Here is a 72,089-nt window from a genome sequence, read left to right on the forward strand (position 1 = left end):
CTTATTACAGTTTGGGTAACTGAGTCTCGGAGACGGGAGACGATCACATTCCACAGCGAAGTGTCAGAACCAGAGCACAAATGAAGATTTTTCTAACCCCACGTTGCCCTCTCGGAGAGTACTTGACCCTTCCACGGCTATCTGTGGCACCACAGGGGCAAAGGGGGGTGGGGGAGCAGGCTCTGCCCGTAGGATGGTTCTTGTGTGCCCCCTGGTGGGCTAAAATGGTACAGACTTCATGGGTAAAAGGGGAAGGAGCTCTCCAGGCCTCTGTATTGCTAATCCAAGCACTGCAGGTTGATTTATACAAGGCGGCCGCTTGGTTGGCGACACTTTAGAGCACCCCTGCACTTAGAAAGAAGAAAACAACACCAAAACAAAAACACAACCACTCTGGATTGGGACAGTGCCTTGCCTCCAAAGACTTGTATACAACGCCAACTTGAAATCATATGAGACACTTCCTCATCTAAGAACTCAGGAAGAAATTTTTACCATCTTGTAGTCCCTGTTCTTAAGGCAGAAGGCTTATGGTTCATCGCACAGACTTTGGAGTCAAACGTACCTGAGGATGAATTCTAGCTCTACAATTTATTGATCTTATGAACTTTGGTGAGCCCCATGGCATCTTTAGTCCTCAGTTGTCTCACCTGTAAAATGGTCATTCTAGTGCCTGATGGATACAATTGCTGTGGAGAGTAAAGGTCTATGTAAAGTGCTCGGCTCTGCGCTCACACTGTCCTAACCTCCACCCTCAAGCCCCACAAACAGTATTACCACTATTACTGAAACTGACCCACGGTGGGCACCTTTTGACCAGGCCTGGGAAAAACTCCCGAAGAGGAAACAGTGTTCTCAGGGCCAGCTATGGGATCTCACAAGTCAGAGAGAACCTGCGGCCCTCCGCACGCCCCTGCATGTGGCCTTGCACGTGATCCTTCCCCTTAAGAGTGTTCCAAGTACACAGTCCTGTTCTCATTCCTGGGGCATTCTCACATGAAAAGGATGAGAAGATGAGAAGCCAGCGAAGGAGAAGGAGGGAGAATGAAGGACTGACACAGTAGAAGAGAAACCAGGAGAGTGTGTCATCCTAGAGGCCACTCGGGTGCCGGGGACGGAGGAAATGACCTCCAGGGTCAAATGCTGGGATCTCTTAGGACGGTTAGGCCCCAGAAAGGACAATCCGGTTTAGCAAAGCGGAGGTCATGGGTGACCTTGACAAAAGCCATGTTGCTGTAGTGGCTGTGGTGAATTCTCACTGGAGTAAGGAATTGATAGATCAGGCATCAACTCCTCTTCTGAGAAGTTTTCTATAAAGAGGAGCAAAGAAATGGGGTGGTCACTGGAGGAGGAAGTAGTCTCGTCTTTAAGGAGGAGTAACAGCATATGGCTAAGGATGCCGGAATGACCCAGGGTGAGGGAAGCAGGGCTGCCGCAGGAGGGAGAGGGAGGAACTCCCAGAGCAGCTCCCTTCCCAGCTCAGCGGGAGAGGGACTTGGTATCCACAGGAGCAGAGACATGGTTCATTTACAATGACAGGGGCAGGGCTGGGGCTCCGCGCACAGCTGACCTGCGGAGGGGGGAGGGGACGGGGGCCTGGGCCAGCTCTCTTCTTGTGGAATCCGTTTTCTCAGTGCCACGGGAAGCAAGATCATCAATGAGAGCACCTGCTTTTAAGAGAAATCAAGTACCTTCAAGAGAGCAAGTGGTATGTCCCGATTTAGAAACGTCACTCAGAGTGGTGGTGGTGGGGTTAGCAGGTAAGTCTGTGCTGAAAACCAATCATGAGGTTTGCATGTAGCTTCGACTGAAATCCAAACAACAGTAAATACACACAGGATGCTCTGAATTTTCTTTATTTTCCAATAACTATTGGAACCACTCTACAAAATGTTCTACAATATTATTTAACAAAACGTCAACAAAATTTAGGGTGGGAATTAGACCCCATTTCCCTAGCATCAGAAACATCTTGCAAACACTTATTTTCTTAGAGGATATTCAGCTCTGTGGAATTACTTACAGATGATGGTACATTTTAATTCCATTTACCAGCACGAGAATTTACCGCGAGCATAAAACTCTTTGAAATGAAACACTGTACATTTCTTTTGAACCATTTCAGATTAAGCTGTGCTGGGTGTTTTTCCAGAAGCTAAAACTAAGCTCCATCTCTTTTCCCCAGTCACGGCCTCGCACTTGAGGCAGGTTTGTACAAAATCCAGCTACTCCTCGGACTGCTCATGCAGGGACGCCCGGGGTTCCCATCGTCACAGGTAGAAGAGGGAGTTGGCTAATTCCAGACTGGGCTCTTTGTGAATGCTCTGCGCCACCAGAAAGGTCAGCTTGTGCGCGTACTGACAGGGGGCTGGGATACTGATTAAGCCCTGAGGAGAAAACATATTGCCAGCCATTAAGAGGTTAACTTGTTGTCAAAATAATTCATGTTCCTGAGTTTTCTCCTCTGCTAATTCCATCACAGTGGAATGTGTTTGTGAGTAAACAACAACTAAAGTCAACCAACAAAGGGCAACCAGTCGCAGGGAGCACAGACTCACTGGGCAAGCTGGTGTGGAAGGCCAGTCTGGCTCCACAGAGCTGGGAGCCAGGAGCCCGTCCCACTTAGCGCTAATCTAAGTTTCCTGTGGCTTGAGGCTCCAAGGGGCTCAGACCAAACCTTGGACTTGGACTTTGAGAGCAGCCCTTGGCTTAATGCTCAGAAACACAGAACAGACGTGTCCTTACTTTCCCATCAGACACAGTGTCTGAGTTGGCTTCAACTTCCTCAACTGCAACTTGGAAATAACAAGACCCCAATTTCCTCCCAGGCTTGCATAAGATAATGCATAGAATAAAGTCTGCTGGAAAGGATCAATACTAATGTTTTAAGGAATAATAATAATGTTTACAGTTGTTGCTGCTTCGTTTCTATGACAGGCTGGGTTTCTCCCACTGTGGAATCGGAACTCATTCATTCCCACATGCATGCATTCATTCACTCCTCCTTCGTGAAGTCAGGCACCGTGCTGGGTGTAGGGATACAAAGGTGAGTTGGGTGACGACCCTGGGCGGGAACAGTGAGTGTCAGTGTCCCACAGTGTCACTCACCGGCCAGTTGTAGTACACGTGGCACAGTTTGAAGGTAAGTCTCTGCATGTGGTCGGGCTTCAAGCCGTTGTCGTCATAGATGACATTATAGTGGGTGGGAGTCACCGTTCCCCGGCTGGCCGTCTGACTGATCAAGTAGAAGTCGTACCTGAGCGGAAAACCGGCAGGAAGGTGAGAAGGAAGGCCAACAGAAGGAGGCCTCACGTGAGGAACGCACAGCGAACGTTTCATTGAAAACCGGCTTTCGAGGGGCACTTGCCATTCAGGACGCGTGGCTTCGGAGTCCACCACGGTGCCCAGAGGTGGGTTCTGCACCGACCGGTTCAGCTCCATGAAGAATCGCAGCAAGCATTTCTTCCTGACCACAATCACGGACAGTTTGGTGCTTGGAACCAGAAAGGCAAAAAGTAAGATGCAGAGAACCAGAACCAAACTTGCAGCTTTCTAGTCTTTTTTTTTTTTTTTTTTTTGGTAATTTCTAGATAAATTCATTCATTAGAAAAACACTGCAAAAATGAAGAAAGTCGAAATTACCCCCAACCTCAACTCCCCGAGATACACAGTTTTCACAATTAGAGATTGTTCTTATTTGTGGTAAAAGTGTGGCATGTCCACTCACCTGGCTGGTTTATACCACTTGATGAGGACAGGGGGAAATGGTTAGTAAGGTAGTGAGCTTCAACTAGCACTTCTAAAGGAAGATTTTCCAGAATTTTCCATGGAGACAAGAGTTCCTTTTTCCATTAGCAATAGTCCCCCTATTTCACCTTCACCCTTCCTCTCACTTTTGAATAGCAAAGAAACCCACAAGTTCCTCTTACTCCTCAAATCATCGCTTCTGAATCCTGCAAGACACACACACCTGGGGAGGATAGATGGATGAACCAAATGTTGAATGACCAAGGATTACAGTCAGGATTTGGTAATGCCAGGGCCAAATCCAAATACTGGCCATCATTCCCAAAGAAACCCCTGAGATGCAGAGATTATGGGGAAATCTCACTTTCACCATTTTATTTAAAAAATATATTACTGTTTTAATACTGAAACTTTTAAAAGTTGATGTCATATTGCAAGAAAACTCCTTAGCACTGTCAGCTGCTAAATGTTCTCCTGCTAGCCCTAAATTGCACGCTTGTGACTCTGAATGATGCAGTCACCGGAGCTCAGTGGGAGGGAGAGATCTGGGCTGTGAGGACTGGATGCAGCTGCAAGCGATACTGCCCCCCAGCCACGATGCTCTCCCTCCTCGCTGACAGGCCGTGACGGGGTCCAGGCTCAGCTCCTCTGGGGCTCAAGGCGGCAACTTCGGTTGCCAGTGGTGCTGATGGTGTCCCCCGCCAGACAAATGCAGTGCTCTGCTCGGAGTAAGATGCTCTCCGAAAATTTTAAGAAGCCAACTTAAGATTGTCATCCTCCCCCATTTGTCAGTTCTAGTATTTTCCTTGCACCTGCCACTTGACATTCTCACTGAGGAAAACGTACCGCGCCCCTGAATCTAGAAGGGTAGCAATGGAGCAAGCTATTTAGGGTGGTCTTATCTCAGTCTGCAGCCCAGCTGGCCCCGCCCCCCACCGCCTTCTGCACCTCCCACTGACCTTAGCCGCACCCCGGGGCCTGCACTGGAGGGGCCCTAGCCCTGGCTGTTGTTTTGGGCCTTGAATTTCAAACCACAGCTTGTTTAGTCTCTAGGCATATCAATATGCATGAAGCGTCTCCTCCCACAGGCAGCCCCGCAGGCTTCCTGCGGAATCTCCATGTGGGCTGCTCTGGAGAACACCTGCCTTCCTCCAGGTGCCCCCCCACCCCCAGGGTGCACCCCACCCTATTCACGGAAGACCATCCCAACTACGCTCCAAGCCGGGGGAAATCTAACCATCCAGGCTGTATTCACACGATGCAGACACCCAGCCTTATTAACGTTAATAGTTATAATCAATGTGCTATCGCGAGTGTGGGGAAAGAACAGCAACAGAATACCTGGTATTTGAACTTGCTTCGGTCACACTGCTCAGCAGCTGTGGAACTTCGTATTCGATCAGTGTTTTCAGCTGGCCATCCCCTACGCCGTCCCGGTAGACGATGATCCGCGCGGGCAGAGCATGGTTCTGCTTGTACCATCTGTTGAGCGCTCCTGCAGAACGTGTGGTTGGTGAGAAGAGAATGGCTTGTCCAATGCCAACACAGAGTAACATCCCCATAGAGATCAATGCGTTAGAGAAGTCTGTTAGGACAGACCACTCACTGTCAAAGAGGATTAATTCCCAACTTGAGTTGTAACTGCAATAATATAAAAGTGGATAACTTTAGGGAACGTTCGGCATCTCTGCTCTTTGAGGAGTCATAACGGTTTCTGTGGCCTAACATATTCTTCACTTAGCATGCCTCTTTAGTAACATGTTAATATTTAAACAATAAATGAAGTCATGCAACAGACATACAAGTTCCCAAAACCAAATTAATACTAATCTAGTTTCTTCAAGCCTTTCAACGCTATCAACAGAGATAGACGGGATCATTTCATGTCATTTTCTTCTTCAACGAGCATCAATATGAAGACATAAGGAAAGGAGGTGGCTGCCCCTCTGAAGGCTCTCTTACCGTGGGCTCACCCAATCAGATTGTAAGTTGCACTGACAGTACGAATTCTGAAAACATTTCCAACTACTCCACCTAGAAACTGCCCCAAGAGCAGAGCCAGACAGTAACTCCTACTCAACAGAAACTTTTCATTACGACTTCAAAAAAGGACCAAGTTTTGAAGTGAGGGCAAAGTAATATAATACTTATTTTCATGTATATATTGGGCAATCGTTTTAGAAGAGTTTGTTGTCCAGGAAATTCAGTTTAGTTCAATAGAAGATGATCATATAGGTAAGGCCATAACCAACACATACCACCAAATTCACTTTTTTAGGAAACAATATTTACAACCTCCCCTGCCCCCAAAGTTTATAGATGGGAAGATGCGCGTCAGGAGAGGAAGTGAATCGTACAAACCACACTGCGAGGGAGTGCCAAAGCCAGATCCCAACCAGGGCTGGGGAGGAGACGGGAGCCCCAGATACTGTTCCCATCACATCCCGTATGAAGAAGGCACCCTTCCTCGCCTGCCTTTTTCCCCATCTTCTCCTGCTAAGTCACACTTCATCTGCCAGCCTTCCTATCACCGCCCCAAAGGCTTCCTTCCTATTTCTAGACCTCACACCACTCCATCACAATCCTTGTATCTCTGGAATAGATGCCTTTGGTCTCTGCACTGCCTGCCAGAGCCACCGGTAGCTACAAACTCCCCTTCCCCTTGGCTGTTTATCACACACAGATGACACATGTAAATTCTACAGCATCTGTTAGCATGGGTCAGGACACAGCGCTGGGAATCTCCAACCGGGTGACAGTTGACTCGGGCAGGCTTAGGGCGTCTGCTTCCACCATCTGCTCTGCTACAGGCACACGGACTCTGGGTCAGAAAGAATGGTGCTCGGAGCCCACCACCCACTGCTATACTTTGAGTACCAGTCATGAAAACTTTTAAGCAATCAGCAACGTCAGTCGTTGTTCTCTGAAGGATACAGCGAGAAAACCACCTAAAGTGAGAAAAACACAAAAGTAAAGTTCAAATTCAAAATGTCTACTATAAACATGCATTAGAATTAAGTGAAGAAACAGAAAACAACCGAACTGTCCATCGATGGGAGAATGGATAAAGACGATGTGACACGTGCCTGCGTGAGTGAGTGCACATGTGCGTGGGCACGCACACAGAGAACACTATTTAGCCATACAAAAGAATAAAATCTGGGTATTTGTGATGACATGGATGGACCCTGAGGATATTATGTTAACTGGAGTAAGTCAATGTGATCTCACTTATAAGTGAAATTAAGAAAAAAAAAAAAAGCTCCTAAATACAGAGAGCAGACTGGTGTGGTTGCCAGAGGCAGGGGGTGGGGGCGGGGGCACTGCGTGAAGGAGAGCAAAGGATACAAACTGCCTGATACAAAATAAGTAAGTCCTGGGGATGTAATGAGCAGCATGGTGAGTATAGTTAATAATACTGTATTGCATATTTGAAGTTGCTAAAAGATTACATCTTGAAAGTCCTCATCACAAGAAAAATGAATTTCATAACTATGTGATGATGTTAACTACTGTGGGGATCATTCTGCAATATGTACAAATATTGAATCATTACATTGAACACTGAAACGGATATAATGTTGTGTATCATTATACTGCCATCAAAAAAAAAAAAACAGACACTATGAGTGAAACTTAATGCTCATGATTTTGTATATGCTGTATGAGCACAATTATATTTTTTTAAGATTTATTTATTTATTTATTTGACAGAGAGAGACAGCCAGCGAGAGAGGGAACACAAGCAGGGGAGTGGGAGAGGAAGAAGCAGGCTCCCAGCGGAGCAGGGAGCCCGATGCGGGACTCGATCCCAGGACCCTGGGATCATGGCCCAAGCTAAAGGCAGATGCTTAACGACTGAACCACCCAGGTGCCCCATAGCACAATTATATTAAAAACCTCCCCTCCCCAAAAGAAATTTATTGGTAAGAGAAACTAAAACATAGTGTTGGCATCAGACTAGCTGGGTTCAAATCCTGGCTGGCATAATGACCAGCCATGTGACTGTGGTATGTGAACCTAAGCCTCGGTTTCCTCGTCTGTACCAAGGAAATGTACAAGGTGGTGAGGTAGTTACTACCTCATAAGGTTGTAAAAACTAAGTTAGATAATATATATAAAGTACTTAGCACAGTACTTGGCACAAAATAAGCAATAACAAATAGAAGCTACTGCATTATTATTACAAAGGAATTCATTAGTTTAGCAGATCTATTTTCAAAATATTCAAACATTTCTCAAGCATAAACTTCAAGTTCTATCAATGAGCCTTTTGCACTTGAAATCTGAACATGATGAACTTATCTCAATTTCAGAAGTCCTCTTGCTAAAGCCATTATTTAAATAAAAGTACTTGGAAAATGAAAGTCATGGCTTAGTGGTAAGTATGCCTCAACATGATTTATAACCAATAATGACACAATGAGGACTGTGGCACAAACTGGAAGTCCTTTATCTGCTTGATGAACGAAGTGACACATGGCATCTCATACAACCTGGAAGGAATTTGGAGTCACACCACTACTCTTCCTGTTTCTCACCATCCCAAATATATCCCTGACCACAAATTTAACGGGCTAAATCAAATAGCTTACATCTAGGAATACACGTCACAAACTGTTCCTACAACCTCAAAACACATCGCTTCGTTGCAAATAGTGAAACAATTCTAGGAACAACAATTTATTAAATACTATGAGTCAATATTTCATGCGTTGCCCTGAACCTGCTTATACTTTCAGCAGCTGCATGAACTCCATCAACTGTCCCCAAGTGTTCCTAATGACGAGCATGTCCTGAGCGTGCTGAGGCTGTGTGTGAAGCACTTTATCGTACGTAATTCCCATACGTGTCCTGTGAAACATGCATCACTGTCATCCCCATTTTACAGGTGACTACAAATGAGGCATGGCAAGCTTAAATCGCCAGATGTCAGAACATGGCAGATACAAAGCCAAGCAATCTGAATCCGAAGTCAGCTGCTTGACGAAATGTATGTACGGTTCCGAGTACAGCACCCAAAACAGTGCAGACGAATAGAAAACAAATACGTAAGAATTCCTGTCATCCCTCATTTTGGGAATATGATAGGTATATGAGGGACAGCTTGTCCTGATGTATGTATAAATATAGTTTCTTCATAAGGCTACATATTATCATAATATTATCAATCACATTTTTATCTATAAGTATAATTTATGACTAAAGTGTTTATATTTTTAAAATGAGTGAAGAATACAAACTGTTTCCTCCTGTATGATTTTTAGTTAAGCCACAAACAATAATTAGAGAATATGTTGGGGTAACTGTAAAATTACCTGGTGATTCCGGGGTTAATACTGGCCACAAATCCAACCACCACCATTCCCTTGCTGAATTCATCTTTACAGACATCAATACCGACCACCATCAGGGACTTTAACTGTAAAAGTAAATTTTTCGTGATTTATTGGAATGGGGCATCATTTCCCCAAACGATGATTTAATATGAAGTTGTAAAAAAAACTCTCCCTAGTTATTAAATTATTTAAGTGAAGCTACATGCCAGCGAGACCAAGGGCCAGACGAAGCAGGCTATTACAACAGAAACCAAAGAGACTTAAAGATGGAGGAATGGCCTGGGACACACTTTGCTTCAGAGCCTCACTCTAAGGGCTACCATCCTTTGTGGAGATGGACAAGTGCCATCGGTGGCTTGAGAGGTTGTGGGCAAGTGGTCAGTCATTTATCCGGGCCTCGGCTGCAGGGATCTGAAGAGGAAGTCCATTCCCCATTCTTCAGATGCCTAGGGGACCCTCATTGCTCACTGGCTTTGCATCCCCTGGAGGCGTCTGGGGCTCCCCACATACATCCTGCTTATGGAAATGTAAAGGAATGGACAAGATTCCCTCACTTCCCATCCCCTCCCCTCCTTCCACAGTGGCCAATAGTTCAGGAAAGAGAAGAGGACTTTCTCAGTTCCCACCACAGCTCAAGATCAGAGCTCCGCCAGCTGCCCGAGCCCTGCGGAGGCCCCTCCAGGGTGCAGAGCTCCTCTGAGGGCCAGCAGCTGCTGAAAGCTGATGAAAGAGAGCGCGGAGCACAGATTTCCTATAGCAGCCAGAAGGCTTCAGATCGAGTCCCTCCAAGTCTCTGCCAACCCAGAGCCTCAGTCATGCAGGATTCTAACAGCTCACCCGAAGCTCCCAGATGACAGGAGCCACCCCTCACCTCCTGGATGGTGTCCTGAGTCATGCTGGAACCCAGAGCCAACAGACAGACAACAGACCCAACAAACAAAACACTTCTGGGATCACGTGAAAATATCTACCACTTTGATTTCATTTTTAAATTAATAAAAGGAGTGACTGATTGCTAAAAGGGAAGGATCCCTGCTCACAGGGATCTCGACGGCCCACAGTTCGCCTCCGAGTTTACAGGCCATCTGCATGGCGATCTTGGTGGCAGTGCTCATCATTATTCCCTGCCTGGTCAAGGTCCGGGCGAGCACGCACTGGCTCGGCACCGGCCAGACGGAGCTCAGGTATTTTTTAATGCAATCGTAGTAGCTCTTCTGATTGGAAGGCAGGATACACATTACCTAAGAGACAAAATAAGAAAAGGAAGAAAAAAGTCAATTTATTTATGCTTAGAAGCAGCTTTACAGAAACCGAGCAGCTTTACGCCTGGGTGGCTCGTCGGTGAAGCGTCCGACTCTTGATTTCGGCTCGGGTAGTGATCTCAGGGTTGTGGGATGGAGCCCGGAGTCAGGCTCCGTGCTGGGTGTGGAGCCTGCTTAAGATTCTCTCTCTCCCTCTTCCTCTGCCCTTCCCATCAACCTTTTCACATGGGCAAGCTCTCTTTCTCTCTCAAAAAAAAAAAAAAATTGAACACATGGATTCTCCAAATAATCTCTTGCCACTGAGTTCTGAAGAAGCAAATATTAACATGCCTGAAGTTGTCTTAAATGGCCCTTAACTGCTGACAATCAGTCAATGTCATTTGAGACGCCCTTTTATCAGCCTCCCGCTCTGCAGTCCCATCCCAAAGCTACCCATCCCTCTCGGCTTTCCCTGCCTTGCATCTCTTCTGATTTGCTTCTGTTAGGCTCCCCAGATTCCCTCCTAACATAGCCCCTCTCCAGCCCCCTCCCTGCCCCTTGTTGGCCATTTGCTGTGGCTCTCCAGCTCTTGTCCCCACTGTCTCCTCCCCCAGCCTCACCCACACGGCCAGGTGGAGGACTAGCTTACACGGTGGCCTTTTCCCCACTAGGTACTAGACAACCAAAATAAAAGAAACAAACAACAATTTTTTGTTTGTTTACTGTGACTTGAGAGTAGGGATATGGGGGGGGCATAAGGAGATAGAAGTTTCAGGTGGGTATTTTTAAATTCTGCCATCTCTGTCACTGCCCCTGTCTCTTATCTGGTGTTTCTCTCTAAAGGGCCTCTCCTGGCCTACCTGGATCTCCTTTCCATCTTGTACACCTTATCTTCAAAACCGCCACATTATAGAAAAGATAGGCATTGTCATGATTCGCAGAGGACAAAGTGATTTTTCACCTATAGATCTGTTCAAAATATCATATCAAGGGCTAAAATTATGTACACTTAATTATATAAAATAGGGAAATATATTTGTCAGCAAAATCCTCTTAGGAGTCTTCCTTCCTTCCATCCTATGAATTTGGGGCCAAGAAAGGTAGGTGACAGAACAAGGCAGTGGTCCAATGGGACCGGGGCCAAAAGAAGACAAGTGAGATTGGCTGTGTATGAGGGGATGGAAGTGTAGGCGATATGTGAATACCAGGAGCCGTGTTTCCCCATCAGAGAAGGGAGGCACAGATATGGATGTGGGGACCACTTCCCTGTGCTGCAGGACTCGAACTGGAGGTGTGACCACATGTTGAACATACACATAGACACAAATGGTAATAACATAGATGTAAGTGTGTATGTATAGACAGTTGACCCTTGAACAACACAGGTTTAAACTGTGCAAGTCCATTTGTATGCAGATTTTTTATATAGTCCAGTACTGTAAGCGTACCTTCTCTTCCTTATGATTTTAATAGCATTTTCTTTTCTCTAGCTTACTTTATTATAAGAATACAGTATATGTTATATATACAAAACAAAATATGTATTAATTGTGTTACAAGGCTTCCAATCAACAGTAGGCTATAGGAATTAAATTTGGTGGGAGTTAAAAGTCATGCAGAGATTTTTGGCTGTGCAGGGGACTGTACCCCTAACCCCCACATTGTTCAAGGGTCAACTGTGTATGAGTACATATATGTAGACACATGCTACACATATTCCTAGCTTTGCCCATTGAGAAAGCTGGGGAGAAGTGACACCCCAGTAACAAATGAGCACACCCAGTTGCCCAGATTTTGATTTCTAAATACTGGTCTCTATCCAAAGGCATTACAGCTCGTTGGAGAAATATCTAATTCCAGAACTGGGCAGGAAAACTTCAAGATTAACTTGGAATACCTTACTGTGCCAGACAGTAAGGAAGTGTCCCAAAAAAGATGGGGACATGTCAAAGAGACACAGAAGCCCACCTGAATGGGTCTCCCACTAACAAAATCAGGAACAAGTGGGGCATCAAAATAAATAACAGTAGTAATAGACTATAATCTGGTAAATAAAATAGGAAACCATGAATCCATAGTGTATAAATAAATGAACAAAGAAATGGGGAGAAGAGGAAGCTTTCCCTTATAATATAACGCTACCTACTAAATGTAGAAGGAAATACAATGTTACATACTAAATGTACGAAATTAGAAGGCCACCACTTGGCAATCGCCATAGTAATAATGGGTTCAGATAAGAATTATCAATGGATTCTAAAACTAGCAGGTAAAAGTTTGATGAGAAACAGGATATTTACATAGTCTCAAAGTATCTCTCTGCAAAAAAACAAAAACGTGATTAATTACAAAGAGAAGAGTAAACTCTTCTGTGCAACACAGAAACTTGACAGATACCACCTTAATTAATGGGGTACCTCCTGGTAGGACATATTAAGAAAACAGAATCATTGCTGTGATACTCCTACCAAAAGTGCATAACCTGAATTGAATTATAAGGAAACATCAGACAAACCCAAGCAGAGGGACATTCCATAAAATAACCGATCTATATTCTTCAAAATTGGAAGGTCATCAAATACCATGGAACTGTTCCAGATTGAAGGAGGATCTAAAGAGACAGGATAACTGAGTGCAATGCATTGGATCCTTTTACTAGAGAGGACATTTTTGAGGACAAATGGAGAAATATGAATGGAGTCTGCGGATTAGCTGGTCTTACTGTTTCCTGATTTTGATGGTTGTCCTATGGTTCTGCCGAAGAGTGACTCTGTTTGTAGAGAATATGCACTAAAGTATTAAAGGGCAATGGGGTGTCATATCTGTAACCTACTCTCAAATGGTTCAGGAAAAAAGATGATGATGGATAGATAGATAGATAGATAGATAGATAGATAGATAGATAGATAGATGAAAAAAGGAAACGATAAAGCAAATATGATAAAATGTCAACAATTGGAGAATCTGGGTGATAGGTATATGGGAGTTCTTTGCACTATTCTTGCGATCTTTCTGCTAAGTTTCATTTTATTTTCAAGGAAAAAAAAAGGTGCTCTTAGGGTTAGAATTCCCTTTGTTCAATGTATCATCCTTAAGGGCCTTTTTTTGTGTCTGACTAAAAGAGAGACACGGCTAAGCTGCTTTGCAGGAGATGCAGAGAGGCATGCTGGGAGTCCGGACACATGCGCTAGGGAGGTAAGACACTGCGGCCCAGTGAGGGGCTGGGCCTGGGAGAAGAGGAAGCATTTCCAAGAAATAGGAATGGCTGAGAGATTTTTAAGAACAAGGATGTCAGTTTTAACTTGCCTACAATGTTGGGGTGTGCTGTAATCACGCCTTGACCCCAAACCCTCCTCAGAGTCAGCTACACCTGTGCACATGCACGATGCTTTGGGAAATGAGGCAGCTGTGGGGGCGGATGCGGTGCAGGGGGAACGGCACTCATGAAAGAGGGCGAGAATCCAGGGGAAGCAGCCACAGGTGACATGGAAAAACCCAAACCCTCCAAGAACCCACTGAAACACTGGGAGCCCCAGCATTTATGGGATACAATGGGAGTCACTTTATCTTAAATTTTAAATAAAAGGTGACCCCCTCCCAGCAAGTTAAAAATATGTAGACATCCAAGAGGTTGAGATGGGAGTAAAAACAAGAATTTAAAAATTTATATAAGAAATATGAAAAGGAAATAAAATGTTGATTAAAATACCAGGATTAATACTTTTCTGGGTTCTTGGGGAAATGCTCAGCCATTTGCAAACATATCATGGAAGAATATGCTCACATTCCTTCTTCCAAGGAAAGAAGATTGTTAGATAGAAAGAAAAAACAAAAATTATACATCAAAACGAAAATTATCCTATACTCACCAACTGAACGTGAGGATCCACATGTTTCTGCAGAACGCTGAGGAACGCAGCTGGATTTTCTTGTACTTTAATGCTACATAAAAAGATTAATTTTGAGGCTATATAATTCCCTTTTTAGTAACACATAATCCTATAGAGTTAAAAATAATACAGATTTTTATAACCCCACTACAAGATACACCAAAACACTTAATAATCATTTTTATTAGCTTAAAAACAGTTTGGTGGTAAATGCAATTTTCTCTACTGTATATAATCCCTACAATTAATAATTCTGTTGTTCAAAATGAGGTTGAAAGTGAGATTTTGAAATCACAAGTCTCAATAACCAAGCATCTGAAACTGGCTTGAGTTAAACTGGGATTCAGATTTCTCTACTACTGAATCTCCATAAGAAATTTAAAAGTCTCAGAAATCATCAGATGAATGAGACCAGGCTATTCAGCTAATCTGAACGGTTCAGACTAAAAGTTTTTTTTCCCTATGACGGCTTGTTTGGAGCCTGGAATATTTAGTCTGTATCAGTTTGCAAGTACTTATCTGATCTGTGCTTCCATTATGTTAGGGGCCAGACGCTATAGAAATAATTCCCACACTTCATAGATATGGTTTCTTTATGTAGAATCAGCTTCTGAGAGGCGTATAGGATGGGACTGTCCTAATGCCCAGTGGCCTTTTAAAACTTGCCCAGCAGGTGGCAGGACCACTGTTCCCTGCTCACTGATTCTGAGCTCCAGGAATGTCCTGCAGCTCTGGTAAAACAGCTGAATGGTTCTGACTTTTCCAAATCAATGTCTTGCATACAGACTCAGCAGCCATCTTGCTGTCCATTCTTTCCAAACTCATCAGGCAAATGTTTCAGATATAAATCCAACAGGTAAGGGGCACCTGCGTGGCTCAGTCAAACACCGGCTCTTGATTTCAGCTCAGGTCATGATCTCAGGGTCATGAGATCGAGCCCCTCACTGGGCTCTGCGCTGAGCAAAGACCCTGCTTAAGAGTCTCCCTCTCCCTCTCTCCACCTCTCTCTCCCCACTCTCTCACCCCCCCTTAAATAAATAAATAAATAAATGTAGGTAAATGGATACTTCATGGGAAAGATAAAGGATGGAATGAAATATGGGCTTTCAAATAAAACAAGCTAAGAACAGAACGCAGCACCGGCTTGTGCGTGGAATTCACGAAAGAAGGAGCCTGTGCTGTCATCCCAGGGTCTGTGACTGGGCTTCTTTCATTCATCTTTCCCTGCTTTTTTAGCTCCTGGGTTAAGAGAAATGAGAGCAGTATGGTGACTAACATAATATAATAAAAAATCATTATAAAAAAAAAAAGAGAGAGAAATGAGAGCAGGTGAAACTGAAACCAGGCGATTTGTTAACAGATGTGATAAGAGGAGCATTCTAAACTGCGGTGTCAAATGAGACTTTGGGGACATCTCTGGTTTTCAACAATGTACTGCTGATGTAATTAATTAGTAACCACGTGTTTAAAGAATAACTTCCCACCTTGCCAATTAGGACATTTGCCCCTCCACTATAACAGCAACAAAAAGAAGTATGCATCCCTCCGTATTAAATCTATCAAGCTCAATAAAATAAGGCATGACCAATTTTACTGCTTTTCTAAAGCAAACGATACCCAATTTTGAGTGACTATGTAGGGACCCCTTACTAAACTGAAAGCAATTTACTTGTCTTTCTCATCCCCAGCAAATGGCAGAGTGTCTAGTATATAGTAGACACTCAATAAATGTTCAAAGACTAAGTGTCCTTGGTTTCATCAGAAAACTAAATATAATCTTATACTACAGTAACAGAATCAGAAAAGTTTATTTAAGATCTATTTTTACATTAAATTTTTTTAAAAGCTTCTTTATTTAAAAGAGAGAGTTAGTGGGGTGGAGGGGCAGAGGGAGAGGGAGAGGGAGAGACAAACTCAAGCAGGCTCCATGCCCAGTGCAGAGCCCAATGCGGGGCTTGATCTCACGACCCTGAGATCACGACCTGAACTGAAACCAAGAGTCCGACACTTAACCAACTGTACCACCCAGGCACCAGGCACCCCTCTTTTTTATATTAAATTTTAAAGCATAAAATCTATCAAATAAGTCAGGAAATGCAATGTCTATATTTTTCAATATCCCTGTTTCCTGTTAAGTTTTATAAAGAGCTGCTATGAAAGAATTAAGGAAAAAAAGTTAATTGATTTATTAAGGATTTATGGCCCAAATAGTACTGAAAAGATCTTGAGGGTAATGACAGTATTGCCTAAAGAACTGTGAAAACAGTTTTACAAAGACCAGTATAAAACTTCAGTCACTGCAAAAATCTATCTACTTATAACTGTTTTCTTGGTGCTTTATATTAGGAAACTTTACTGAGACAAAGCTTTTGCAGCTACATCCACCATCGTTTCCAATCTTCTAACCAAACCAAATTAATAGATGAAAACAGCTGGGATGATTTTCTGTGTATTCTCACATTTTGGGGTAGTCCACATTAAATCCCATGGCACTTCCAACTCTTCTCAAGCAGTGCAGAAAGTCCTCGGTCACGTTTTCATCTCTGTGGCTACATACAATCAACCATTTAGTCAAAGACCGTGCACTTAAAATCTTGCAATTCCGCATGTCCTTGGACCACTCGGCAGCAGACGCAGGCTGACACTGGGAAAAAGAATGGTCATGGAGGGGTTGAACACATGTATTCAGAGAGCAGTTAAACAAAGATTGTGCCAAGATGGTCCACATTTATCATAAGAGAACTACTTAGTACAGTTCGCTATTCACAGACTTAAAACACTGATCCAGAACCGCACATCGGGACAGAATACATGGGCTTCCTGGAAGGGGAGGCATCCGAGCCTCACCGCGGGTCAGCCACTCCCTGGCTGTAGATAGTTGGGCGTTCCCTTTACCTCGTGGGCCACTGCTGTGTGCAAAGATCTCTAGGTTCCCTTCCAGCTCTAAAGTCGATGACCTTTAATACGAAAGCCTCAGGCAAGTGGGCTGTCTGACTCGGTCTCTGTAGGCATAAGCTATCGGAAAGAGAAAAGGCTGACTCCTGATACTCCAGGACATCCAACGACAACTCACACATGCTGCAGGGCAGTGAAGAGCATACATTTTGCCAGGATTGCTCTGTGTGGGGGCAAAGATGAGGCCAGGGCACGAGCTTCTTTCTCCCTCTTGGACGGTCCTTCCCCCAAGTGACCAGGAAAACTAAGCTCCCTGCACTGAAGGGGGGAGACTTTAGATTGGTTACTTGCCTTCTGCTTATATCCACGGACCAGAATTGAATGGAAATGTCTTGGGAATAGTGAGCCGGGAAGAGCCACTGTTAGCATTGAAAATTCTAACTAATCCCCTGCTACTCAGCATGGCCTTCTACTGAGAGCTTGTTAGGAACGCAGAGCCCTGGGTTCCATCCCAGACCCACTGAATCGGAATCTACATGTTACCACGTTCCCAGTCACTGATCAGGACATGAATGTTTAAGAAGTATTATAATCCCCTTGTTTTACAGACTCCAAAGCTGAGGCTGAGAGACGTTATGGAATCAGTTGGTGCCAGGGACAGATTGAGATTGGTCTTCCTGTACTTTCCACCAAACTCTGAAATCCAACCACAGGCACCCTCATTATGCCCTGCCATTAGGTGGCCTGGCAGGGACTCGGCTCCAGGAGGCAACCTTAACGAAAGAAGGCGAAAGTTTAGCCCTCCATCAGTGGAGTCACGGCTCATTCTTTCCATTACCACCAGAATGAGGAGAGCCAAGGCCCTCTCACCTACACTCCTACCTGTTATGGGCTGGCGGAAGACCCAGGACAACTGCCCAACACACTCTGAGGCCTGTGAACCGTTAGTCTACTCAGTTCCTAGAACCCAATTCAGAAAAGCAAGCATTGGTCCAGAAGCCCATGACACTGTCAACTCTCGGGGGCCATCACCACCGCTAGGGGGTAGGTTGTCCCATTTTAGTGCCCCTTCTCCTAAGGAAGCCTGTTTCCATGCTAAAGAAATGCCACAAAAAAGCTCTGAGAAATATGACTTTGCTTACAGAGATGATGAGACAGATCATATTAAGTACTTAAATCCTGCTTCATACGTGGAACCGAAACAGAGCTTCTCTTTCCTGACTCCTGACCAAAATCTTAATGGGGGCCTACTTTTTGGTACTTTACAAACTTTGGTTCTGTCTTGTTTTTAAAAGTCGTTTTTCCTCAGCTTCTCCAGTGAAGGTTTTGGTAACTTGCAGCGATTATAGAAAGGAAATGATGAAAAATTCCCATGCGACCAACACGAAACTTCTGTTTCTCAGTTACATTCGTTTAGACATCTCGGCTTATTTTAACAGAGAAAGATAAGAAGAGGGAGTTTAAAAATGAAGTATGTAATTGGCTTTAAAAATGGCATAAACAGACGGGAAAGCAGAAAGAAAATGCACCATTTTTGCATAAAATAGGTTAATTTCTTCAAGTGAAGCCTTAAAGAAAGGTGTCTCTTCAGGTTTCAGAATGCCTCTCCTCCTAACTGCTGGGGCTGGGCATGGGCTCTGGGCACTTTCCTTCATGTTCATGCCAACTGAGCATTTTACTTTGGGGGAAAAGAAAGAACCCCGGTATCAGGAAACGTAGTCTACTGGAATTAACTCTCACCAGTTAAAACACTTTCTCAAGTACTATGGATTTGGGCGGGGGGGAGGACACAGAGTACTACAACACCTAATAATAGGTGGGCATGTTTTAATTGTCATAGCTTGAAATACCATTTTTCTAATGTGTCTTTAAATGAGAAACCAAACCACACTGACCTGAATCATGTCCAGTGGGTACTGCCAATTTCTCACGAGTACGCTCAGATTGTAAAGGGAGACAGAGGGGACCTCAAGGTTTAGGACAAAGGGAGCACATGGACATGGAGAACCCAAATGACTATTACTAGCCCACGAGCCACTCTTGCAGATGATCAAACTTACACATATTCAAGCAAATACTTTTAAATGCACTTACTACATGGTCTTGCATTAATATTTTTTCTGAAGGCAAAACCCTCCCAGTCAGAGACATCTGGCATCCAAAATGCAGCCCCCAAGTCTCCAGCTCAAAACGAGCATCCTTGTTTCTGTTGATAGAGTTGAGTTTGAAATCATTAGTTATTTTCTAAAGACTTTTAATCATTAGAGAGAGAATTATAACTTACTGAATTATTCAGAGACTACTTTTTTTAGGATTCCTGACTTCTATTTCTACTCACCACTTTTCCCCCTGCTCGAACGAATGATGGGACAACTGAACTCTTTTGGGACATGCAGAGATGGAGAAGGTTTCCAGTGTGGCATCCTGGTCAGCAAAATGGGCCTGCGAGCCAGACAGACCAGGGTTTAACTCCTAGTGCTGACATTTCATAATATGGGACCTTGAGTAAGACTCAATCTTCTAAAGCTACAGATTCCTTATTGGCAAAACATAGGGATAATAAGCCTAGTGACTTCAGAGGGTTGATGTAAAGATTTAGCTGACATGGAAAGTGCTACCACAGAGCCTGGCATATGCTATGGGCTCAATAAATGTGAGACATTTTCCCTGATAATAAACGTGTTAATAGAGAGATATTATGGAGGCTCTACACGTGGAGATGTCTTCTGGGAGTATCTGAATTAGTTGGCTGAGGAGTGGATGAAAGATGACAAAGGAGGGGGACATACGGACGTGGGCTTCCGGAGGTTCACAGGCTAGACGGCAGGAGGAAGATCATGAGAAGAATGGTAGTATCAACAATAATCACTGTTTTATGTTTGTATGGTACTGTACGTTTATAACTTAGTAAACCTTAATCATAGTTGATGCGTAACCTCATTGGATTAGGATATATGGTCATCTCTAGTAAGCTCTAAGTCCCTTCAGGTGAGCAAGCATGTCAACTTTGCCTCCTGGCCTCCGTTACGGTAGCCGGCTCCCAGGGAGCCAGGCACTCACTAGAGAGACTGAGGAGACTCGTGCTTTACCTCGTAAAGCTTCCCTCTCTCATTAGGGGAACTCAAACCTCTTTACACAGACTCTTTGCAATAGCTCATTATTTCCATCTAGTGATGCTATGTCTGGTCTGGTCCCACGGAATACTTAGAATTAATTATTTTGCTTCAGATACTATCTGCTCAAGATGAGATGGGTGGAGTGATCAGCAGTCAGGAAACTGGGTTGAAGTTAATGGGATTCCTGAGAGGCAGCCAGGAGAGGTGTCAGGAAGAGTCATGCACAGCCCGGGATAAGGGGAGAGAAATGGAAATGTCTCAAGTAGGCGTAAGTCTGGGGGATGTCCAGGATAAATGGCATAAAACTGTAGCCATAAAATGGAAAACTATGAGACCACAAGCATAACAGAAACGCACATTTACCATATGGAAATGTTCTAGAAAAAGCAAGTTTCCAACCATGATGTATAGTACTATGCCATTTTCCTAGAAAGAACGTGATTATATGCATTTGAAAATATCTGAGACAATATACACCATTCAATTATGATTCATTCATGCATGAAACAAATATTTACTGAGCGTACATACACACACATTCCTTTTGTTTATGTAAGTTTCCAAATGTGTCCTCCAAATTTATCTTTAAAGAAAAAAGACCATGCTACCATGTTGTCCAGCAGAAATATAAAGCAACTTACATATGTAATTTTTAAATTTTCTAACAGCTGCATTAAAAAATGCAGCTCTTCATTCAAATGTTTATCCAAAACCTCCGTGTATGAAACAGAGGAGAGGAGGGTCAGCTCGTTGAGGCCAGATGGTACTTCGGCCAGCGTGGGCTCCAACCACCTCCCCACCATCCGTAGTCCCGAGGCATCGGGGATGAACCTCTGGCTCTGGACCACACAACCCAAAAGGACCTTGCTCTGAGTCAATCGTAAAGAGACATTCCAAGGAATGAAATGTTTTGTAGACCATTCAATTCCATAAGCCAGGCCTTAGGCAGGATACACTCTGGCCCCCGCAAAGCGGCCCAGTACCTCTGAATGTCGTCAGCAAGCCTGGCCAGGCACTGCTGCCTTCCCAAAGGGCTGAGACGCGTTTCCTCAGCCACCGCCTTCATCAGTTGGAAATCAGAGGTTGCCTGGCGGGTCAGTCCTATTCATGGAAATGAAAACAAAGGGAAAAATGAACAGTGTGCAATGTAACCCAGCCCAGCTCAGGCAGGTTTTAGGCTTTGCACCTAAATGGACTCGGATCTAGCATATGGATAGCATTGTCCCAGAAAAACGCAAGCCCCTGTGTCATTCTAAATTTTCTAGCAACCACATTTATAAAAGCCAAAAAGAGGGGCTCCTAGGCGTCTCAGTCAGCTGAGCATCCGACTCTTGATTTTGGCTCAGGTCATGATCTCAGGGTTGTGAGAGGGAGCCCAGCGTCCAGCTCTGTGTGGAGTCTGCTTGAGACCCTCTTCCTCTCCCTTTGACCCTCGCCCTGCTCTCTCTGTCTTTCTCTAAAATAAATAGATCGTTTTTAAAAAAGCCAAAAAGAAACATGAAGTTATTTAAATAGTATATATTACTTAATTCAATATATCCAAAATGTTATCATTTCAATACATAATCCATATTTAAAAAGTTAATGAGCTACTATACTGAGTCTTAGGAGTCCAGTCTACATTTTATACTCGCAGCCTGTCTCCAGCTGGCACCTCAGTTGGGCTAGTCACATTCCGAGGGCCCAATAAACACATATGGCCAGTGGCTACCGTACGAGACCGTGCAGATCCAGAATCTCAGAATACCATTAAGAACGAACATCCCTCCCATCAAGAATTATATCCTTATTGATTTTTCTAATTCCAAAATAAATATATACACATTGTAACTGGTAACAAAATGTAAAAGGTAGAAGTCCTCCTTGCTTAGTCCCACCCTGCTAATCAAATGAACATGATTAAAAGTGCTGGAGACAGTTACTCTGTTCAACTGTATAGTGAGAATTAACTTCTAGAATAATGCCAAAATAAAACAAGGATCATTGTGGCACCACACAAACAATGTACCTGAAGAAAATCAAAGTCCTGTTGTTTCCTACTCTAGTGAAGCTCAAAAACACTGGAGAGAAGCTTGGTTTAATATGATCCAGAAATTCCACTACTAGGTATCGACCCAGAGAAAATGAAAACACTAATCCAAAAAGATACATGCAGCCCTATGTTTACGGCAGCATTCCTTACAGTAGCCAAGATATGGAAGCAGCCCAAGTGCCCATCAGCAGATGAATAAAGAAGATGTGGTGTGTAGACACACACACACACACACACACACACACACACACACACACACACAATGGAATATTACTCAGCCATAAAAAAGAATGAACTATTGCTATCTGTAACAACATGGATGGATCCAGACAGTATAAAGCCAAGTGAATTAAGTTAGACTGAGAAGAACAAATACCATATGATTTCACTCATCTGTAGAATTTAAGAAACAAAACAAAACAAAAAAACAAAGAAAAAAGAGACAAACAAAAAGACAGACTCCTAAATATAAAGAACAAATTGGTGGTTCCCAGAGGGGAGGTGGGTGAGGGGGATGGGTGACACAGTGAAGGACAGTAAGAGCACACTCATGCTGAGCACGGAGTCATGGGCAGAATTGATGAATCACTCCATTGCACACCTGAAACCAATGTAACACTGAATGTTAATTATACTGGAATTAAAAAGATAAATACATAAATTTTAAAAAGGGAATATTCAGGCACAGGGAGCAGCTAATGCAAAGGCCCTGAGGTAACAGCACACATGGTGTTACCATCTGTAAACTATTCCTGGATTAGAAAAGTTTAACCTTGGGGCACCTGGGTGGCTCAGTCAGTTAAGCATCTGCCTTCAGCCCAGGTCATGATCTCAGGGTCCTGGGATCGAACCCCCACATCGGGCTCCCTGCTCAGTGGGGAGTCTGCTTCTCCCTCTTCCTCTGTGTTCCCTCTGTCTTTCTCTCAAATAAATAAATAAATAATCTTTAAAAAAAAAAAGTGTAACCTTGAGAGCTCACCTCTTATTAAATTGTTAGCACCTCTAGAGTCTCTCCCAAATAAAGTAACTCAAAATGGTTCTTTGGCTGCTCCCTTTTAGCTCACTCTAATTAGATAACACCATTGTAAAGTTTTCTTGTTCCAAGCTCAATTGACTCCCTAGAATCCCCTCGCTTATTCTGGGATGAGAAGTATCATGAGAAAGAAACAGGTAAAAGTTAAAATCCTAAATTCTGAGGTGCTGGACGGCTCAGTCAGTTACTGTCTGCCTTCACCTCAGGTCATGATCCCAGAGTCCCAGGATAAAGCCCTACATCGGGCTCCCTGCTCAGTGGGGAGTCTGCTTCTCCCTCTCCCTCTGCCCCCTCCCATTTATGTCTCTCTCTCTTGCTCACTCTTCCTCTCCCCCTGCCCCACCTCCTGCTCCGTCTCTCTCTCTCACATTCATTCTCTCTTCCAAATAAATAAAATCTTTCTTAAAAATCCTAAATTCTGCCTATTAAAAGGCATAGGACTAAGAGCAAGCTGCAAGCTTTGGCTCCCTCAACTATAAAATGGAGATAATAATAATTATACCTAAATCATAGGGATTTTCATAAAGATTACATAGAATAGTGTGTGTCAAAATAAGAATAAAAATTGGGGAAGTAAGAAACTTTGGGAGGTGAAGGATAGGTCTATGATCTTGATGGTGATGATGGTTTTCTAAGTGTACACTTACCTCGAAGTCGTCCAGTTGTGTTCATTAAATATGCACAGCTTTTATGAGATTTTTTTTTTTATTCAGTAGGCTTCACACCCAGTGTGGAGCCTAGCACGGAGCTCAAACTCAAACCCCTGAGAACATGAGTCAGATGCTTAACCCTGACTGAGCCACGCAGTCTCCCCTAAGTGTATGTACAGCTTTCAACTCGTCAATCATTAAACCACTCAATTAAGTGGTTTAAAATACATAAATAATAAAGTGAATAGTGCATATTAAAAAAAGAGAAGATTGGTTTTAGGAAAATCTGTGGGGTCCTATTTTATGTCGAAGTAACAAATGGAATACATGAGATAAAGAAAACATGTAGCTCTTCCTGTGCCAAGCAATTCCCTAAGCTCACTCTATCCTCCCACTTTCTCTGTCAGACATATCACTTAACGCCCCACCGTCCATGGGTTAAATGAGTGCTCTGGCACCCCGTGAGCTCGGGGAGGTTCTGCCCGTGGCCAAGTGCCCAACGTCGGGGGCCTGGGATCAAGAGCCTGACTGATGGCATGTAAAGCATCAACATTACCTGTTAGAAAGCAGAGCTCGGGGATCAGGTGGGCCACCCGAGCCTCCGTGTTGTCATTTCTCTTGCTTTTCAGCAGACTCACGAGCACTGGCTGGTTCAAGTCAGATAAAGTAATATCATATTGCTACAGAACGCAAGATTAATGAGCGAGAAATTAATATGGAAACACTATAAAATGAGCATCCTTGCTTATGAGCAAAAAACCAATTCCAAAATGAATAGATGAGCAAATCTTTTCAATAAAAAAAAAAAAATCCCTACCAATCCCTATGGCTACCCACTCATTTCTGCTCCCTTCCCAGGATTCATCTTTCATTTCTCAGGATCAGTTTTATGATTTTCATGATTAGCCTTTATAATGCCACACTTTCTAAAAAGGAAAAAAAAACAGTGATTTCCTTGCTTCATCCAGAGTCCGAATCGTTACCAGCCGGCTCTGTACGTAGGTGGCCCCCCTGGAGCTGAGTCAGTGCCAGCATTTCCACTACTGAGGACCGAGGCCCCTGCTCCACGCATGACCGACCTGCTCTGCGCATCAGTCTTCATCCTGAAAATACCTATACACAAATTGGAGGCAAGAGTTATACTCAACTCCAGATTTCCCAAAAGAGCATGACTGCCCAAATTTCCAGGATTGCATGCTGTTATTAGGGAAGCAGCTCTGAAGTCTGATGGATGTAAATCTGATCCTTGGCTTTTCTGTGTCATTGGGCTGTGACCCTGGGGAAGTTACTTACGTTTCCTCAGGTATGAAGTGAGGTGAACAATAGCTCAGAGGCCTCTGACATAAACCGTCAGCACCGTGTCTGGTTTATAATGAATCCTCCACAACTGTTCATCCCTATCCCACCCCCTTTCCCTTCCTAAGCTTGAATTTCAACATTCTCACCTTGCCAAAAGTTCATTTACTTTCCAACAGCGAAGTTCCTAACAAACTAGCACTCATTTCCAGCATAATTGACTCAACACTAAGGACAGAACAACTAGAATTATAATTTACAAAATGTCTGGGCACTATGTGATGCTGACATGAATAATTATAATTAAGGAAGTGAGAAGAGAGAGGTTCCTCTATTCAATGAGGGCTTCTAGTCATTAAAACAAAAAGCAATTCAGGAAATTGCAATTTGAAGGGCTGATTGCCACTTATGCTCCAGCTAAAAAGCTTGGGGAAGTCTTCGTAGAAGAAGAGTTTTTACACATGACTTCATTAATTCAGTACACATCTCGTGCTTGCTGTGTTCCAGGAACTGCCGTGGACACAAGGATGAGAGGCACAGCCCCTACCTTACACGTAACTACACTATCTATGAAGCAAGGTAGACGAGAAGCACCAATAATGATAGGCTAAGCATTTGTGTTTTTCCTCATTTAAGCTTAACACCACACCTATGAGTCAGGTACTACCATCATCCCCTCCACAGACGAGGAAACCCACGAGAAATTAAACAACTTTCCCAAGGTCCCATAACTAGAAATGAGCACGGCCAGGACTCATCCCATAAGACTTGGGAACCTCTGCTTGTTACACCATTCAGTACTGGGTGCCTGGGGAGGAAGGCTGGGGGTGGCTATGGTGGTGGCAGTGAAACAATTTATGGTTGGTAAATCAGGGAAGGCTTCATGAAGGAGGCAAAGTCCAAAAGAGCACCTTGAAGAAAATATGGGAGTATGAAGATTGCCAGGTAGCAAAGCTGGGTCATGTTCCAGGAAGAGGGTATTGTATTTGCCTGGGACATAGCCAAGAATTCTGCTCCCCAAGCTGTGTCATAAAGTAAACTTTACTCTCTCCCTTGCCCTAATTTTCTTAGCATTTGAAAATGTTGTTCACAAGATAAAATAGGGAAATATAAAGGCTAATGTCAAGTCGTCCACTGTGAGAGTTGACTACACAGCAATTTAGTGTTCCTTTCCTGAGACAGAGAGGAAGACATTCTAGAATTGGCACAATTTCTTTCTTTTTCTCCCTAATTACAATAAATATGCAGTGAACTGCAACTCATTACAAAGAAAGTGAGTGGGATTTTACCATGATTCCCATTTCAGAATGTCACAGGTCCTAAAAATACCCCTGTTCAGAGAACACATTTATTCAGGCAAGAAAGAAACCCAAATGTTCAACAAACTCGGTGTTCAATAAACAAACACTTATGGAGCACATTATGCATGGGATGCTTTGGTAGGCACTGTTCATCATGGCTTGGCCCAATGCCATCCGTGTTCTACAAGGAAGACATTCTAGAAGCAACGGGGGATGCGTGGACCAAGTGCTCAGAGAAGAGAATGGCTAGCTCTTCTGTGAACGTGACAGGAAGCACAGTCAGAGAGGACTTCACCTACGAGGTGACATTTGACTTCAAAGCCAGGGTTTTAGCTGGTGCTGAAGGGGAAAGGTGCAGGGTGGATTTGTGCAGATGTCTAGCGAACATGAGCAAAGGCTGAGAAATGCTTGGCGACAGTGAGTGGATGGAGGGACAGCGGCATGGGGTCCCTGGTGGCAAGGCGGTAAGAGATGAGGCTAAAAGATGAGATAGGATCAAAGGGTGTGATGTTAGAGATGAAGAAGGGGAGGCTGGGAAAAGAGGAGCAGGGTCTCCTCCATGTACCTCACTCAATGCTTGTGCGGCCCTGCGAAGGCAGATCAATGACTCCCCTTTACATAGGACACCCCATATTTAGTGCTTAGCTCAAGGTCACACGGCCAGTGTCAGGACTACCTTATTCCATAGCTAATGCTCTTAACCACCTTTCTGGGTGACATTTCAGAAGGATCCCTCTGGTGGCAGTGAGGATGACGGGTCATCTCTGTCTGTGAAGACAGAGCTGGGGCAAGGACACCATAAAGGGGTGACCAAAATCCCCCAGACGGGAATCCATGAGGTGTCCTACATTCATGTGGTGGTAAGAGGGCAAGGAAGGGCAATGGGTTCCAGGGAGAACTCAAGCGCAAAGGAGGCAGGATTCATGTTGGTGACACGTGATGAGCGGGTGAAGATAAAAAAGAAGAAGGAAGCAAGAGGTTGAATTCTCAAGGAGAAGCGGGAGTGGGAAAGACAATGAGTTCAGTACGAACAATGTTCATCTGAGATGCCTGCAGATCATTCATGCAAACGTGGTCTGAAAATGGAGGTGAGTATGTAATTTAGGAACGAGGGCAAGGCAAAAATATTCCATGTGGGAGGTCTCAAGATAAGAAGATCGGATCCTATGTGAGGGAGCCATGGTGAATAATAGCATTTAACATGTGGGGAAAGGAAGGGGAAACCAGCTAAGGAGGCTGACTGGAACAACAGAATCTGTCAGAGAGCCACCAGGGGTGAGCCCCCAAGTCAAGGGAGAGAGCCATTCCAGCCAGGTGGGTGGGGTCACTGGGGTCAAGTGCCACCAAAAGCCCCTTAGAATAAGAACAGTAGCTGAGTTTGACCTTCAGAGAGCTATTTCCATAGCAGCAGACCAGATGCCACACTACCGAGGTTTCAGGGAGGAAGAACAGAAGAGGTGATGACCTAGTGATGACCTTCCAAAGAAATCATCTAAGAAGAAAAAAAAAAAAAAAGCTTTTCTGGAGGGTGTAGAAACGAAGAGTTCTTGCTACGTGTTTGTTTTTGTTTTTGAAAAGATCTGTGAGATTTTTGAGACTGAAATATGATTGTACATTCAAGAGAAGGAGCCTCTGGAAGGAGCTGCAGATGGAAGGTGGGGGCAGAGGTCATGGTGACAGTCATGAATCCAGCTCCCGGAGGCAGTAGGAGATCCCATCAGCAAATGTTTGAGTACCTGCTACGTGCAAGGCACTGTGCTAGCCCTGGGTATCCGGAAGTAAAGGTTCCAAGTTCAGGAGGGAAATGAGACCATTCACATCCTGCCCGTGATGATGTGATGCCGCCAGATGCAGGAAGGGGCCCCTGGGGAGAGCGCCGTGGGGCTCCCCTAAGAGTTGACAGCTGAGGCAAGGATGTAAGGTGGTCAGTGATTGGCTGGCTGTGAAGGGGTGCCCAGGAAGAGGAAGTAGCATGAACGAGAATGCACAGGGGAGTAACTGACCAAAGGAACCACAAACTGTAGGCACAGCAGAGCATGCACAGGAAACCAAAGGGGTAAGAGAGGAGGCTCTGGAGGCAGGGACTGGCCAGATCATAGCGGGGCTCTGCCCGGGAGCTCAGATCCAGCTTCTAAAGCGCTAGACAGCTGCAGAAATATTTTAAGCAGGGAAGTGACATTTTCAGATATGCTTTGAAGGGAAATTCCTCAGACTACAGAAAGAAGGACAACGGGAGACCGGATGAGGGTCTGAGCCAAGCCAGGGAAGGTGGGGGCGGAGGGGAAGGGACAGCCGAAGAATGGTGTCAGAAACAGACTCAGCCTGACAGTTTGGGGGACTTGTCCAATTTGGAAAGGAGCAGGGAGACTTCTCTAAGCTAAGAGGAAGGGAGATGAGAGTAAAGTAAAAAAGTCCAACCTGTTTATAGTAATCCACGTAGGTGATCTCAGTGCCGTCCCGCTTCTGAAACGTATGCGTGGGCCTCACCCACCAGTCAATGTCATCAATGCGATAGGTTTTGTTATTGTATCTGGGAAGTGGAAGGAATCTTTAAACATTTTTCCCACATCATACAAAACAAAGTGGCTATTTCACTACAGTTATAATTCAAAGTACTAGACTCCAGAATTTTAGAAATTACAATAGTAATACAAGAATAGTCATTTTTTTTAATGATCAACTTTTACCTGAGAAGAGCACTGATTAACTCTTAAGTATATAAGAAAACCTCCACAATCCAACAAAACTGGTGAGAAAGTCATTAGACTACAATATTTCTCTCTGTGAGACTCTCTAACTTCACATAAATTATTCTTATATGTTCAAAGGCTGAAGCACTGCTCAAAACTTTCCCATCAGCTTGTGGTGTCATTCAGAGTTTTTCGGCTCTCAGATAGCTTTTCTGATAAAAAGCACCCAAACAAGGGGCGCCTGGGTGGTGCAGTCGGTTAGGTGTCCACCTCTTGATTTCAGCTCAGGTCATGATCTCAGGGTCCTGGGATCAAGCCCCACATCAGGCTCTGTGCTCAGTGGAGAGTCAGCTTGGGGATTCTCTCTCTCCATTTCCCTCTGCCCGCCCCCACTCCCCTGGCTCTTTCTCTCTCAAATGAATAAATAAATCTTAAAAAAAAAATGAATGAATGAATGAAAAGCACCCAAAGAAGGCTGACCAATCATGCAATCTGAGTATCCCATTTAATCTCCCATCTAGGGCTGGTCCTTCGCGAAACTGCAAAGTCAGCTGGATAAAATCGTTCGAAGCCCCATCTTCCCTGCAGCACTGTGTGGCCTGCAGTACCCTCACATGCAGCCCCAGCCTTGGGATGGAAACCTTCTCAGGTTTCTCCTGGGCTCTGGGTACTTTGCAAGGTTACTTTGGAACAGTGTGATATGCTAATTCATGATGACCAGGACAAGAGGATAAGAGGGTGGCCTTCTCATCCAGTGTAGGACGGAATTCAACCAGTCCCACCTCCCTGCTGTATAACCCAGAAACACAACTTTAAGTGGAAATTCCAAAGCAGATTAGGAGAAGGCTAGCAACAATCTGTGGACGAACAGCAGTACGCCGTGAGCTTTCTGGTCACTCAGGAAGTAACCCAATTTGTGTTGAATTCAGTTCAATGTGCACTGCAGGCAAATTATATATAAGGACTGGAAACGTCTCAGTCTTAAAGTTCTCACACTCTCACAGATGAGAGGAGCCTTGGACCTAATGTGCTCTCCTGTGATGTAATAAAACAGAAGAAAATGGCTATAGAGAGGTGGCTGTGAGCAATGCTGCTACCAGAACAGCACAGAGGAAGGAACTGAGTAATTCCAACTGAGTGGACAGGAGAAGGCTTCAGGAAACCCCTAAGGTTTGAACTGGATTTTGCCAAGTAGAAATTTAAAAGTCAAAATTCGGGGTGGAAAATCCAGGCAGAGGCACCAAAGCAGCAAAGTGCAAACTACTGGGGGTGGGGGAGGGGTGCAGCAAGAGATAATGCAGGACCGTGTCAGATGGTGGAGCGTCCCCAAAGGCCACTCTAGGAAGTCTGAACTGCAGTCAGCAGAGAATGGCTAAGTCTAAGGAGGTGAGCAAACTGATCAGATCTGAGCTCAGGACCACACCCTGATGCTCTTCCTGTTCCCAAAGAGCATAAAGAATTCATTCCCTAGGGAAAAGTTTTTTAAATGCAGGCTTTTACCTTGTTAGGACAATGAGCCCAAGCAGCTGTTTTTCACACGTCTGGGTAAAGCAGGATATATCAGTCTCTTGGTGGATACTAGTCATGAATTCTAGAACAGTCTCATTCCGGAGTATCTTATAACTCACATCAGCAGTAAATAGGAGACTGCTTTCAAACTGTGACACAGAAATAGCAAACCCAGGCCAAAGGGACAACCTTCAAGTCAATAAATATTTAAAAATAAATATTATAAATGTCATATCATAAAACAATCATCATTTTTAAGTGCTGATTTTACATTTCAGTTTTTTAGATTTTATGAAACAATTTTTCTTTAGTCTGATTTCTTCCAGTTGCTGATTAAAACTTTAGTTATTTCTAGCTGGAGTGTCTTTAAACATATATTTATGATAAACACATTCCCACAGAGCAGCATGTCTCCGCCTTGGCACTAAGGACATTTTGGACCAGATTGTTCTGTTAGGAGCTATCCTGTGCCTTGTAGGATGTCCGGCAGCACCCCTGGCCTCTACCTCCTAGACGCCAGTAGCAGCCTCCGAGCTGTGACAAACAAAAATACTCACAGACATTGCCAAACGTGCCCTGGGGGGCAAAACTGCCCTTGGTGGAGAATCACAGTGGTAGGATTGATACGTTTATACAGTGAGCTGTCCCAGCATGAAAACCTCTACGTTCGGAAAAGCACGCACACTCAACGGTATAGACAGTGTAGAGACTTCATGAGAGCGAGAAATCATCTAAGTGATCTGTACAAACAGGGAAACTGTCGCAGAGGCTACAGCTCCTCTCCACGTTTAGGGCTGTCACGGACTGGAGTCCTGAATAAGGAAAACTTACGGAAATGACACGAAAGAAAGGGCAAATATTTTTTTTTAATTGTTTCTGTTTATTTTGTGGACTTCATTCACAGTGATACTGAGCCAGCCTTTAGGACAAGCCTATTTGCTGGCACCAACTCCAGCTCACAAGAATTTCTCATCGACGCTGGGGGATGAGGGACGAGGATGGACAGGATGCTTCAACAGCCCACTGCGACACACTGACTTACCATATGCAAACCCCACCATTTTCCCCCTACCTGGCAGAAGGCTACACAGCCCGCCCCCTCATTTTCTATCTTTTATGCGCTCCTTCTTTTGTTTACATATCTGTCTTTGGGTTACCAGTTGCCTCTCTGTCTTTAGCTTGACCACATATTTTGGGGAGCTAACAACCTGTTCTAGACACAGCTGATGACTTTCCCTGAAGCATCTACTTCCCAGTCAAAGTGGAAATTGCAGTTCAGTTTAGCTGACTTGTTTGTCTGGCCTCTGCTTACCTAACATCACCCATCCTGGCTGTGCTAACTTCCTGTCAGCAAGAAAACAGAGTTTCAACTATGTGGGTATGACATTATCCCACTTACTCTGCTTTCATTATTACTTGTCACACACAGAAAAGGCAGTTTCTGAATTCCTTCTAGGATGTATGGTAATGAACTAGCACACTAATAGAAGAAAACAGGCTGCTAGCTTCACACTGACGTTTTCCATTCAATAAAAAACTTGAAAATTAAAAAAATCCATTACTTTTCATAACACAGAGTCTCTCGTAGGAGGCATAGTGCTATAATGTTGCATCGTAAATTATGTTCCTCACATTATAACAATTTCAGAGTAACAGAAAATACAAATAAACCTACTTGTGCCGGGGAATTTCCACTGGCTCAGAAGGCTTATAGAAGTTCCGTCCGATTTGGTACATGGCCAACTTTTTTAAGATCCTGCAAATATACATTTTTTTTTAAATCTTTGGTCAACATCAGTTAATAACAGTATAATTCTAAGTTTGTCCCCATGCTAACATATGATAAAAATATGTCAAAACTGTAGAACTCTCATTCTTCTGGCACTGGAGGGTTTAGATGCTAAATATACAGATGAGTGTATATATAAGAACTATAACTTCTTCCTATTTGAGAACGATACAACTGAAATTATTTTTGTCTGTTTGCAATCAGCTGCGATGATACATAAGGGTAACAATAGGACTGTGGCTGTGACATTCTGGTTAGCATGGATGGGGTGAGGCAAGCCAAGTGTGAAGGTTCTTCTGGCCTCTTCCCTGTTCTGAGATGGGGACGCTGTTTCTAATGAGACTACTCAAGCTCCCCACATAGCACGGCCGCCTCTTCAGCAGCTAATCCTGGCCCTGTGTAGCTGGACGCACCACCGACCTGAGGCTGCCCGCTGCGTGGGGGAAGTGCGAGCGTTTCAAGTCAGGAAACATACGTGGCCACCGCAGGAGCCACTAAGCCTCAGCCTCCACGTCTGATCATATTGACTACGATCTACAGCTGCTCAGCAAGACGTCTGACTAGAATTAAGAAATAACATATCTGGGGGTAGGGGTGGATACCTTTTATGTGTCCTACCCAGCAAGACCCACACTCCTCTGTCCTCCTCCTGACCAGAGGCTGTTATTAAGCAAAGGGCTGGCACCGAAGGTTTTTGAACATTTCTTCTTGCTGGTCCACACCGGTACTGTGGAAAATACTGGTTTACAAGCCTCTGTGTTCCCACGTGTCATCTGGCAAGTGTGCTAAAAATGCAGATTTCAGGCCCCACTCCTGAACTTCTCTTTACTAGGTCCGGTGAGGGGCGAGTAAATCTGCATTTTGTGGAGTTCCACCCAACAGCCCCCGAGATGACACTGAGGCAAGGGATCCTCCCATCAGTTTGAAGGACACAGGGCAATGTAGTCCCAACCTTCCTTCTGCCCCAGGGGTCCACGTGGCAGGGGGCTGGGGTGGGGGCAGGAGGAGAGAGCAGCTGGTGATGCTAGGAGAATAACAAATCTTTCAGCTGACTGACCCGGACATACCTGATTTTCCAGTCGGGGTCGGAGGGTGGGAGAGGGTGCAGAAAAAGAAGAGAAAGAAAGGCAGCTCCGCCCCCCCCTCTACCCCACCCCAACCCACCCCAGCACCACTGAGACACCACAACCCTTGAGTTCTTCGTCCCAACTCAGAGAGCACTGGATGATGAGGTGGGAGCCAGTGAGAGGCTGTGACGGACTGCGGGGCCCATCATTGCACAACTCTGTGAAAGCATGGGGAAATGGCACTGCTGCTGGCACATGGCCCCCAAGATGGCCTCAACTCGTCACACCCAGGCCCTGTACTGAACGGCATCGCTAGCCTCCACTAAAGAGCCATGGGAGGCACCTCACTTTCTGAAGATGATATTGAAGACCTGGGTGCACACGGGGGAACTGGCCGGCAGCTCCCTTGTCAGAGTGACAGTGATCTTGACAGTCTCGCCTCTCGGAGTTTCACCTGACAGTTCCGTGACCTGGGAAAAGATGTACTTAATATGCACTCGAGATTATCCTCGAGTGTGAAGAATTAGAGATGATACAGCCATCACAATTTACTATGCATTAACAGAACAGAACTGCAAGTGTTAGTATGCGATGATCTAATCACATTACACTTAGGGGGTTTTCCTATCTTGCTAATCCTAGAAAAGCAACACATCTCTCTCCTAACTTTCTTCTTTTAAAATTTGAGAGATACAGAGAGTGAGCAAGAGAGAGAGCGCGCGCGCGCACAAGCCTGGGGGAGAGACAGAGGCAGAGGGAGAAGCAGGCTCCCTGCTGACCCAGGGCTCTATCCCACCACTCCAGGATCAGGACCTCAGCCCAAGGCAGACGCTCAACCGACTGAGCCACCCAGGCACCCCTCTCCAGTCCAACTTCTTAATGAAGAATCAAAATCAGACTAGGGTACAGAGACTTGATCCAAAGACAAAGTGTTTCTTGACCTAATTTAGCTGAAGAGGGGGTGCAGGTCACAAATTACTTTGAGAGTCTGATGAAAGTTATAGGCACTGTCCCAAGAAAACTTCACATACGTATATACCACAATGATGTGCCCATTTTCAGGGGGTTCATGGACACCCAGAAGCCTGTTAGTAGACTGTCCAGCCCCTCCTGGGGTCCTGGATTCCAGAGGACAGCCTCTCAAACGTTTATTCATAAACAGAAAAGCAGAGTGGTGCCCAGGTGGCTCAGTTGGTTAAGCATCTGACTCTTGATTTTGACTCAAGTCATGATCTCAGGGTCTTGGGATGGAGTCCCGAGTAGGACTCCACGCTCAGTGGGGAGTCTGTCTGAGGAGTCTCTCTCCCTCTCCCTCTGCCCCTCCCCTCACTTGCACACAGGGGCACAATCTCTCCCTCTGTCAAATAAACAAATAAATCTTTTTTAAAAAACAGAAAAGCAGAGGAGAGAGGAAGAAGGTAAAGAGAAGGGATTTGCAAAAGGGAAAGTAAACATGAGGAAAGTGGGGAGAAATCATCAGACATTAAAACAGGGAATCTGTTTTATGAATTTTTGAAAGGTCTAGAGAAATACGTATGTTTCTTATAATCTGGAACAACGTTCTAACAATAGAATGAATGTTTGAATAGGTTTCTATACCAGCTGCCCAACAAAATTTGAAGCTTGTTAGACCAGACAGGACTTGGTACAGGCTTTTGGAATAAAAGAGTGATCAAACCAGAAATAAAAATCAATGACCAAGGATTTTTCAGAAGGGCAAGGAATCAGAAGAGGCCAGTTCATTAACAAGTATTTACGTATTTTATCCCTACTTTCTGTAGTTAAAGTAAAATTTTAATCACTTTCAGGCTGAAACAAAATAGTAGGGCAGGAATGGCACATTGCATGGAAATAGAAATAGGCCCTTCCACAGGGGATGAAATATTTCACGAAGGTGATTTCTTATTCAAATTGTGAGAAATCAGAGATGGATAACTGTAGGAAGAGCTCATCAACATCTGGGAGAAGTCTAGCAGGTGAAAGAGGGGAGATGCTTTCACACTGCTGTAGGGATTCCAGAACGAAAGCTTTAGACAACAAAGGACATCTGGCTGAGGGCTTGGCGTGCAGGTGGCAGCTGCCATCCAGGAATTGCGTTCCTCACAGCCACCTAAGCAAACTCTTCAGTGCTCCCCGCACCACCCCTACCAGCCACCAGCTCCTCTTGGGTTCCTGTGTCTGTTCCTGCCCACCCACCCCCCCACGCCTCCAGTCCCAGGCTGCTAGTGTCAGTGTGCTTTCACTTCTCCACCCACCAGCTACCTCACTGTCCTTTGGTTGGCAAGTCTTAGCACTTCTACACCATCCATATCTTTCATCTACTTCCACTGTTCCAGTTGTTTACCACAGGGCTTAAGAGGACATGACTGGGGATTGGACAAACCCTGGTCCTCTGTCTCTGGCAGCCTGTGTGATACAGAGCAAGCCACTTCAATTCCATCAGACCATTCCCCGTCTCTACAACGGGATGAAGCCTCCCGTAAGTCGCAGCAGCGTTGTGAAGATGAAATGGGATCATTCCTTGATCTCATCCTTATCCACAGCACACGCCCCCAGGAAGGTTAGATAAATTGCGCGCTTTGTCCCGCGGTTCAAGCCCTTCTGACAGCCTGCCCAGATGATAACAGTGATGCTTAATTAATCCTTCCATTTTCTCCTGTCAACCATTCAGTAGGGTATGATCAGAGCAACTGCAATCTAACACAGCTCTCCGGGAAGCACTCTCTCAGAGGCTTCGGTGCTCCTTGGAGGATGGTCCCTATTCCCCAGCAGGACATTTAAGAGTCTCCCTACCTTTGGAGCCACAACTTCATTCCTACTGGCTAAACCTGAACAATCAGAAGTTTCTAAAACATGCCCCTCGCCTTCTATCAGTGTCCCTTTGCTCCTTCCCGTCCTCTGGTCTAGGAATCCCTCCTACCCCCATCATCGCCTTCATTGACCCAATCCTACCCAAGGAGCCAGTATTGGCTCCCACTGAAGTATTCTGCTGGGCAGGATCTTTCCTTTCCTCAAGCTCTGCATGAAGACGTCGGGCAAGATACTTCACCTCTAAGGCTCCAGGGGGGATGAGAAGATTAAGTGAGATCACGCATATAAAGAGCGGGTCAGAGTAGGTACTCGAGAAATGTCATCTTGTACTGTATTCATTTGTAAATAACCCTGCACCGTATTTAGTCGTAAATAACTTTAATAGTGAGTTGAAATGTTGTGCCAAGAGCCTTGTTTTATTTGTCCTTGTCCCCTCTATGATGGCAGCACCCTGGCGGTCACACAGCAGGCCCTGTGTGAGGGCAGAATGAATGCGTGGGCGTGGCAACTAGATGTAATCCATGAGAGCAGCCCAGGTCATGGCCACAGATACGCAGACGGGGTCTGCCAGACAGTGGAAGGCTGGGAAGCCACAGACTAGGACTTCTAGAACTGTACTTCGGGGGGCTGTGATGAATGCTTTAGTGGAGGGGCGTTCTCAACAAAAATAAGGGTCCTACAAAGCATGCAGTGTGGATGGGAGTGCCGGATTCAGCCTGAGTCAGTATTAAGCCCAGAATAAAAAGGTGAGCGTAATAACATGTTTGTTGGGACACTATTTCTTTTCACTATTTCTATCTCACTGTCACTCGGTAGCAGACCATATGTCAATAAGGTATAAGACGACACTCTTTTGTCCAAACCTAGTTATCACCTGGATCTGGGAAATAAAGTCAACAGGCCTGATTTGTCTCACTAGTTTTTTGGTTGTTTTTTTTTTTTATGATTTATTTATTTATTTATTTGAGAGAGAAAGAGAGAACATGCAGAGAAGCAGGCTCTCTGCTGAGCAGGGAGCCCGATGCAGGGCTCAATCCTGGCACTCCGGGATTATGACCTGAGCCAAAGGCAGAGCTTAACCGACTGAGCCACCCAGGCGTCCCCATCATGCAACTGGGTTTTTACAATCTCTTTACTCTTGACTCACCTGCCTCTTCGTTAGATTCCATCCCTGAGGTGCATACTACACGCTTATTTTGAATGACAAATCAATAATATGCTTATTCTGAGCATCTGTAAAGTTTCTCCATTTTGATTAGGCACAAAGGAAGTAAGCTAGACCACTCAAGGGGGTGTATAATACTACATATTTAATTTACTGTTACTAAAGATGTATCTACAAGAACAAGAGGGTCTTTAATGATCATAGTACACCTGCAATAGAGCATTTAAGTGGGAGGGGCACCATCTCAGCACACTATCGATGTCTGGTCACAGGACCAAATAGTGAAGGATCAATAAGGACTTGTGATGAGTTAAAATGTTTCTAAATCTATAGATCCACATTTTCCAAGACCCTAAATTTAAGCGTATGGTATAATTTTTAAATTCCATATCCGAGAAAATAATCACACACGCAGCTCCTATAAACCTCAGGCTCTCATAAAAAGATAAAGGCCCCAAGAGCGCTCAGAAATGCATTTCTTGAGGAAATTCACAGAGATTTATGTGGAGTCCAGAAATGTAAATTTATGCCTTGGTACCATCCTGTCCAAAATGTTGAACTAAAGGATTAAGCTTTCTCAGGGATAGAAACATAAAGTTTTAATTCAACACTCTATTTTAATTTTTTATAAAGAAACTGGTTCTTTTTTCCTTGTAGTAATTTAATACTGCCTTAGAACAAAGCATATGCTAAAAGCATCAATAACAGTATCTTTATTTTAGGACCAAAAATGTTGAAGGTATAAAAACATGGATAAAAGAATATGAATCATGTAACTGCCATATTCAGTGATCACACCATTAAATAATATCCTTAGGACTGATATCAATAACTCATATTTCATATGATGAAACAATGGCAGGTTCTGAATCAGAGATTGGTATAAAGTTAGTTAGGCACACAGGTACAACTGCAGAGGAACAAAAAAGGAGCAAATTTCAGGCTCTGAAGCCATAGGCTAAATGGTGTTTCTTAAAGTCTTGCCTATTTGGGGAAAAAGTTTAAAAAGGATGCCTATTTCAAGGACACTTTGCCTAAAAAACAAGACTTAGTAGTTGAAAAAGCAATGTTTGTATTATAGCTCTTATTTTTAAAATGCCACATCATCAGCTTCTTAATTAAGAAATCAATTACTGATCAGGTCTCAAGTAGGAAGTTTTTTTGCTCTCAGGCATGGGAACAGGAAGGAGTGAAGAAGTGAGTGAGACATTCATTCCAACTCTTATGACAATCAGCTAACCTCTTAAATACACACGGAGGAGTATAAGCATATGCATGTGTGTGCAGATATAAAAATTAACCATACTGTACCTTTTGTTCCAGTTTTTGTGAGAGAAAAAGGATGACGCCATCAAATGCTTTTGCTTTGTTGGAAAGTTCCCTGTGACTATAGAGCAAAGCAATTCTCAGCCTTCTAGATTCTAAATCTGGGACGTATGCCACATGATATTGGTATAGCTGCCAGTCCTGGGGCAAGTCTAACCTAAAGAGATTTGTGACCAGTTTCACTGGTACTCCACTGGAGCCTGAGAAGACAAATAAGAAACATTTTTTTTACCAAAATAAAATCACACCTGGTTAATACTAATCACATCATTTAAAACTTTTATTTGCCTACGCGTAGCTGTTGCTGTAAAGCAAGCATTCTTGTTCACTGACACAAGACAAGCTCTAATAACCAATAGCCTGATGACCTTATGGAATCCTACAAACACACATGCAGGAATTAAAAAGGGATCATGTGATCCTGTGTAAAGCAGACCTCATGAGAACATAAGAGAAGACACTGACATTCTTTACCTTGGGAGAAGAGAAGCATCAGAATTCAACTACCATAGGACTCCTTCTAAAGCCTGCCTTCCAGTTCTGAGTTTGTACAATTCAAAATGGCTCAAGTAATATTTTCAAATGCACCTCTGAAATTATGCTGCTCTTAGATTATAAAGACACTGTCCAGTTCTTCCCATGAGCACAACCCCCAACCCCCTGGAAATCCAGACAATCAAAAGTTAACCATACTTCTGAAAATTCTGAAATAGTTCAATCAGAGAAAATGGAAGGCTCTCACAGATTGAGGGGAGAACATGGAGAAAGAAAGAAATTACACATCTTTCATCTGTGAAAACAGACAAGGCCTCTGAGCTTGTTTTCTGCAGACACGGGGAGGCCATGTCCGGCCCCAAAATTCCATCCCCTACAGAATTTTTTATTCACCTCTTCAAAGTCTACCAGACAAATTCAGAGATGGCCTCGATATGGCTGTTCAGTGCTCGAGATGGTGTAAGCTCCCTCTAGGCTAGAATCTAGGAGGGCACAAAGGAGGTACTTCTGACTTCTCCTTGTAGGGAATCAGCCAGGGTTTGTCTTACAGAAAAGAATTCTAATAAATGGACACTATTTTCCTTCCTTTCATGAAGGAAGTGGAAACAAGAGCCCCCAAGGTGGTAAGAAAGAAAAAGAGCATCACGTGTGCATTAGTATTTCCTCAGTTTCTACGTATGCTAGACATCTGTTAGGAGCAAGGAATTCTTGCATCATTTTAGTTAAAGAAAAGATTTCTTTTGTTCTCCTGTATCCTGGGAAAAGGCAAAATATTTTAGCAGCTCATATTCATGGACAAAGGGGAGTCATCTTAGAATGTCAGAGCTGGCAAGACCCTTGGAAATCAGCAACACCAAGGTTTGCACACTGTAATCATGACCGATTAGTGCCGAAGTTAAGAAAATATATGAAATGACCCAACACATTTTATGAAATGACTAGAATGGACCAGAGTGCCTTGCACATAGTAACAGCAAGCACTGCTTCATGAAACTTTGTTTCAATTTTTTGTGTTAGTGTGTGTATTCTAGATTACAATGCATCTATTCCTTTTTTGCATGGTTGTAAAAAGTTTGAAGAAAATGGACCTGCATCACGGAGTCTTTCTCGACTTTTGGGAGAGTGTTACAAAGCCTTTCAAGAATCTAATGAAAATAACAGACCTACCTTCCTGAAAACGTATATGCCCATAATTCTGGGTACAATTGCAGGGCTGACCCTGGAAACTGGGTTAAAAATTCCAAATATAGGCTCTACCTTTCTTTTCACCGCTGAAGTCCAGAGACGTTATTATTTTCCATATAGGAAAAGTGTTGGAAAAGAAACAGAGCATCTCTTTCAACACCTACCCCAAGTGTAAGGAGAAAATATTTTCAACAAATGACATGTTTGGGGGAAATATTTTTACTTCTACTAATAAAGGAGAGAATTGAGGCTAAAACAACTAGTGTCGACATAATGCCTTGAACATAACAGATGTTCAATAAATATCTTTTAAGTCATATATAAACTTGTTTATTTCAGATCTAGAAATTAAAATTCCTTAAACAAGATTTGATAACATTAAAAAAGTAAGTAACTAGGTACCTCTTTTGCAATCTCTCACGTGGGCCAATTTCTCTCTGGTACAGACAGCCAGATCCATGAAGTCCCGTCTGATTTTCCCACCTCTTTCAATGAAAGTGCATCTGGCATTACCAGAAGATAAACTATCTTCACCTAAAATGTGAAGAGAATGCCATAACATCTCATGTTTCATTCTAGTGATACTGTTTACAACTACTATCAAAACTGCATCTCTAACCAAAGCTCAGATTTTTGTGGCTTTAATTAAAACTGGCCCACACTGCTGAAAATAATCATGAGTATACAGAAGTCTCCAGCCTAAAAGCTGAAAATTGTAAAGGAAGCATGGTACTTTTTGTTAGAAATAACAAACCATGAGTTAATTCTACCTCATAACATTCAGGGCTAGTCTGATTCTCCTCTTGGTGAAAGAGGAAAAGCCCTATCCCTTATGCCCTGCTCCACACTCATGTAGGGAGGGTGGCTCTCCCTCCTTCAGCTCTTGCATAACACCCTGAAGATTCACAGACTAAGACTGTCCACACCAACTTCTTCACAGATTGGGGCTGAATCTCTTACCTCTCTCAATCACGAGAAGAGAACTGCCCAAAACACTGCTATCAGTTTTTATGCTAGATCATTCCTTTGAAAATGAAAGCCAGCATTTCCCCTTGGTGCACGTGACTTACCTTTAGGTTCTGACAAATCTGAAAGTAAAATCTGTTTCCAAATGAACCTTTTCCTGTTTAAACAAGTACAGAGATGTTGGTGTTTTAGATACAACTTTGGCACTTTGAAGATAAGGTGAAAATAAGAAAGTCCAGAATATTACTACAAAGCTAATAGTAATATTACTATGAAGTAATGGTATGACCAATCTCTAGGACTCTGACTTGACCTCTGTCCTTTGATACAAGCACAGCAGCTACCCCAAATGACACCATCACTTGCTCAAAACTGCTGCTCATACCCTTTCAGTGGAGTCTGGGTCTCCCAAGAAAATCACAACATTTATTTAATTTAAGAAAATGTTTAAAAATTATTCTTTCTAGATTATCCATATCATTCACTGCTCTTGGTTTCAAAAGATGTTAGGTGGTTTATAAAAAAGCAATCTATCATAAGATGGTAGTTGTCAGGGGGGCATCTGTCTGTCTGGGTGGCTCAGTCAGTTAAGCATCTGCCTTCAGCTCAGGTCATGATCTCAGGGTCCTGGGATCAAGCTCCACGTGGGGCTCCCTGATCAGTGGGGAGTCTGCTTCTCCCTCTCCTGTCCCTTCCCCCTGCTCATGCTCTCTCTCACTCTCTCTCAAATAAATAAAATCTTTAAAAAAAAATAGATGGTAGCTGCCAGGGGTTAGAGGGAGGAGGAAATGGGGAATTATCGTTTAATGAGTACAGAGTTTCAGTTTTGTAAGATAAAAAAGTCCTAGAGATGATGATGGTGATGGTTGCACAACGATGTGAATGTTCTTAATGTCAATGGAATATGCCACGGAAAATGGTTAAAATGCAAGATTTTACATTATGTGTATTTTACTACAAATCCTAAAAATAAACAAAAATTCAATCTCCAACCCTTGCTAGTCAGAGAATGTGCAGCAGACATGGACAGAAAGTCCCAAGAGAGGCTGGACTGGTATGCAGATGATGGCAGTAGTGCTGGACCTGAGGCACGGCCTCTCAGAGCAGGTGTGCTGAGGGACCACATGCACTTCCGTGAGCTCAGATCACAGAGGGTACTTGAGGAGAGCTAGAAAAACCCTGGTGGAGAATAAGAGAGCCAAGGAGACAATGGTGGAGGGACTGATGATCCGCAGAGTCTGGGAGAACCTAAGTGCTTAGAGCTTACATCACTGAACTGCACAGTCCGAGCAAGGGAGAGGGCTAACAGGTTTCAGCACTGGTTATTGGGTGAACTATGTGTCCCCCAAAATTCATATGTTGACAATCTAACCCCTGATATCTCCGAATGTGACTGTATTTGGAGATGGGGTCTTTAATAAGGTAATTAAGCTAAAATGATGTCATTAGCATGAGCCTTAATGCAATATGACTTGCGTCCTCACAAAAAGAAATGAGTCACAGACAAATACAGAGGGGAGACCATGTGAAGACACAGGAGAAAACAGCCATCTACAATCCCTGGAGAAGGGCCTGAGGAGAAACCAACTCTGTGGGCACCTTGATCTGGGACTTCCAGCCTTCAGAATTATGAAGCACCACACTTCTATTGTTTAAGCCACCCAGTGTATGATACGTTGTCATGGCAGCCCTAGCAAACCAGGGTGCAGGGCACGCCGACCCACACGGTGAGAGTGGCTACTTGCAGTAGCATGTGGACAAATATCCTGAGTCCAGATTTGCCCTGAAGAGAGCCACCATCAGATGGTGGGGAAAAAAAGAAGAGAGCATGGAGGCTGGGGTGCCAGGTTTCTACCATCCCTGTGGGGGAGTGGCACCGACACTTTTACGTCATAGAGAATTTCTGAACATTTTTCAAAATTATTTACTGAACAGAGGAAATCAGAAGACTGGATTCCTGGTGCCTGTGGATGCCCATCTGCCAAGCAGTATCAGGAAGTTCAGTGGCAGACTGTGCTTGGGAGTCCCAGAGAAACCTAACACACAAGGGATCCCCCGAGAAGAGGTAAATGGGACCCTCGAGAAGTGACCCTGCTGCTTGTAAAGCTTAGCAGTCACTCCCGTTCCATTCAGGTGGAATGGAACAGAATGAGCAGACTGAGCTGCACTTACATTTCTGGGACATCCTGCTTGTTCCCACGAAGCCACCAGTAGAGGATGCTTCATTGTCGCCAATATCAACAGAAGGAGGCTAAAATGGCGGGAGGGGAAACTTGGTTAGATTTAAGATGTTAAGTCATAAACCAAAAGGTTGTCACAAAGTAAGAAGTGTATCATGTCCTAAGTCATCAGACTACCATGAGCTACTGTTAAGAGGTAAAATGTTTAAGAGATGATGAGAAGAGACTGCCCATTCTAGAAAAAGAAGGATCAGGACCAGAGATAGCTTTCCCCATTTATCAAACTTGAATTGTGACTGTGAGCCAGATACGGCTGTTACACCTGAAGTGTAAAGAGGCGGAGCTGTGATTCTCACACCTAGGGAGCTCATCAGAGGGAAGACGGTAGAGATGAACACAGACCTCATGCTTCCACCGCCCCCCAACGCAGGGCCTCCAGTGTGAACACGCTTGTAGCAAGTAAATAAATTGAGCTCAGAGGACCTGGACCACTAGCTCAGGTGATGACTCTCCTGAATAAATGGGTCCCAAATTAGCTCACAAAATAGGCCAGGCGAACCATTAATATTTCCTCTTTTCACACTAGCTACTTCTCTCTGCTCAAGAAGCATATGTTGGCCTGCTAAAAATGCATGAAGTCAAGAGAAAACAATGTCATGAAAGTAAAGGCACAATGACCACAGCCTACTCACTTGAGCCCCTTTGGTCTAAGAGACTGCGCCCAATACTGATAGGTAAGAGTAACATCACTCAAAAGTCGCTGATTTGCCGGCCAGTTTAATCTAGTTGCCTAAGTCTAGCCCGAAGCCCTACCCACCGTGGTTGGTCAAGAAAGAGCAGTTGAATCTAAACCACACCTGTGTTTGAGATCACTTATGTGTGTGTATGAATCAGCGAGACAAATATTGGATCATATGCCCTACAATGGTACAACAGTTTTTACCAGGGGGCTTAAAACCGAGTCAAGTCATTAAACACTCGGCAGAAGGGAACGGCGCCCTGGCCTCCAATCTTCAGTACTCTTCCCCTGCCAAAATATCTACGTGACTATCCTACTCGGAGGAGCCCCCCAGAAGGGAAAAATGTGAGAAACCCTGGAAAGACCCCAAGTCGAGCGGGAAGATACCCTACTTCCCAGCAGAGGGGAAGAGGTAAAAGCAGAGGAAGGCGGTGTGCGTGAAGGCCACAGAGGAGGAGAGAGTGAGGCCATGTCGGCCACGCGTCCTACACACCCATGGCGATGGCGATGGCGATGGCGATGGCGATGGCGATGGCGGAGCCGAGGTGCGCCCCGCTTCCGCGGCGCTGGGGCTGCGAGCCATGCCTCTGGCCCTCACGCGGGCGCGACCACTCATGTTCCCGATGAGCGCAGGGGACCCTCCAAGGCAGCGAGGGCGCAAGGAGAGTATTTTCCCTCTCGGCGTCCAGAGGGCGAGGCTGTGACGTGAGGTGGAGGACTCGGCGGGGCTCCGGCTCCAGGCAGGGAGACACACCGGTGGTCCACGTGTGGGTGGAGGGGCGCGCACTGCCCACCGGGAACGCGTGCCATTTGGGAGCACGTGACCGGGGGCGGGGCCCAGACTTTCCTTGGATCTCCATCACCCCCCAAATTTGGGATCATCTAACTCTTTGGGTTTCGCGCATCTTACGTGTGTAAGGTTGCATCAGGCTTGCTTTTCTCGGTTTGTCTTCTCTGCTCACTAGCGTGGGCAAGCACCTCGGCCTATGCGTGACAGCTCAGAGCTTTCCATTCTGTGAATTGTCTGTGTACATCTGTTGCCATTGTAAGAATTGGGTTTCTCGTGTTTTTCTTTGTGATTTGGGAGAAATTTTATCCTTTTTTTTTTAACGTTGCAAATATCTACTCCCCATCTATCACTTGTTAATTTTAACTAGAAAGTTTTTTATCTAACCCAAATCCTTAATTTTGATGTAGTCCAATCTACATGTTTTGTACTTTGGGGGTCTTTTCAAAAGAAAGTTTTCCCTGCCCTAAGTTTACAAGGACATTATATGATATTTTCTTTTATTAACTTTGTAAGTTTACTGTTCACATTATTATCTTTCATCCTTCAGGAGTTCATATATATATATATATGAACTAGAGTTTAGAATACTTTTTCTTCTTCTCAGACAAAAAAAGATAGTTATGAACCTTGGTAACTGTGTCAACGCAGGGAAAGGGCCACTGGTAAGAGCAGTGTGATGATTGAGCAGTTCAAACCATATTGGCACCTTCACAGGTAGGGGCAGGCGCAAAGAATCCACTTCACAAGCCCCTACAGACCAAGGCTCTTAAAGATTGTATTTATTTATTGTATTTAAGAGAGAGAGAGAGAGAGCACACGGGGAGGGGCAGGGGGAGAGGAAGAAAATCTCAAGCAGACTCCACAATGAGTGCAGAGCCCGACTCTGGGCTCAGTCTCACAATCCTGAGATCATGACCTGAGCTGAAACCAAGAGTGGGTCACTTAACTGACTGAGCCACCCAAGCACCCCTAGAGTGAGGCTCTTTAAACCCTGTGGGGGGTTTTCAGTATATATACAGAATCTCTGATTCTCTTCCCCTCAAAAGGCCGATCCTAATTCCCTCCCGTTAAGCACGGGCTTCTCTTATTGACTTTCTTCTAACAAATAGAATGTGGCAGAGACGATGCTATGTGTCTTCTGTGAGTAGGTCATAGAAAACACTGTAGCTTCCCCCTTGCTCTCTCTCTTAAATCACTTGTTCTGTGGAATGTCAGCAACCATAACATGAAGACACTCAAGCAACCTTAGAAAGAGATTTACATAGTAAGAAACAGACACCTCATGTCAGCAACCAGCACAACTTGCCAGAAAATAAGAGTCTTGTTAAACTTCTCATCAGAAACCAGGCAAGCTAGAAGACAAAAGAGTCACATTTCTAAAGTGCTCAAAGAAGAGAAAAAGTCAACCCAGAATTCTAAAGCCAGCAAATATATCTTCAAAATGAGGGTGAAATAAAGGCTTTCTTAGAGAAACAAAAACAGAACTCAGAGCCAGCAGATCGATACTATAAAAAATATAAAAGGAAATTCTTTAAGCAAAAGAAATATGAGACTGTACAGAAACTTGGATCTATATAAAGACATAAAGAGTGCAGCAATAAATAATGTAAAATAAAATGCATTTTTTTACATTTTTACTTTCTCTAAAAGATAACGATCCAAAGCAAAAACAGTAACAATGTGTTGTTACATATAAATACATACATATGTATATATATATAGTTACATATAGCATGTGTAAAAATAAAATGTATGCTAACAATAGCCAAGGATGGGAGGAACTGGGAATACACCATTATAAGGTAACACTATTCAGGAAGCACTAGAACGGTATTTGAAGGTAGACTCAAATTAGTTATTGATATATTAGTAAACCTTAGGGAAATCAATAAAGAATTATAAGGACAATTATAAATACATAATAAGTCAATTATGGAGATAAAATAGGATCGTAAAAAATGCTCAATTAACCTGAGAAGCCAAAAAAAAAAAAAAAAAAGATGGAATAGAAAACACCTAGTCAGACGGTAGATTTTGATCCAACCGTATCAATAATCGTACTAAATATAAGTGATCTAAATGTGACAATTAAAAGACAAACTATATGCTGTCTACAAAAAAACCCTGTTTTAAATATTACATATAAATAGGTTAAAAGAATGGAAAAAAGATATACCATGTAAACCCTAACTAAAAGAAAAATGGGGTAACTATACTACTATCTGTTATGGGGTGAATCAAGCCCCCCATATTCATATGTTGACATTCTAGTCCTAAGTATCCTAGAATGTGATCTGATTTAAAGATGGGGTCTTTATGGAGGTAATCATGGTAAAGTGAGGGCATTGTGGTAGGCCCTACTCCAGTGTGACTGGTGTCTTTGTAAAAAGGGGAAATGTACACAGAGACACATAAAAAGAAAGATGATATGGAGAGACACAGGGAGAAGGTGGGCATCTACAAACCAACAAGAGATCCTGGACCAGATCCTTCCCTCACAGCCCTTAGAAGCAACCAACCCTGGCCCACACCTTGACTTTGGACTTCTATCCTCCAGAGCTGTGGTACTTTGTTACAATAGCCTTAGCAAACTTATACACTGTTAGACAAAGTAGACTTTAAAACAAGGACTATTATCAGGGGTAAAAAGGGAAAACTTAAAATGACATTATAGAACATTCAATAACAGCAGAATATACGTCTTTTTCAAGTGCATCTGGGACATTAACCAAGAGAGACCATATGCTGGGCTATAAAATAAACTTTAAAGGATTAAAAAAAATAGAAATCATACAACATATATTCTGTGACCTATGTAAGACTCAACCAGAAAACAAAAACAATTATTTCCAGAAGATACCATGTATTTAGAAATTTTGGGGGCGCCTGGGTGGCTCAGTCATTAAGCGTCTGCCTTTGGCTCAGAGTGTGATACCAGTGTTCTGGGATTGAGCCCCACATCAGGCTACTCCATTGGGAGCCTGCTTCTCCCTCTCCCACTCCCCCTGCTTGTGTTCCCTCTCTCCCTGGCTGTCTCTCTCTCTCTGTCAAATAAATAAATAAAATCTTTTTTTAAAAAAAAGAAAGATATTTTATTACACACTTGTAAATAATCCTTGGGTCAAAGAGGAAGTTTCAAAAGAATCTTTTTTAATGATTGCATGTATTTATTTGAAAGAGAGCATGCACGAGTCAGGGGGAGGGTAGAGAGAGAGAGGGAGAACAGGCTCCCCACCGAGGAGGGAGCCCAATGTGGGGCTCGATCTCAGGACTCCGGGATCATGACCCAAGCTGAAGGCAGATGCTTAACCAACTGAGCCACCCAGGCACCCCAAGAATTTTTTTTAATTAGGACCAATTAAACCATATGAAAAACTGGGGGATGCTGCTAAAGGAGTGCTTAGACAAGAATTCATAGCATTAAACACTTTTTTTAAAAGAGAAAGTTATCAAATCAGTAGTCTAAAAACTTCCATCTTAGGAATCTAGAAAGAGAACAAGTATGCTCAAAGCAAGGAGAAAGGAAATAATGAGTATGAAAGCAGAAATAGGCACACACAAATACAATAAATGGGTATCTATCAAATTTGAAAGGCAATTCAATGGAGAAAGGATCGTTTTTTCAACAAATGGTGCTGAAATGATTTGTTATTGCAAAAAAAAAAAAAGGAAAATCTACCCATATTTCACACTTTGTACAAAAATTATTTCAAAATGTATATAGACTTAAATGTAAAATATAAAACTATAAAACTGCTAGAAATTAGATATAGAAGAAAATACGATTTTTGACTAGGCAGAGTTCTTATATGTACCACAGAAAGCACAACCTATGTAAGAACAAAATGATTAGGGGCGCCTGGGTGGCACAGCGGTTAAGCGTCTGCCTTCGGCTCAGGGCGTGATCCCAGCGTTCTGGGATCGAGCCCCACATCAGGCTCCTCTGCTGTGAGCCTGCTTCTTCCTCTCCCACTCCCCCTGCTTGTGTTCCCTCTCTCGCTGGCTGTCTCTCTGTCACATAAATAAATAAAATCTTTAAAAAAAAAAAAAAAAGAACAAAATGATTAATTGGACTTTAACAAAACTATACATTTGCTCTGTGTAAGATGCTATAAGGACAATGAAAAGGAAGCAAGAAACTGGGAGGAAATACCTGAAAATCACATTTTGATAAGGACTTTTCTCCAGAATACATATAAAATTCTCAAAATTGAACAGTGAGAAAAATACAATTTTAAAAATGGGCAAGGGATGCCTGGGTGGCTCAGTAGGTTAAGCATCTGCCTTTGGCTCAGGTCATGATCCTAGGATCCTGGGATCGAGTCCCACATCGGGCTCTTTGCTCAGGGCAGAGCTTGTTTCTCCTGCCCCTCCCCCCACTCATGCATGAGTGTGCATGTGCACGCTCGCTCTCTCTCTGACAAATAAATATATGATCTTTAAAATTAATTAATTAATTAAAATGTGCAATAAATAAATAAATTAAATTAAAATAATTTTTTAAAAAATGGGCAAAAAACCTGAACAGACACTTCACCGAAGAGGTCAAAACAGCACCAAAAAAAAATATGTGGGAAACAACTAAGCATACAAAAAGATATTCAACATCATTAGCCATATGGGAAGCACAAATTAAAACCATGGTGTGATCCTTTTACATACCTGGTACAATATCTAAAACAAAAAAACACCCCTCAAAGCCGACAGTGCCAAATGCTGGCAATAGCGTGGAGCAACCAGAATTCTCATATATGTTGGAGTGAATGTAAAATGATACGACCGCTTTGGCAAACAGTTCGGCAGTGTCACATAAAGTTAAATGTCTACTTACAATATAACCTGACAACCCCACTCTTACTGACCTAAGACAATCGAACACTTATGTTCACATAAAAACCTGTAGAGTGGCTGTTTCTGCAGCCATATTAGTAATCATCAAAAACAGGAGCGGCCCAGATGTCCTTCAGCAGGTGAACGGATAAGCAAACTCTGTGACATCTATACAATTGAACACTACTCCGCAATAAAAGTTGCGAAATGTTGTTACAACGTGAAGGAATCTCAAATACATGTTGCTAAGTAGAAGTAGCCAAACTCAAAAGGTGACACTTTGTGGATTTCTGCTCCCCTGACATTTTAGAAAAGACAAACTATAGGGATGGAGAACAGATCACTGCCAAATTTGGGTATAACAAAAAGGGTTTGTCATGCGATATGCCCTTCAAAATTCAGTATTCAGGAGCCCAGTGGTCTGACTATTTGGCAGGTCCTTCGGTGAAGGCCCATGAGTCTATGCGCTTCAGTCAATGTCAGTTTGTGGGTTCTGTGGCCAATCGACGTTCACCCTGGCTGCACAGAGTCTCCAAAGCTGTGGGCTGTCAGCACTTTACCTTCCAACAGTGGGCGGCTGCAGCATTCCCCTGGAGGTGCCACAGTGGAACAGGCTTCATTGTCAGGTGGCACTTCTGCTCTCATGTCCCTCGGTGGCCAGTGGTTTAGGAAAGCAGCAGATGAGCACATGGGCTGCCCACTGTCTCTTGGTGCAGATTGTTAAGGCCTCTGCATCCAGGCCTGGGCTTCAAGTAGACGTGCCATTTCCATTTCATGTGGGAGCTTTTTGTACCTATTAGGACTTTGGTTCAGAGAAGACCCAAAGTGGGATGAGAAGTCATACCTTTTCCTTTAGTGTGATCATTGTTATTCACTAGGATTTGATCCCACCAATGCAGTTACTTCTCAAGGGGCTTACACTCCTCAGAGGTGGAGGAAAGTGTGAAGTGGAAAAGCCCAGAGCCCACTAAATAGTGGGGGGCTGTCACTGACAAAGGCTACAAACAGCCATCAGGTTGATGAGAGATGCCCGTAACTTCACAGTTCTGAGCAGGCTGGGGGACAAAGCTAGAGCTTGTTTCAGATTTAACTGAACCACTTCCAAGGCCGCCGTTCAGATTTAGCTGCCTTTCTGGTGACTTCATTCAGAAAACGTGTGAAAATTCCCAGGTATGTAATTTGTGGTCCCCAACACTAAAGAAGCAATCACATGGGGGTGTCCTTTGTCATTGTGGGTTGCATAAAGTCAGTGATTCCCCTGGGAAGTTTGTGCATCCAGAACCCAGGCCTAATCTTATTTCCATTTGAGAAAACTGAATAGTGAACCTCTGATGCCTAGATCCATTTTAATCTCAGATCAAAAGATGGCCTATGGCCTTCTCTCCCCAAAACCCTCTTGCAAGGTGGGACTTCCGATAACGGCAGTATGAAAAGGCAGAGCAAATCTTCCTACAGAAGACAATTATGAAAACAAATATTTCAAGCCACTGAAAAATAAATACAGGCAGGCAGGTAAAAACATGAGAAGAACTTTGATCTTGAAATACTTGAATCCTAAACAAAATGGGTAGTAACTGCAAGTTGTAGCCTTCTTACATATGGGCATGTTCTCCTAACTCTCTTGCTCTCTATTCTCTCGTTCTCTCCTTCTCTTTGATGATTTGATAACCGCAGCCATGGTGGCTCAAGAAGGCGGGGATGGCATTCACGGTGCAGAGTAATTGGTAGTGTAGAGGGAAAATATGAAAGCAAGAGAGCAGCAGAAGCATTGAGATCCCAAATCTGAACACAAGTTGCAACAAAATCGCTGTTGACCACTAAATTTTGTGTGGATGTGGGACACTCAGGAGAAACTGCTGAAAAAGCAGCAAGAACCAGACCGATCCTGGTGAATCCTGCAAGTCCACACTTTGACTGATGAATTCTTCAGTTAACACAAAGCTTAGGCAGCAGAAAGCCAAAACCTTACTGGTTTGAGGTATTGAGGGTCAGAACTTGTGGTTAGGGTGCATCTGGAAATTTAGGGGAAATACCAAGAACAAGGCAACCACAGAGACAGTGTGACCCAAATGGAAGTAGAAACTGTCCAAATCCTTGGTTGGCCCCTAAATTACACAGATGCAGGATAGATCACTCAAGATTCAGGATAAAAATGCAGCCACTGGATACTGGAAAATGGAGCTGACACACCAGCTGTCGCACATTGCAGGGGTTCACATTTCACAGTGTGGTCCAGGCAAGTTGGCCACTTTCTAGGAAAAAAAAAATAAAGGCAATCTTCAGAAAAATAAAATAGGTTCCAGATTTGCTAAAACATATCTGCGATATCCACTTCTCAATTAAGTATTAACAGATATGCAAAGAAAGAGAAATATGTGACTATAATGAGAAAGTCAGCAGAAATGTATTCCCAGCATGTCCTGGTGTTGGATTCAGCATTCAAAGACTCCCACGCAGATCTAAGAAATGCAAAGAATTGAATGAAAGCATGTTGAAAGAATTAAAGGATATCTTGGTATTAAAGAGTGAACAGGCAGGAAATCTGAACGAAGAAATGAAATGTATAAAAAGGACCAAATAAAAATTCTCAAACTGAAATAAAAATTCAGTGGATGAGTGCAAAAGAAGGTCTTGGGAAGGCAGTGAGGTTGAATATAAATCCATAGAAATTACCCAATCCAAAAAAAAATCAGAGAAAAAGAATGAAAAATGAATAAATCCTTAGAAACCCATGGAAGAACATATAAAAGGCAATAAGCAATAGACAATCAATTGGAGTTCAAAAATAAGGAGAAGGACGGAAAAGAGCAGAAAAAAAGACTTGAAGAAATCGCATTTGAAAGGCTCCCAGCTTTAGCATATAGACCCAAGATGCTTAATGCACCAGGAGAGACCACCAAAGGAGACCACACAGGCACATCCCTGCACAACGGATGGAAACCAATGATAGGGGAAAATCTGGAAAACAGCAGGAGATAATGACACCTACATACAGGGTGTGGTGGTTTTAAAATGTTCGCAAACTCTTTAATTTTCCTCCTCTCAAGAGGTCAAACCAATTCCTTTCCTCTGAGTGTGGACTGGACTCCATGACTCACTTCTAATGAAGAGAATAAAGTGGTTGTGTGACTTTAGAGATAAGGTCATAAAAGGGTCTGTGGTCTTTTGTGCTCTTGTTCTCTCCTTCTCTTTGATCATCTGTTTTAGAAGAAGCCAGGTGCCGTGCCATAAAGACGCTCACGTGTGGCAGTGGCCGTGTAGCCGCAGGCCAGGGCTCCCGGCTAAGCGGCCAGCAAGGAACTGGAGCGTCCAGACAAGAGCCCCAGGTGTGAGCTTGCACACATCCTCTAGCCCCGTCAAGCCTTCTCATTGCAACTCCAGACAACATATTGACGGTAACCTAATGAGACACCTTAAGCAGAACCACCCAGCTAAACTGCTCTCAGAATTCGGGCCCTCAGAAACACATTGAGATAATAAATGTTCACTGTTTCAAGCTGTCTCATTTTTTAATAATTTGTTACACAGAAGTAGATAACTAGTACAGGATTTGGTGTCTGGAAATGGGATGTTGTCACAGCAAAAAAATTAAAATGAGGTGGTAGATTTGGAATCAGGCAGTGGGTAGAAGCTGGACTTTGAAGTGAGTTTTTAGAAGAATTAGATTTACATAAATACCCCAAATTTTCAGTAAAAGGTGCAAAGACAGTATAAATAAAAGAAGTCCTAGAGAGCCCTAAAATTCTTCTGCGACTGGAGACTCGGGGCAGGATTGGGAAACACAAATACAGTTATGGGACGGGTATGGGAAAACCATTAGAGAACCTTCAAGAAGAAAGCAGGCTGAGATACTCGTGCAGCTGCTAACACAGGCCATCCTTCATGGAACAAGGTGGGTCATTAATCGTGTAAAACTAAGATCCCAAGTACGTAGCCAAGAGCCTCTGGTCCAGGGCTGGTGGATGTCTAGGCTCTCATTGTCCAGGCTTCTCTCTGGCCTCTCACATGATGTTTTCTTCGCACAGGAGAAAAGGAAGGGGGCTATGCTCAGCTGCAAGTGAGTTTGGGTCAGGGGGTTGATCCCTGACAGCCTTAGGCCCATGGGGGGGGGGCCACCCCGCGATTCCTCGCTTAGTTACAACTCTGGGCTTGGACCACAGCCCGCTGTTGTTCTACTCCAGGCAGCGACAGTGCCTAAGGTTCTGCTGTGTCTCTCAGGGTGCCTAAAGGTGAGACCCTGGACGGCCGGGAGTAGGGGAGGGATTGGGGCAGAGGGGACACAATGGGGTCATGAAGATTCTTTGAGTGGGACATGTTAGGCATGTAATGGACTGCTGAGAATGTCAACACTTGTGTGACCGGGACTCCTGGGTGGCTCAGTCGATTAAGCGTCTGCCTTCTGCTCAGGTCATGATCCTGGGGTTCCGGGATTGAGACTGCTTCTCCCTCTGTCTCCTGCTCCCCCTGCTTGTGTGCGCACACTCTCTCTCCCTCTCTCTCTGACAAATAAATAAATCGTTAAAAAAACAAAAACAAAAAACACTTGTGTGACCCACCTGAATTCGTTCATGATTACTTTTTTCTACAGTGGGAGACAGCTGCCTTGTGTCACACTGGTGATGCAAGAATTGCTCCCACTGTCACTGCGTGACTTCCAGATCCCCTGACTTCTCTTTCTGCCTCTGGCATCTGGACATGTCTGTGTTCTTATTAGCATGGCGCAAGGAACTGGGGAGACTGGCCCACCCCTGCCCACAAGGACCCTCTCCCCACACTGACCTACACGTTTCTTCCCTCATAACTTTCTGGTTCCAGCAGAAGCGGGGCTGGGCTGTCTCTGTCCCCATTTTTACTTCATGTCACACTGAGTAATAATGTCTTACTTCCCTATTTAAAAGTCCAGTTATGAATTTCTTTTTTCTACTTCTTGTCATGTGGGGTTGATGGGTTAATAAAGGAGAAGATTCGTAAAGATTGAGACAGGAAATAAGGGGAAGCACTGAGAACCTTCCAGAATTTGCATGTTTGCTGTGCCCAGTCTGTTTCCGGTGGGGACAGGAGAGGCCGTGAGGAGACTAGCATGGATGGGGCCTGTGTGGGCTTTCACCACGGTCACTCCTGGGCAGGGTCATCTTCTCTGCTCCTTTGTCCTTGTCCCTTCAGTAGAAACTTGTTGCACTAGGAATGTGATCAGAGGGACTTAGATGTCATTGGGACCTTGTCACGTTTCCAGGTCTCTGGGCAGCAAGGGGCTCCTGTAGCTGGGTCCGCCTACGTTCGGGCCTGGGTCCAGCCCTCAGCTTCTATCTTTTGTGTATTTATATTTGGCTTCTGTGGGTTCTTTTGGATTCTGCCTCTTCTTTTTCACGTGTAGAGTTCTGGTCTCATTTTCCTCTGGGCTTTCCCCATCTCTGACAGCAGGAGGAGTCCTTCTGCCTGTCGTTTTTCTTACCAGTCCCGGGGAACCCCTGCACTCAGGCCTCTGTAGCAACGAGAGATTCATTTTCACACTCATCCAGCTCTTGCTCTCCTTCTAGGGCTGTGTCCTGCGTTATTTTTTCCAACTTCACCAATCTTTTTTTAAAGAATCATATTCTGGAATTAGTAGAGAGGAGGGATCCAATAGTTTTTCATCTTAATTAAATTCCTGTTGGGTTCCTACCTTCTCTGCAATTTTTCCCCTTCCTCTGCCCTTCACTCCAGTTATCCATGTGCTGGCTCTTGTGCAAACTCATGGATTTATAAGACAGAATCTAATTTAGATTCACAGTTGGTTAGAAAATAGGACCCATAAACCTAGGATCATCTTTTCTAAAGAGAGAAATGTAATTCTGGGCTGTGCATGAGGGTTGGTGTGGAGGGAGGAGCTGAACAGAAGGAGGGAGAGCAGCACTTGAGAAAGCACAGGCAGCATTGATGGCAAGGGGAGTGGATGTGTCCTGTAGCTGCCTTGAAACAACATTTGGCCTAAGGTCGCATTAATAAAGATATTGTCTCTAGAGCAGGGAGGTGTTCTACACTGATTATTCATTCAACTGATATTTGTTGTGTGACAGATATATGACAGACTCTTTTTGCTGTAGGAAACCTCAGTGAGGGGAAAAAACAGGTAAACATTGCCAGACTTGTGGAGCATATGGTCTATTGCTGAGGGGCAGGCTGTATGCCATAAGCATAGTAAATAAGGAAAGGGTTTACGTTAGAAGTTGGTCATTGCTTTGAGGAAGTTGATCCAGAGTATAAGCGTGGGAAGAGGAAGATGGCTATCTTACTAGTGTGGTTAATGTGAGCCTCAATGAGAAGATGACCTTTGAGTAAAAATTTCAAAGACATAATTATGCAAGAGGATATCTGGGGGAAGTTCTTTCTAGGCAGGGAGAACCTCCAGTGCAAAGGCATGGGTGGGAGTGTCTGTGTTCAAGGAAGAGCGAGGAGGCTGGTGTGTGGCTGGAGTGGAGAGTAACGGACATGAGGTCTGATGTCTGATTAGCTCATGTAGGCCTCAATGATAGTAAGGGTTTTGACTTTTCTGTGAGTAAGACTCAGAGTTATAATATAGTTTTTAACAGAAGACAGACCTGCTGCAACAGCTCTTTGGAAGCATAAGTCTGGCTGCTGTTTGGAACGGAGAGGTCAAGGTTGAGTGTCAAGCAGAGAAAACTGCAGAATACTGGTAAAGGGTTCCAGGCTAGAGAGGTTGGTTGCTTTGTCTGGGGTGTGAGCAGAGAGAATAACAGGAAGTGATTGGATTCTGGACATATTCAAAGATGGACTTTACATCTTTTCTTAATGGATCAAATCTGGGTTATTAGAAGGAGGAATCAAGGAGGGCACCCAAAATTTCAGACTGTGCATGTTTCTACTATTTCCATGTGGAGTGCTTTTGGTGAAAATGGGGAAGACTCTGGAAGAAGCACATTTGATGAAGTGGTATCACAGGCATCCAATTTAAAAAAGTTGAAACTGAGATGTCTATTAGAAAGTGCAAATGAGATTAGCAGTTGGGCATACGAGCTTTGTGTCCAGGTGAGATGTGTTGGCTGGAGAGATAGATGTGAGAGGTGATGTCATAGAAATGATATGTAAAGCCTTGAGAATAGGGGTACCTGGGTGGCTCAGTTGATTAAGCATCTGCCTTAGGCTCAGGTCATGATCCCAGGGCTCTGGGCTTGAGTCTCGCCTCGGGCTCCTTGCTCAGCGGGGAGCCTGCTTCTCTTTTTCCCTCTGCCCATGCTCATGGTCTCTCTCTATTTCAAATAAATAAATAAAATCTTAAAAAAAAAAAAAAACCTTGAGAATGGATGAGGTACCAAGGGAGTAATGGCTTAAGAAGAGAAAGGAATAACAATTGAACCCTGGAACCCCAGCACAAAACAAGCCATACAATTTTGGCACTACGTGTAGAAAGCACATAGACCAGGGAGTTCCATCTTTATTTATTTTTTTTTAAGATTTATTTACTGTGAGAGAGAGAATGTGAGTGCAAGAGGGAGAAGCAGAGGGAGAGGGACAAGCAGACTCCCTGCTGAGTGGGGAGCCTGACACAGGGCTCGATCCCACGACACTGAGATCATGACCTGAGCCAAAATCAAGAGTTGGATGCTCAACTGACTGAGCCACCCAAGTGCCCTGAGTCCCAGCCTTTAGTGGGCAGAGGACTCACCAGGACCTCTCATTAAGATCCAGACAGTCTGGAGTAGAGCCCAAGATTCGAATTTATAATAGGCTTGGCACTGACGCTGCTGGTCTTTGGATCACACATTTGTAGCAAGGATGCAGACCAGGATTCCTACACGGCTGTGCATCAGCCTCATGCAGGGCTGGCTAAGTGATTCCTGAGCTCTGGTCTCAACGTTGTAAGATGGCAGATCTGGGAAGAGGCCTGAGTATTTTGCAATAAACCCACAAGCAATTTTGGCACTCAGCCAGATCAGGAACCATTGAGGTCAGTGATCAGAGAGGCTTCAGGGTGGGGAAGGGACTTAAGTCCACACTTAAATATTATTTTTTTCTGTGAAGAAAAAGTCAAGACGTAGACTAGGAGATATAGGGTGTTTTCTCTGTCATGGAGTATAGCCAGGTGGAAGATTTAGGAAGTGATCATCAGCTCAACATAAAGAAAATCTCTGAGTTGCTAAGAGAGTAGAGCTTAAATGTACTCACCACAAAAAAGAAATGGTAATTATGTAACTTGCAGGTGCTAGCTAACACTGGGATGGATATCACTTTGCAATATATAAGTGTACAAATCAACAGGTGTACACCTTAAACTTACACAATGTTACATGTCAACTGCATCTCATAAAACAAAACAAAACAAAAATCTCTGAATCCTTGCTGAGACTATTTCTTCCATGAATTTCTCTTTCACTTCTTGATGTGAACAACAGATTCCAAGTTGTTCTAATTGAAATAGAGAGAGAGAGAGATTTATTTTTATTTATTATATATATATATATGTATATACACATACATATATACAATACATACATATATACACGTGCCTTGTTTTATTTCAGGGAATACCACAGAACGGGCTTGAGGCTACACAGCCAGGAACAGAATCCAAAATACCACCCTATGTGGTTTCACATCGGAATTTATAATAAGCCCCTGCTGCTGAGCACAAATGCCATTGTCCACCACACTGACCCTGAAGATGCTGGACACTGGACCTTGTGGTAGGGATTGCTGTCTCTGCTGCTCCTGGCAACTGAATGACACTTTGCAACTCACACCACCTGTGCCAAATGTATGCTACACTGTCCCAGCCTATCTGTCACCATGTCCTGAGTCAGAGGCTGGCATGTGGTCACCTGAATACTGGGACCTCATGCTCTGTTCAATGCAAGAGTGTTTGGGAAGGTGAGTTTTCCTCTCTTATGGAGGAAAGTGGACTCTGCTTCCTACCAAGACTCTGTAAGTGTGGAATTCTAATGTGGGAACAGGGTACAGGTTCTAGGGGTGGAGCTTGGAGGTAAGCGATGGAAAAAAGAATGGTAAATTTAAATTTTTGGAGCAATGATCTGAGATCTAGAACTTGATCTGGTACATTGTAGGCACTTGGGTTTGGTTGAATGAATGAGTGACTAATAAATGACATCTTTCAACGTATTCCCTAGATAGTCTGTTATAGGGCCCCCCTTTTGTCTACTCCAGTTTATACAAATCAGTGGAGTGGCGAATACATTGAATGATGAAATGTTACTCGGAGTCTCCTTGCCTTTGTCCATTGCTAAAATTAAGAGAACAAGATCTACAAGATTTCAAAGGATCTGTATATATATACCCTGATATTTTATATTAACTTTTCTGTTTCTCTTTATGTGCACCTATTTCTGGGGAGAGTATCGACAACATTTAACAGTTTTGCTGTGGTCTCAGCAAAAGTCTAAAAAACCATCCTAGTTTGGGCATTGTGCTACTCAATCTCTGGCCCATGAAGGGCATGACATGATGTAAGTGCTCATCCTTTTTTGGAAAGTACCAGTCTGAGACACGATAAGGCAGAGGTTTAGTTGCTTATACTCACTTTCAATTCCCGTCTGCATCTTGATAACAAATAGTTCACAAACCAGGACTGGCTTACAGAAGACACAAAGTAGCACTGGTTAGGTAGACCTGTGTTCCAGGACCTGTCCTGGTGTCAGTTAAAGAAGAGGAATGAATAAATAGTTAATGGGATTCCATGTCCAGTAACATGGTAGACTAGATTTTTAAGTCGCCTATTCCACTAAAAATAATTGATAAAATAGAAAGAACATCTAAAAGTAGAGTACAATTATCAAGAGAATAATTATTTAGTCCGAAAATATAAATGTGGGCAACAATCCAGAGAGAAAAGCTGGTTGTATCCTTACGGTATTTGCCAAATCTGGAAATATCTTAGCTATGGTTGTCTCAGGCTCACGAGTTGTAATAGACAGGAAATGATGCCCACAGCTTTTTCATGTGGGGAGCATATGAGATACCCCCTCCCTGAAAATCTGAGAATGCAAGATTCATATTCTCAGAGTAAGGGTGAAACAAAACAAAATCTGCTCTATCTTCTAACACAAGAATTTTCTAAGGAAATTTGCAGTTGAGACAGCAGAAAGAAAAAGAGTAAACAACTGTTGTGTGGGAATTTGCCATCATGAGCTAACCCTTCTGTGGTCTGTAGTCTAAATTTGCTTTACCATTTGGGCCACAATAACCTCACACCATGATTTCATTTTATAGTGGCCCTAGATTTGTAATGACCCAAAAATTGGAAGAAAGAAACAAAAATCCCTAGAGAAATCTGTACTTAACCTAGGTGTCAAAGAATTTACACAAATAATTTCATAGGAAAAAAAGAGCAACTTACAGCAAGAAATGAATAAGTACAAATGGGAAAAAACTATGATTGAGAATCAGTGGAAAGAATACATAGGAAAAAGAAGTTAATAAAAATTCACTATTGAAATTGTGAGACACAGAACATAACATAATCAAAATTTTATATAAATACATAATATAAATATATATTATATATGATAAAAAGAAAAAAATTTTAAATGCCTGCTGAAAAAATGACAAAAGAGCTACTTAGAAAATAACTCAGAGGGACGCCTGGGTGGCACAGTCGTTAAGCATCTGCCTTCGGCTCAGGGTGTGATCCCAGTGTTCTGGGATCGAGCCCCACATCAGGCTACTCCGTTGGGAGCCTGCTTCTTCCTCACCCACTCCCCCTGCTTGTGTTCCCTCTCTCGCTGGCTGCCTCTCTGTCAAATAAATAAATAAAATCTTTTAAAAAGAAAAGAAAAGAAAAGAAAAGAACTCGGAAACATAGTGCAATATCAAATAATTTAAAAATTGTAGTAGAAAACATCCACTTAATAAAAAAAGAGTCAGTATAAGAGGAAGGAAAGTACATGAGAAACACAGAACACAAAAAAGTAAAGTGGCATCGTAAATCCGACTATATCAGTATTCACATTAAATGTAAATGGATTAAACAAGTCAATCAAAGTGCAGATAGTTAGACTGAAAACCAGACAAGAACCAACTACGCTGTCTATAGCAGACACACTTGAGATTTAATTACAAATAGATTAAAATTAAAGGGATGGGAAAAGATACCCCAGGCAAACAGCAACTAAGTAGACAAAAAGCTAGAGTAGACAAGAGACTTTTTTAAAAATATGCGTAGAGATAACAGGGACATTCTATATTGATAAAAGGGTTAATCCATCAGAAAAATAAAACAATTATAAACATATGTGCACCTAATAACCAAATACCAAATACATGAAAACAAAACTGACAGAAATTAAGAGAGAAATAGACAATATGACAATAATAGTTGGAGACCAATATATCACTTTCAATAACGGATAAGACAACTATTCGGAAAGTCAACAATAACAAAAAAGAAGACTTGAACAATACCATGAAGCAACAGGACAAACTAACAGACATTTCCAGAACACTTCACCCAACAACATGAGAATATACATTCTCCTCAAATGCATATGGGACATTCTTCAGGATAAACCATTGCTAGGCCACAAACCTCTATAAATTTAAAATGATAGAAATAACATAAAATATGTTCTCTTATCACAGTGGCATGGAATTAGAAATTTATCTACAACTGAAAGAAATTTAAGAAGCTCACAAATATGTGGAAATTAAACAATGCACTTTTATAGCACCAAGATCAAAGAAGATATCAAAAGGAGATTAGAAAATACTTTGAGATTAATGGAAGTGAAAATACAACATACCAAAATCTATGGGATACTACTAAAGCAACACTGAGAAGGAAATTTATAGCTGTAAATGTATACATTAAAAAAAAGAAACATCTCAAAACAATTACCTAAACTTCGACCTTACATCAAAGGAAAAAGAGAAGCAAACCAAACCAAAAGTAAGCAGAAAGAAGGGAAAGGTAAAGATTAGCAGGGAAATTAATAAAATAAAGGAAATATACAAGAAATACAGGAAATTAACTAAATCAAATTTGGTCCTTTGAAAGAACAATAAAAGTAACAAATCTTCACCTAGACTCAAAAAAAAAAAATAAAAATAAAAGAAAGAGAGAGAGAGAGAGAAAGAAAGAAAGAAAGAAAGAAAGAAAGAAAGAAAGAATACTAATTACTAGGATCAGCAATGAAAGAGGGGACATTATGACTGACCATACAGAAATAAAAAGACTTATAAAAGAATACTATGAACAATTATATGCCAAGAAATTAGATCACCTAGATAAAATAGACAAATTCATAGAAAGACAAAAAACTAAAGCTGATTCAAGGAGAAATAGGCAGTATGAATATATCTGTAACAAGTTAAAAGATTGAATAAATCAGTAATCAAAAACTATCCTCTCCCCCCGGCCAAAAAAAAGCCTAGGACCAAATGGCTTCACTGGTGAATTCTATCAAATATTTAAAGAAGAATTAATAATGACTATTTATAAACACTTCCAAAAAGAAGAGGAGGGAACACTACCAGCTCACTCTATGAGGTCAGTATTAATCAGACACCAAAGCCAGACAAAGATATCACAAGGATAGAAAAGCCAATATCTGAGTATAGACACAGAAATCCTCAACAAAACATAGCGAATTAAATCCAGCAACATATAAAAAGAAATGTACACATGACTAAGTGGAATTTATTCCAGGAATGTAAACTTGGCTTAACGTCCAAAAAAATCAATTAACATAATACACCATATTAATAAAAAAGAAAAATCCATGCTTACCTCAATAGATGGAGAAAGTAACATTCGATAAAATCTGACACCCTTTTATGACAAAAAACACTCAACAAACTAGCTTTAGAAGGAAATTTTCTCAATCTGATTAAGAACATTCATGAAAATCCTACAGCAAACATCATACGTAATGGCAAAACACTGGTTGTTTTTCTCCTGAGGTCAGCAATAGGACACAGTTACTACACTGTGTAGTAACATAAAGCCTGGTTCAACATTCTAGTTTTCATAGTCTTATTGACCCTTACATTTTTACAAACTCTCAAAACTAATCGTAGCCTGAGTGAGGGCCTCACCAGTGGGTTTTGGTACCATAGTCTGTGGGATTCCTGAATCAAAGAGTCCTGGGAACTTCTCTTCTCTACCCCCTGACCATTTTACTTACTCTTGGGCAAAAGGCTTTGGGTCCACAGCTAAAAGTTGAGCAAGGGACCCAGGCCCTTTGGTGACTCTTTAACTTGATTAATTGGCCTGTTGCCCCCAGGGGATTGCTGGTCAGTTTTCTCCTTGAAATCCTTGCCTTCTAACTTTCTGAGTTTCTCCAGACAGAAGTAAATAAAGTAGACTTGTTTGGGGCCCTTTAATGATAGGAGACCAGTAGGGAGTCCCTTTGTCCCACCCAACATTAAGTGGTGCTGTATTAAATTGTTTTAACCCCATCAATATCCATTTTATCCATCCTATGTTTTTAAGTTTATTTATTTATTAAGTTTATTTACTTATTTATATCCCTACACTCAACGTAGGGCTCGAACTCATGACCCTGAGATCAAGAGTCACAGGCTCCTCCAACTGAGCCCGTCAGGCGCCCTTATTCATCCCATTTTTAAATAAACATCCAAAGATTTCCACCCTGCAGGGATGAGAGGAGTCTCATGGCCTACCCCTTTCTGTTTCTTCTTTGTTTCACTCTTATCAATACTCGCTTTATTCACTTCATTTCTCACTAACTGCTTTAAAATGTCCACCACTAGGCAAGGAGAAAGTTCCTGGGTCACAATGGAAGGGACTCCAGCATTGCACCCCAAACCAGCAGGGCAGCTCTGCTCCATCTGTTTCACATAGTGGTGCTCCACACGGAGTTTTATTTAAAAATTAGATTCTTCTCCTTAAAAAAATAGGTGTGAAACCATTCATAGAGCCTTTTTCCTTACTTTTGAGCAAGAAACTACTTAAGGAATCCTATACAGAAACTTAAAGATTTAGAATGGCAGTGGTTCACCCCCCTGCACTCAAGACTGTGCAAAGTGAAAACAAGCGGCCTTGGAGTCCGAGAGAATCAAGCCTAGCTCTGCAGCGATGAGATGGGTGGCCTTAAGCAAGTAATTGGCCCCTTTGTTATCTGTAAAATGGGGATCATAAAAGTTAACTCACAGAGAGTGTTGTGATTGTAAAATGGGATAAGACACATGAAAAAGTATCCAGCTTAGATGGCCACATTGCAGGTTCGGTAAAGTTCACCTTCTCTTTGCTTCTTTTCTCCCTGAGGGAAACTATGCACTCTCCCTGTGAAAGGAATTTCTTTCCTACTTTATGGTACAAAACCTATTTTCTCTTTGGGCTCCTGCAAATATATATATATATATATAAAGACCTTACATTCCAACTCTTTAATCATGTTTCTCAAATGACTCAACAATTTTGGCAATTATGAAAGCAGATTACTGAAGTAAGACAAAATCATTCACTCTCGTGCATTACGACACACGAAAACTTGTATCTTGCTTACTTAGTTCAACTTGCTCACTGCTTCGAGTCTAGTCCGGGACTAGTATACTTATTAAATAAAGCAAGATATTACATCCATAATCCCAAAAGAATGCAAATGGAATTTCAAGCAGTTTGGCAGGGTTGCCAAAGCCGATGTCTAAATAATTGTGGTTTGTGATTTATGATATAAGCTACATGCTTAGGGAATTACTAGGCCATAAAGGACCTTGGTAAACCTGTAAAGAAGGAATAGAGTATGACTAATTTCCAAGAGTGCTCTATAATATTTTCAATCATTTTATTTGTTATGAAATAACAAAAAGAAGTTTAGAACTTTATTAGTCATTCTAGAGGACTGCTGGCAAATAAAATGCTTTCAAGTAGAATAAGACAGATGTAATGAGTAGAGTCATTCGTTCCTTTTTCCAAGAGGAGTTTATCTGTTAAGACTGGAGGAAAGACTAAATATAATATGGAAAAGTATAAAAAGAAAGAAACACGGATTTGTTATTGAAATGTTTAAAAATGTATCCGCATTACTAAGCATTGTTTGTTCAGATATGCATGAAGCATGATAAACAGAAGCTCATTTAAAAGTGTAACTCAGAAAATAGTGCAGGCAGTGTTTATGCCCTGAAAACTCAAAAACACGGCTAAGTGGAAATAAAGAATTCTGTAGTCAGTCTCACTGACTTGCTTTACAGAATAAGAATTAAGGAGCAAAGCTGCCTGTACTATATGAATTAATGATCTTAATATCATCTCAGTCCTTCTCAATGAATGAATAACAGGGCGTGCCTGGTTATTTGTATGGAGTTGTCTACTCCAGCCTTCCTAGGCGTCCTGCCCCAAACAGTAGTATCGACTTAAAGCCAAGAATGGTTCCAGGCAAAGCTGGCACAAGGGCTGAGTTTATCTCCTGGGTAAGGGTATCTTGAACCATTTTCTTTCCAGTATATCAAGAAAAAGGACAGTATTGTCAGACCTTTAAACACCACCACCAACAAAGAATGTAGGTAGTAACTAAGGCAACAATAAAATCATTTCTTGGGGCACCTGGGTGGCTCAGTCAGTTAAGCATCTGACTCTTGAGTTCAACTCAGGTCATGATCTCAGGATCATAAGATTGAGCCCCAAGTCAGACTCTGCACTGGGCATGGAGCTTGCTTAAAATTCCCTCTCTTCCTCTCCCTCTTCCCCTCCCCCACCCCACTTGCACGCTCTTGCTCTCTCTCTCAAAATAATAATAATAATAATTTCTTCTTATTTTTTAGGACATAAAAACCTGGGAGATTATGGTTAAGTGGCACAGTTCAAGGGACAAACTTAAATAACCCACCTCTTACCGTAAGATCCAGGAAATGAGCTCCTTAGTATTTACCCAAAAGAGTTGAACACTTATATCCATGCAAAAGCTGCATAAGGATGTTTATCGCAGCCTTGCTCATATTCATAATTGCCAAAACTCAGGAGGAATCAAGATGTCCTTTGGTAGGTGAATGGATAGAGAAACCATGGTATATCCAGACAATGGAATATTATTCAGAAATTGGCTCTCAAGCCATGAAAAGACGTGGAAGAATCTTAAATGCATATTACTAAGGGAAAGAAGCCAATCTGAAAAGCTAATACTGTATGATTCTGACCATATGATATTATAGAAAGCAAAACTATAGAGGCAGTAAAAAGATCAGTGGTTGCCAGGGGTTTGAGGGGTGAGAGGAGGAACAGATGAAACAGAGGATTTTTAAGGCAGTGAAACTACTCTGTATGAAACTATAATGGTGGATGCATATCATTACACATTTGTCCAAACTCATAAAATGTACACCACCAAAAGTGAGCCCTAATGTAAACTGCAGACTTTGGGGGATTATGATGAATCAGTGTAGGTTCATCAGTTGTAACAAATGTATCACTCTGGTGGGGGATATTGACAAGGAGGGAGACAATGCATGCTGGGGGAGGGGACAACTGGGAAATCTCTGTACTTTCCTGTCAATTTTGCTGTGAAACTAAAACTGCTCTAAAATATAAAGTCTAGGGATGCCTGGGTGGTTCAGTCGTTAAGTGTCTGCCTTCAGCTCAGGGCATGATCCCAGAGTCCTGGGATTGAGCCCCGCATCAGGCTCCTCCACTGGGAGCCTGCTTCTTCCTCTCCCACTCCCCCTGCCTGTGTTCTGTCTCTCGCTGCCTGTCTCTCTCTCTGTCAAATAAATAAATAAAATCTTTTTTTTAAATAAATAAATAAATAAAATAAAAAGTCTATTAAATACATACACACACACAGATAAAGAAAAAGAACTCGTATACAGAATATACAAAGATTTAATGGAATGCTATTCAGCAATAAAAAGGAACAACTTAAAATAAGAGGAAATCAGAGGAGACAAAGCATAAGAGACCCTTAATTCTAGGGATACCTGGGTGGCTCAGTTGGTTAAGCAACTGCTGTTGGCTCAGGTCACGATCCCAGGGTCCTGGGATCGAGCCCCACATTGGGTTCCCTGCTCTGCAGGGGAGCCTGCTTCTCCCTCTCCCTCTGCCTGCTGCTCCCCCCGCTTGTGCGCTCTCTCTCTCTGTCAAATAAAAAAAAAAAAAACTCCAAACTCTAAAAAAAAAAGAGAGAGAGAGAGAGAGAGAGACCTTAACTCTAGGAAACAAACTGAGAGCTGCTAGAGGAGTAGTGGGTGGGGGGGATGGCGTAAGCGGGTGATAGGCATTACGGAGGGCACGTGATGTAATGAGCACTGGGTGTTATATGCAACTGATGAGGCCCTGAACTCTACCTCTGAAACTAATAATATACTATATGTTAATTAATTGAATTTAAATAAAATAAGATTTTTTTTTAAAAAAAGGAACTACTGATACATGCAATAATATTGAAGTGTTAAATGCATTATGTTAAGCAAAAGAAGCCAGATTGAAAGGCTACCTAGTGTTCAGTTTCATTTATGATGTTTTAGAAAAAGCAAAATATAGCAATAGAAAACGGATCAGTGGTTGTCAAAACCGGGTGGTGGTGGGAGAAACTGTCCAAAGAGGCAGGAAGAAAATTTGGGGAATAATGGAACTTGACCACGAAACTTGCTTCCTGGATCCTGGAGGGGCATCCACAGTGCTGGGCCATCAGAACCACTGGAGTGGATTACTTTAACTAACTGCAGTTCTTTAGGCTTCAGACATGTAAATGCACACAGGGAGCTGAACAACTCCGATGGCTATCTGCTAAGAAATCTGTAAAATGAGGAAGCAGCTGCAAAGGCCATGGCTCCTCTTTGGCATTTATTCTGGGTAAACCAAACTGAAGCCTTTGATGGTGCCCCTCACTCTTTGAAACAATCCAAAATTCTTAGCTTCATTTATAAGGCTTTTCACCATCAGATCCTGATTTGCTCCCTAGAATGATCTCTTGCCCCTCTCCCAACCTTCCTGCCCAGCGCACCTTATCTCCGTCCAGAATGACACACCCCTCTTCTTTCCATTCACTCACAGCCGAAAGGGTCTTGTCCAGCTTGAACTGGGTAATCCACCACTGATGGCATAAACTTTCAATCAGCAATCCATGAGCATCAAGGCTATCCGCCAAAGTTATGGTACCATTTAAAAATCCAAAATTAAGAAATGGGGAGAAATATGCATCCATGACAAAATATTGTAAATTGGGGGATCTGGGAAAATCCAGAGCCATGGCTACAGTAAGTCGGGAGCTGAAATCAATGCTATCTTCAGCTACACGTTGCTTCAGAGCCAGCACTATTTCTTCATGTGGCCAGTATTCACCATCATTCCATCACTGAGAAAGCAGAGAACTAGAAAACTAGTGTCATGGTAAGGAACCTGGCCCCAGAGAGACCAGCCAAGAAGAGTAGTTGTGATTTCCAGCCTCTCCCGCCCCAGCCTGGCTCAGAAGATCTGGAATCTTCTCTCCTCTTACCAACCTCATTGCTCTAGGGACTGGACCCCATTTCCTGCCCTCCTATCATGGGACTGTGATCCTGCTTTAAACCACATGGACCGACCATCTGAAATAGTAAATTTGCTGTTACCCGTCTGGCACCTCGTCCTGTCCACCTGGAGACTCTGGTATTTAGTCCAGAAGATCACAACTGCTGTTAGCTTGATACCAGCCCTCACCATGAGGTCTCCAGGCTCTTGTAGATACCATGGTAAGGGGTGCTGGTGACCAACCAAAGGCATTGCCTCTAGTGAGTGAGTTTGCTGACCTTGTCTAACCCCTTCTCAGTCCTGGCTCCTACTTCTTTCCAAATGTCCAGACATGGAAGTCCCAGCGAGCTTCCCCGTAAGCCAGTGCTAAATATATGCCCCCATATTTCAAATTGAGAGTAGTTAAGATTGCCCAGATCAGTAGCTGAGGACTAATTAAACTCATGTACACGAGGACAGAGGGGCGTACGTCACAGTCACTGCAAGACTTAGACTTAACGAAAAGCAGGATACTATAATGAAAGAAAGATTTGGAACCAAATGGAGCCAGAATCCTGGCTCAGGTATTATCTGCATAATTGTACATGATGAACCAGCTTGATTCTCAGTCTTCTTATCTCTAAAATGGGGATAATGACTGCATCTGTTAGCTATTGCCGCACAGCAAATACCTCCAAACTCTAAAACAACAAACGTTATCTCACAGATTCTGTGGGTCAGGAATGCAGGCGTGGTGCTCCTAGGGGCCTCTGACCTACGGTCTCTCCTGACGTTGCCGTTAAGATGCTAGCCGGGCCTGGGGACTCATCTGAAGGCTCCACTTGGGGAGAATTGCTTCCAAGCTCACTCATCTGGTTGGCAGCACTTAGTTCCTCTTGAGCTGATGGACTGAGAGCAACTCACCGGAGTTGTCCAGAAGGCCTTCTTCAGTCTCTTGCCACAAGGCAGCTCCCATCACGTCAGCTGGCTTCTCTCAGAGCTGGCAAGCCAGAAAGCAAGAAAGGGCTCCCAAGACAGAAAACCAAACTTTTAATAACCTAATTTCAAAGTTTCAGCCTTGCTCTTTGCCATATTCTATTCATTAGAAATGAGTCCCTGAAGGGGTGCCTGGATGGCTCAGTCCATAGGGCATCCAACTCTTGACTTCAGCTCAGGTCATGATCTCAGGGTTGTAGGTTCGCCCACCCCCCCTTGGGGAGTCTGCTTGTCCCTCTGCCTCTGACCCCCCCTCTGCTCCTCCTCTCTCAAATAAATGGTTAGATAAAATCTTAAAAAAAAAAAAAAAAAAAAAGAATTGAGTCCATAAATCCAAACGACACTCAAAGGGAGATAGTTACACGAGGGCTTAGACTCCAGGGGGTAGAGACAGATGGGTGTCGTCTTAGAGGCTGCCTACCACAATGCCTTCAATGCAAAGGGGAAAATATATGGAAAGTATGCTGTGGGTTTTTGTGTGTGTTTTTTTTAAGATTATTTATTTATTTATTTGACAGAGATAGAGACAGCCAGCGAGAGAGGGAACACAAGCAGGGGGAGTGGGAGAGGAAGAAGCAGGCTCCCAGCAGAGGAGCCCGATGTGGGGCTCGATCCCAGGACCTTGGGATCATGCCCTGAGCCAAAGGCAGATGCTTAACGACTGAGCCACCCAGGCGCCCTGCACCCTGTGTTTAGTAGAAGTCTAATAAGTAATAAATATTAGTGAACTTCTGGCAAACAATTCCTGTTTAAGAGCCACAAATTTGTACCTCTCAAAAAAGGAACCTTGTTAAATTATTAGATAAGATTCATTTTTATCTAAAGACTTGATCACTAAGATACTTGTGCTTAATTGTATCTCAGACTAAGTTTCAGGTAGAGGAACAGAGATTTCTGAAATGTTTACCTAACCTTAGGAGAATGAGAAAAATCATAATGCAGGTGTTCTTAGTTGCTAGGAGAGCAAAATCCCTATAGAGATTAGTCATTTTGAAGATGATACTTCACAACGACATTTAGTTTTAACTGTATATTAGTGAAAATAATCAGGTAGGTAATTGTTGAGACCAGAGGCTGTAGCACTTGCATTTTTGGGAAAGAACATCGAAAAGACTTAGTTTGTGATCTCACAAGAAATGTTCATTAATGGGGCACCTGGGTGGCTCAGTCAGTTAATAGTCTAACTCTTCATTTTGGCTCAGGTCATGATCTCAGGGTTGTGAGATGGAGCCTTGAGTCGGGCTCTGCGCTCAGTGTGGAGTCTCCTTGAGATTCTCTCTCTCCCTTTCCCTCTGTCCCTCCCCCTGCTTGTGCTTTCTCAAAATAAATAAATAAAATCTTTTTTTTTTTTAAAGAAATGTTCATTAAGTGTTGTTGAAAAGTCCATTTTTCTCCCCTCTTAAAAATAACTCAGATTAAAATGTTTGGCACTCATGGTCTAACAGGACAATGTTTTTTTAGTATATTTAGATAAAATTCAGTAATTTTTAAAAACATGAATTAGAGGGGCACCTGGGTGGCTCAGTTGGTTGGACATTCGAGTCTTGATTTTGGCGCAGCTCATGATCCCACAGTCTTGGGATCGAGCCTCATGTCGGGGAAGAGAGTCTGCTTAAGGATTCTCTCTCTCTCTCCTTCTGCCCCTCCCCCTACTCACACACACACTCTCTCTAAAATAAATAAATAAATCTTTAAAAAAAAAACATGAATTCAAAGATCTCAAAACTCCAATCCTTTACAACTTATTGAAATAGTTTTATCATAGGTTTCCTCATGAAACTAATAAGTCTATCCAATGTACTGAGTCTTATTTTCCTCTGACTCTTTTTCAAAGGAGTCATTTGGTGATTATGGCTAATAAAAAAATAATAAATCTCTCTACAAGTAGATGCTGAGTACACTTGAAGTATGCCAACTGGGTATTTAAAAAACTAAAACAAAAACAAAAAAACAACCAAAACCAAACACCAAACAAACAAAAACCTGCAAAAAATGTCAGTTTTGTGAGATAAAAAAGAAGCATTCACAAGAGTTCAAGAATCTCTTGTGATGAATCAGGGGACAGTTTTCCATATCTGCTGAAATGTTAGTGCACTCCTTGTCAAGGTCCTGACTTCCCTGTCAGTGAGTTCAGACTTCTTGATTCCACTTCCCATGTGCCAACAGATGCTGTATTTCAAGCTGAAACAAAGCTTTCCTTTCAGAACAGTGCACCGAATGGAGGGTTTACTCTATTTCCTCATTCTCTGCGCATCTGTTTCTCCTTGGTCCTGTCTCTTTCATGTCAGTTAGCCCTTATCTTCCACCTCCTTCTTTTCTATCTGCTCTTCTCACTTTCTCTTCAAACACTTCTTACTCGTTTACTCCAATGTCTTTGCTTTTTCCTTTTTTCTCTGCACTCCTCACGTATGCTCACCAGCTGTCCTACTTTCTGGTGCACGCTCCTTTTCACTCATTTGTTAGTCACTATTGACTACTCACCATTGAATCCTCTTTCCTTGTCACTCTTGGTCCTACTCTCAGCCAGCCATCATCGGTTTTCACAATCTGTCCTGAAATGTGTGTGTGTGTGTGTGTGTGTGTGTGTGTGTGTGTGTGTGTGCTGAAGAAAGGAAAGTGGAGA

General features: G+C 43.0%; 1 protein-coding gene across 3 annotated transcripts; it reads right to left on the reverse strand.

The window, feature by feature from the left end:
- Positions 1–2,120: 2,120 nt before the first annotated feature.
- PIWIL4 (piwi like RNA-mediated gene silencing 4) lies at positions 2,121–45,078 on the reverse strand. Of its 3 annotated transcripts, XM_045790850.2 has the most exons (21): positions 44,999–45,078; positions 44,667–44,673; positions 43,710–43,794; positions 40,980–41,105; positions 38,883–39,097; positions 33,944–34,065; positions 32,415–32,495; positions 30,731–30,928; positions 28,959–29,070; positions 24,500–24,623; positions 21,212–21,329; positions 19,207–19,318; positions 16,677–16,861; positions 14,197–14,269; positions 10,127–10,327; positions 9,066–9,169; positions 6,625–6,695; positions 5,089–5,242; positions 3,368–3,493; positions 3,109–3,256; positions 2,121–2,387 (listed from the first exon to the last, which is right to left on the reverse strand). In XM_045790850.2, exons 1-21 carry the CDS (start codon positions 45,076–45,078, stop codon positions 2,271–2,273), a joined length of 2,559 nt encoding a protein of 852 aa, XP_045646806.2. In that variant the 3' UTR covers positions 2,121–2,270. The 3 variants fall into 3 exon arrangements, with proteins under 3 accessions (XP_045646806.2, XP_087724678.1, XP_087724677.1); XM_087868552.1 differs by lacking the exon at positions 44,667–44,673 and having other exon boundaries at positions 40,980–41,111; positions 43,716–43,795; positions 44,993–45,078; XM_087868551.1 differs by lacking the exon at positions 44,667–44,673 and having other exon boundaries at positions 40,980–41,111; positions 43,716–43,790; positions 44,988–45,078.
- Positions 45,079–72,089: the final 27,011 nt, after the last annotated feature.

This window comes from Ursus americanus, chromosome 16 (assembly GCF_024610735.1).
Source record: "Ursus americanus isolate L20-20 chromosome 16, mUrsAme1.1.p, whole genome shotgun sequence".
Classification (NCBI taxonomy): domain Eukaryota; kingdom Metazoa; phylum Chordata; class Mammalia; order Carnivora; family Ursidae; genus Ursus; species Ursus americanus.

Coding starts and splice junctions, on each gene's coding strand:
- PIWIL4 (XM_045790850.2), bottom strand. CDS start 45,078: ATGAGTGGTCGCGCCCGCGTGAGGGCCAGAGGCATGGCTCGCAGCCCC. Junction 30,929..32,414: donor GTGGAAATTCCCCGGCACAA/GTAGGTTTATTT, acceptor ATTGACTTGAAG/GTTGTCCCTTTGGCCTGGGT. Junction 21,330..24,499: donor CGAGCTCTGCTTTCTAACAG/GTAATGTTGATG, acceptor TTCCATGAATAG/GACTGACCCGCCAGGCAACC.